The sequence below is a fragment of the Quercus robur genome, chromosome 3, assembly GCF_932294415.1.
Source record: "Quercus robur chromosome 3, dhQueRobu3.1, whole genome shotgun sequence".
Taxonomy (NCBI): Eukaryota; Viridiplantae; Streptophyta; class Magnoliopsida; order Fagales; family Fagaceae; genus Quercus; species Quercus robur.
The window spans coordinates 21,358,290-21,430,378 of record NC_065536.1 but is presented as its reverse complement, the minus strand read 5'-3'; the positions used below and the strand labels follow the sequence as shown (position 1 = coordinate 21,430,378).

General features: G+C 32.3%; 4 protein-coding genes across 6 annotated transcripts in view; 2 read left to right on the top strand and 2 right to left on the bottom strand.

Moving 5' to 3' along the window:
* The window catches only part of LOC126717481 (flowering locus K homology domain-like), an 11,605-nt gene extending 816 nt beyond the window's left edge, over positions 1-10,789 (bottom strand). Inside the window, exons 1-6 of one of the 3 annotated variants that reach the window (XM_050419223.1) lie at positions 10,625-10,789; positions 5,323-5,680; positions 2,427-2,673; positions 1,115-1,263; positions 700-984; positions 1-17 (exon numbers count right to left, since the gene is read on the bottom strand). The exon at positions 1-17 is cut by the window's left edge and continues 178 nt beyond it. In XM_050419223.1, the coding sequence (XP_050275180.1) occupies positions 1-17; positions 700-984; positions 1,115-1,263; positions 2,427-2,673; positions 5,323-5,680; positions 10,625-10,650 (1,082 nt within the window). In that variant the 5' untranslated portion in view covers positions 10,651-10,789. Of the gene's footprint in view, positions 18-699; positions 985-1,114; positions 1,264-2,420; positions 2,674-5,322; positions 5,681-6,725; positions 6,916-10,624 lie in introns of those variants that run through there. The other 2 variants (XM_050419222.1, XM_050419224.1) reach the window with 2 other exon arrangements.
* Positions 10,790-12,358: 1,569 nt separating this feature from the next.
* On the bottom strand, positions 12,359-15,169 carry LOC126717480 (uncharacterized protein At2g34160-like). The gene is made up of 5 exons (XM_050419221.1): positions 14,674-15,169; positions 14,057-14,105; positions 13,333-13,395; positions 13,174-13,238; positions 12,359-13,031 (listed from the first exon to the last, which is right to left on the bottom strand). Exons 1-5 carry the CDS (start codon positions 14,812-14,814, stop codon positions 12,747-12,749), a joined length of 603 nt encoding a protein of 200 aa, XP_050275178.1. The 5' UTR covers positions 14,815-15,169; the 3' UTR covers positions 12,359-12,746.
* Positions 15,170-44,603: 29,434 nt separating this feature from the next.
* On the top strand, positions 44,604-49,420 carry LOC126717479 (protein WVD2-like 2). Its single transcript, XM_050419220.1, has 7 exons — positions 44,604-44,774; positions 46,655-47,141; positions 47,689-47,777; positions 47,889-47,982; positions 48,100-48,171; positions 48,318-48,428; positions 48,889-49,420. The coding sequence occupies exons 2-7, from the start codon at positions 46,659-46,661 to the stop codon at positions 49,195-49,197; spliced, it is 1,158 nt and encodes a 385-aa protein (XP_050275177.1). The 5' UTR covers positions 44,604-44,774; positions 46,655-46,658; the 3' UTR covers positions 49,198-49,420.
* Positions 49,421-52,693: 3,273 nt separating this feature from the next.
* LOC126717478 (uncharacterized) lies at positions 52,694-62,868 on the top strand. Its single transcript, XM_050419218.1, has 9 exons — positions 52,694-53,101; positions 54,951-55,220; positions 56,227-56,353; positions 59,785-59,846; positions 59,955-60,185; positions 61,172-61,293; positions 61,534-61,672; positions 61,977-62,173; positions 62,417-62,868. Exons 1-8 carry the CDS (start codon positions 52,757-52,759, stop codon positions 62,136-62,138), a joined length of 1,458 nt encoding a protein of 485 aa, XP_050275175.1. The 5' UTR covers positions 52,694-52,756; the 3' UTR covers positions 62,139-62,173; positions 62,417-62,868.
* The last annotated feature ends 9,221 nt before the right edge of the window (positions 62,869-72,089 follow it).

Below are 72,089 nucleotides of genomic sequence, written 5' to 3'. Positions count from 1 at the left end.
TGCATTTGCTGTGTGACCTGCAAAGACCATCAACAACAAATTTAGAAATGTGTAGAACAATTATGTATCTATGCATCTGAAGAATATCCCAATACTTGTCCACAAAGAAAAAGCATACTAAGCTAAGGTTTATTGCCACAGAACCCAGTTTACACAGATTTTTAAACTGGGTTCAGAATAGAAACATCTCATCTAAAGCACATCTCTATGACACCTTTGCATGCAAGGTTTTGCAAATCTCCCATTCCAACCCTCTCAGAACTGGGCTGAACTACAATTCTAAATGCTTAGGAAGAATATTAAAGTATTAGCCAGCTCAAATGAGCAACAAATTACCCAGGAAGAGACCAAGATATTGTATTGTAAATGACTGAGAAGTCATTAACTACACATTCTTCAACCCAAAGATCCCCTCAAAAAAATCCAATCAACTCAAACAGAATGAAACATGATTACAAGACATTTGACAAGCATTGATTAGAAATTACCAAAAAATTTACAAGACATCCCTTGGCCTTTTTTTCTAATTTGCATCTAATTTGCAATTCTTGCAACCACCAGAACAGAATACCACAATCATAATTTTGAATTATCCAGTCATTCCTCTGACTATAAGAGATCAAAAAACTCTCAAGTCACTTCTTTTCAGTAGTCTATTATCAATAACGAAAGGAAAAATATGGGAAACAAGATAGTAACCTGGGTAACCATTGACGGTGCTGTTTGGGCATTTGATGACGCATGTACACCCATTGGAGCTTCTCTTCCATAGGCAGATATCCCGTGATGAGGCTGTTTATCCATGGGAGGCGGCAAGTCAGCAGGTTGGTAGTAATTGTCAAGTTGCCGTGGAGGTGGCATGTATTGAGGGGTAGGTCCATAACCAGGACCTCCACCACCACTTGGAGGAACACCTTGAGGTGGACCCCACGATTGATGTTGTGGTGGTGGCATGTGCTCCATCTGAGGATTCCCCATTTGCATCTGCCGGAAAAGCAAAATGTGTCATTTTTAGAGGGGTTAAGTAACACAGCACGTCAACAATTCCATTTCCCAGAAAACTAAAAGAAAGATTATCACTTTATTGCTCTGGTGGTGAAAACCATTTTCTTACATGCATTTCAAATATAGGAATTATACTTCGATCAACTAAAAACTTCCTGAGATGGGAAGCAATTAGTTCCACAGCCTTGTGCACACCTGCTGGATCCCCTACAACTTCAACAACTCTATCATCTTGAAGAGCAAAAACAGGTAGGTCTTCTGCAGAAATCATCAACCAAATTGTAAGGCACACAAAAAAACTCTCTAAAGAAGAAACTGAGACACAAACTAATAAATGAACTTATCCATCTGAAGTGATAAATTGAGGCAAAACAAAACAAAAATGCAAGATCTAAAGGAGCTAAGAATTATCTAAAGTGATTACACGTTTATCAGAATATCAATAGTGACATTTTTCACATCAAGGGAAATTTTTAAAAAGTAGCAAAAAAAGAAAATTAGTGTCATTCAGATTCAGACATAGGTTTCAACTGGTAGTACTTAGCTCTCAGAAGGGGATGTTTAAAGTGAAGAATATTAGCAGTGGTGGCAGTTAAGGCCAATGGAAGTGCTAGAATATTAATTACAGCAGTCGACCAGTGATAACAACGGTGATAATAATAGCAGAGGCAGGAGAAGCAGCAGTGTCATTTACAGTGAGGTTAAGTGGTGGCAGCATAACCATGGTTTAGCAACAACAATGGTGGTGGAAATCTGTTCTGACGTTCATCCCCCCCTTTTTGCTTAGATTCTTGTTTGGCAACACTAAAACATGTGTTGCTTGAAGAACCACAACTCTTTGTTACCAAATATTCAATACCTAGCATTTGGAAATATTTCAACTCCATCTTGAGGGCAGAACTCAAATACAAAAATGAATGTCATGGACAACAACTCTTACATCTAATGTCTAGAACTAAACACTGTCCTAGTAAGTTCACCCACAATAAAATAGGTACCCTTTACATGCAAACCAAATTCCTTCACTGACCCTTTTCTTTGGTAAGCAAGTGAGTGAAAGTTATTTTTTCCTCAGACCCACTCCCATCATTAACTTTGCTTTCAGAAATATCAGGGAAAAAAAAAGGTAAATTGGAGCTCCAAAACTTAGATGCATCCACTGAAAATTGACTATAATCTAATAGTCCAAAATAGGCCTCAGTTATTTAGACAAGTTGAACAGAAAAGTAAATTTTATATTGTAAGATTATGACATGATACTACAGTGCACCACAAAGAATAGCAAAAAAATCTAGCAAACCATGTATGCACATATATAGAGAAGCAAGGCAGCTCAAGCAGAAAGCTAATCTAATATATTCATAAATAAATTTAACTCGAAAGGAAGAAAGGAAAAATTTTATAATAAATAAAACCTGCACCAAGAACTCTAACGATACAGTTTGATGCCTCTTGAATGGATTTAACAGTTCCTCCCTGTTTTCCAATCAAACTTCCAGCTTGAGAGGCAGCCACAAGCAACCTTGTAGAGACCTTGCCTCCCATTCCTGGTGGAGCATGAGATGAATCACCCTCCAAACCATCCACAATGCGTTTGTGAACTCTCAGAAGGCCATCCATAGCAGGAGGGAGAGAAGAATCAGGCTCCTCCTTGGCAGATACCATTACCTATTTAAAAGCAACAAACAGCAACATCAGCAATAAGCAAACGCACTAAGATCCACAAATACCTATACAATATAGAGAGAATAGGAAGATAAAACAAAATTACCAAAACAACTATCCTTTCACAATTTTCAGAGAAAAAAAAAAGGCTTACATCAACCTCATTATTACATTATGAAATTATTGAAAGAATGAACATCAAGTATTAGAAATTAACACTTCAGATAAATAGATATTTAGCTTTATGAGACATTCAGAATTGCTAATAAAACTTTCATACATTTGGATATCTACCTGTCAAGGATAAATCTGCCAAAATTGATATGTTGTCAATAAAGAAAGGTTTTAGATGACACGCACACAATTCAAAAGGTTGAATGGAAAGGCATTTGCAAGCAAGCTCCAATACCTACCCCTTACGAGAAATAATTTAACAACAAAACAAGAACTCCCCCCCCCCCAAAAAAAAAAAAAAATCCCCCAGGAGAACACAGTTAATGATCTTTCATTGTTTCCTCGAAAATTATGAGTTTTAACAAATGTTTCAGGACAATGTCATACTAAAGATTGCAACTATACCTAGAAGTCATATTTGTATTCGATTTTTCCAGTTTGGCTTTTTTCCTGCATCCAGGGAGAAGGGGGTTGGGGGTAGAGAGAGAGCTTAGAAGAAAAAAGCTTCTTAGGTGACATTTCAATATAGATGAAATATGAGACACTTGTTTGTCTAAATCTCTGGACAATTTATAAAGGCATTGATTCGACATCATATAACATCATTGGAGAATGATTAGTAACCTCCAACATTCTCAAAAATAGATTAAATATACAAGGGAAAAAGACTTTATACATAAACCTACAAAAGCCTAGATTATCTTCTATACGGAAAATTGTAATTACTTTAAGATGCATGTTCAGCATTATGCAGTTTTTTTTTTTTTTTTATCTTTTTAAGAAAATGGTAGTGGATTGTTAAGCTATGGACTTTAGATTTTGGTTTGTAAGATATTTCTTTTACCTAACTAAAGCAGTATAAACAAATAAAATTTAGGATTTTATTTTTGAAAATTATACAGAATTTATTTTTGATATAGTTTCTTTTAGGGCTAATTCGTCGTAGGCATATTTAAGGTGAGCTCAGAGAAGTTTAGTATTTATGGCAATCTCTGGATCATATGACTGCAGATTATAAGTTTCTTTTATGGTGTTATAATCTGCGGCAAGACATCAATCATCCAGGTTCTGAAGTTACCAGATAGAATGCAGAGCTTCTTGGTACAATTGTGCGTACAAGATGCATATGGTTTTTCCAGATCAACTGTTCAGCACTTTCTAATACTCAATGCTGATCCCTGCAATCTGGACCTTTGGTTCTTCAACTATGAGATCTTATTGATGATTGAGTCGTTGCCTTAAAATTTGCAAACAGAACCTGCACAGATTCATTTTTGTTATTACAATAGATGTAACTATATTTATATTTTATGGATTGGTTACGTTGATGCTTCCTCATGTCTTCTATTAGTTACATCATTTTAAGAGTTATATTACAGTGCATAGCCAATTACCATATTTTGTTAGTTCTCTTAGGTTGCTTCCCAAGTTTAGATAATTTTCTCACGTTTGGTAATAGAAGTGGTTAAGGAGTGACTAAATTTTATATAATGAAAAATTACAGTATTCATAAAGAATTTTACCCTAGTAGGCAACTAGTATATGTGGAGAAGGAATGAATTCCAAGAATCTTGGACCACTAGGAGGATCCTAATTCTCATTAGAACAGTTAGGAATTCCAATATTGGATGGAAAATGCCATCATGTTTGTTTGTAATATCATCCCACTTATAGACCTAAATTCATACACGAATACACAGTACCACCATCTTTTTCCAAATTTTCAATGAATAATTAATAACTTAGTATGGATTAGAAATGGGCTAAAAATTAATTGTAACCTCTTTATTATAGATTTTAACTGAAAAAGTGATTGGTATTTTTTTCTTTTTCTTTTTATAAGAAATGATTAGTAATTTTTACAATTAAGAAACTCTAAACAATAATTCAGAAAGTTTTGTTTCTCATCTAAGTTGACTCTACAAAATCCTAAAATATCATGTTTTCATATGGCTGACATCATTGGTGTCATACACACAGAGGCCAAACCATAACATTGACCATTAAAAGTTTCAGCAATTATCGAACACTTAAATACAGGGTTATGCTTCCGGCAGCAACATACGTTCTAAGAAGAAATATTTGAAAGACTGATTCTCTAAATGCCTCTCTAGATATTCCTTGATGTCCCGGCAACTCTCAGAACATAGCCATCCAAACTCAACATTTGAAGAAAAATAGAGGAACTCTGCTTGCAGCACTAACTTTCAAAGCTAATGTAGCCAATAACTATTTTTTAATACCCAGAAATTTCTTAATCAGCTCCCAAGTAGAAATTAAAATTAGTGAAAACAATAAGAACACATTAATATCAGTTATAGTAGCAACATGTTGAACTACCAAAAATAATAAATACATTGATGGTGAATCCACCAAACAATAAGCATTAACGGCTTCTGCCCTACCAGCCCATTCACAAAGCTTAATGAGGAAATAAATTGAACCAAGATAAAAAAAAAAAATTAGAAACAAACTCACAGCTCTTTCTGCTGTCCCTGGAGGACCATCAAGAATTTTTATGCGAGCTCTTGTCTCCTCAACTATTTTTTTGATGAACTCCCCTCTGCGTCCAATTATACTACCAACCTTCTGTGCAGGAACCAGCATCCGGAAAACACTCTCTCCAGGCCATCCAGGCCACTTCTTTTCACCGCCTCCAATGACAGAATCCTCATCACGCCCTTGTTTTTGTTCCGGCTCTGTGTTTTCAGGTACGTGATCAGGTATTTGATCAGGTAATTGATCAGATACTTCTTCAGCTACTTGTTCAGGTACTTGATCTACGTCAGGCTCAACAAAGACATGATCAACTTCAACTTCAGCCATAAGTGTAGTGCTGGGGAAAAGAAGAAACAAAAAAGATCAATCAATTATATCATCAAGAGTAAGACGCACCGAAATCATGATCACGGAGCCTATTAAATATAAGTAAATAAATATATATATAATATTAAGAACTAAAAACTCAAAAAGTTCAAAACTAAAATCCAGAATTTAACTTTTTGATGTTATCTTATTACAATGGTTAGATGCATTAAACCAGCAAAGCTAAAAGGAAATCATCAGTCCCACAATTGTACCTCAATTCAAGTAAAGACTCTTTGCTAAACCGCTACTTGGGCCAAATTCTATATTTTCAACGAAAACCTATAACGATAGGCTATAAATTTTAGTTCTACTACAAGCAAAATTGACTATTTTCCTGAGCCTCAAATAAAGCCTCATTCAAGGCTGATCTTTCTGATTCTATGTTCTCTATTTTGGCTCACTTCAACATTAAGTCAAGCACAACATAATCAAAACAACTTAAAAACACAAAACCCTGATTTTGTTTCCAACATCTACACCCGACTCCCCTTCGGCATAAACTATCTCCATGAATATTGCTATTTTCACTACTATTTTCATTTCTCTCTTCTATTTTCAATGCAATCAAAACCCTAAGCTATACACATGATGTTCATACATACATGTAAGAATAACAGAAAAACAACAACAAAACATGGACATTACACGAAAAATTAAAGCATACTCCTAGTGGATAGGGAAATTGAAAACACAATAAAGCGTAAAATAAACAAAATAATTACGGGAAAACAAACAAACAACATTATTGTCACACAAAACAATAACCCAAAGAAATAACCCCAAATTCACAATCTCTTAATCCCAGGAAATTACACTACAAAACCCACTTTTTTTTTTTGGATTAGAAACAACCATAAAACGAATGTACAAAGAGAATGCATTAACGGGTCAAAATTTAAGAACCCAATTACGCAAAAAAAATTCGAGAAAGAACAAGTGCACGAGAAATCAGAGGACCAACAAAACCCTAGAAATATAGAGATTATACACGATGCTTTCTTTTATGTACTTACATGAGTAACTAAGAGTGCTAGAGCAAACTGAGCCGAGAGAGAAGGGAATTCGAGAATGAAGGAATTAGGGTTTGGAAAGTTAGAGAAGAAGAATTGGGGTTTTAGGGTTTCGAAGAGAGAGAGAGAGAGCGCGAGAGAGAGAGATAAGGAAAATGAGGAGATCTTTTTTTTTATGTGATTGAGGGTGGGGGGCGTTGGTACTGTGTATTTATTTTGTACTGTTATGGTAGAGTATACCCACACTCTATGTGATTTTTTTTTTGGTGGGCCTTCAAAGTAATTTAATTTGCATGTTAGTCCTTAGGGAAATGTGAAATTACGAAGATATGGCTGGAAAAAAGTTCCCAACTTTCACCTAAAGGGTATGCTTGGGTAAGTTTATTTTATTTATTTTAATTATTGTACAAAAAATACTGTCATAATTTGTACCTACCAATCAGTCTAAGGACCATTCTTCACGACCGTTTTACGTGTACTTAGATAGTTAGTATGTTAACAACTTATCATGTTATTAGTTTTTCAAAAAATATTTTTTAAAAAACTATCTCATTTTCCTAAATTTGATAGTATCCTTAAAATGAATTGAAAAATTATCTTTCAACTTCTTTTATTTAGTTTTGCATAAAATAGAGTTATTTTTTTCATTTAGTTTCGCGTGAGACAAAATTGTTTTCCATAAAATTCTAGCAAAAAACAACTCTATCTCATAGACTCATACCAAGCTAAATAAAAATTAATATAAAAAAAAAGTTAATCAATAGTTTTTCTTTGACTTTTTTTTTTCAAATACTACCTAACATATAAAAATACAAATAACTATTTTGACCTAAGGTTTTCTATTGAAATAAATAAGACATAACATGAAAAAAAAATATATGAAGATTTACGTATCTCTAGCCCTATATATTCTCATTTGCTAGAGGAAAAGAAAAGGAGTTAAAACCTTATTTGCTAATGCATTCTTATTGCCACGGCGGATTCAAATCTTCTGAATTTTCTAGGATACTCTACCAAATAGATTTCCTTAAATCTTAACCATTATTTTATGATTTAATGGTCTAGATTCTGTCATGTCAACATTCCACTAACAATAATCTTAATTGTTTTGTTTGCAACATTATTTTGTTATTTTAAGAATATTATTAGTAGAATGTTGAGATGGCAGAATCTAGACCCTTAAATCATAAAAGAGTGGTTAGGATTTAAAGAAATCTATTGGTAGAGTATCCTAGGACATAGTTGTCAAAACGTGAATAGTATCGTAAATCGATTTTTGATTTTTTTTTTTATCGTGTATTGTATCGTATTGTATTGTGCATCGTGAGATACACAAACACTTAATAAAATCTATAAAAAAAAAAATTATAGATACACATGTATAAAGGTTATATTCATTATAAATTTTGAACATATTCAGCTAATGAGTAATTTATTCATCACTTATGTAATAATATTTAACAAACTAATTAAATAAATCAAACTAGCATGTGTTTATAACATACACATTCAAATTGCTTAAATTCAAAAGTTATAATATATTACAAATGACCCAAAAATTCATTTATTTTATCATATGCATCATATTGGCTAATCAACCTCGTCTAAGTCAATGCTATCATCACGTTTATTATTTTGCAGATTTATTTCTTCATCGTCATTAACATTTACTATCTTTTCTTGTTCTTTTTTTTTTAATAATTAAAAAAAAAAATTCTTCTTGGCATTCTAGTTTCTTGAACATATAACAATAATGAAAAAAATAAAAAATAATTATATTTTCAATTAATATCTTATTCATAGTATAGAAAATAAATTTGTAAATATTAAAGTGAAGTGTAAGTGTATACTGTGTAGTCCAAATTTTGTAAAAGAAAGAGGGGGAAAGAAACTTATGAATATGTTACTTTATTAGGTTAAATTAAGTACCCTAATGATTTTATGTTTAAAACAAGTCTAATAACTTGTTAGATTCAAATAAAAGAACAAATTTTAATAATAAAAAAATCTCATTTTAAAGCATTTGTCTATGTATCGTACGATACGTATAATTTTACGATACGATACGATTCATACAATACACACATTGTATCGTACGATTCATGAGTACTTACGATACGTCGGTACGATACAAAACTTTTTATACACGATACAATACGTATCGCGTATCGTACGATACTAACAACTATGCCCTAGGAAATTTAGAGAATCTGAATCCTTGCCACCACATACCATTCAATAATTATGAAAAAAGTTGTATGAAATTTGACTTTGTTGGTAGATTGGGTTGGGATGTATATGGTTGGTCCAGATCAGATGGTACCCAACATGGTTAAAGAAACTATAAAAGTCTACAATGAAAGGAAAAAAGCAAACACAAAAGTCTAATGTGGTATAGCCGTATAGGAAAGGTAATGGATCCAAAGGCTAAGGAGGTTGTACAGAGTATATCACAAGGTAAAAGTCTATAATGGTGTGGACAAATATTACAAATTGTAATAAAATGATAAGAATTAACCTCTTGGACATTATTATAGCCTTGCACTAGTATTATTTCATAGTAGCTTGCAAACTAAAATGAAATAATTATAGTCAGTAACTTAAGACAACTCCCTTTTTTTGTTAGTAATTAAAAGTTTGCCCTTCCTCTAGTTACCAATGAGGGAACAATTTTCAAATCCCTAAGATATCTATCTTACTGCATTTATTTATTTATTTATTTTAAATTCTATGGCCTGGATCCCATTCCTTTGCTAGGGTAAAAATAACATGATTTTACCATAGGACACTTCAGTCAAGTGCAAAGTCTTGGCCTGTGTGGAAAAATCATGATGGAAAACAAGGCACTTCAGATGAAATATATTAGTTTAGAAAATAAACGCCTTACTGATTTTCTATACAAAATTTGGTTTATGAGAATTTGGACCATCAGCTATGCACTAGGATAGTGACAAGATGATTCAAGACGACAGAAAACAAAATTGTTAGGCCTTGTGTTGGTCTATTCCTGGTGCAACTCATGAGCGCTATAGGCCCCATAAAATGGCTGGCACAAATAAGAAATCAAGGTCAAAGAAAAAACTTGCCTATTTTCCTAGTTATCGCTGAAACCAGGTTACTTTTTTTGTTTTTTTTTTTTTGGTTGATAAGGAAAAAACCGGCTTATATGATCCAACAAATAGTAAATACACAATTTCATTTACGAGTGGATATTGGCAAAAACTTTAGAATTAGAACCATCCAAAGTGGTTCATTCAATGTGATTTGGTATGTCTTCTCGCATCACACTTCAAATTTGGACGAATACAGTTAGAACTTAGAACCAAAGCCTGTGCTTATTTGTAAAATTGACAAAGAAATAAGGTTCAAAACACTAGCTTGGATCCATGACAGAAGTCATTCTAATTTGGTAAAAGGACAGCAGCAGAACCAGGCCGCACGTTCTTGAGTCTTAATAATAATATAAACACAGGGAATTTATAGGTTATATAATTTGATGAAATCAAGAATGAAAACATTAAAATTTGTCAACAATAGATGTAATTAATTTTCAGAGAAGTGCCTATTGTCATTATCGACCTAGATTGTTCATAAAAAATAAACCTGTCAAGGGCAGCCTTACTATGATCAATGAAATTAGGTTCAGAAACTAACTTTTGTAGTGATAGCAATACCATCCCTCCATTTCAATGGCTTTACAGATCCAGAAAAAAGGAGGCATAACATTCAGATATTAAATCATAGCAATAACAACAGGACTGGTATTATATTAAGCAGTGGAAACAGAAAACGGGCATACATACTTTCACAGTGCATAGAGATATCAAAATGAAAATATGCATAAATATTTGATAAATGATTGCTAACGGGTAGCGGCTGTTAAAGTAACGAGTTCGCCATACCTTGCAAAATCCTCAAAAAACATCATTGAAACTGAGGTGAGGATGAGTAGATAGATTTGATTAAAGGAGAAGCCTTTTTTTTGTTGAGAACTCAGCAAAATTTTCAATGGTGGTCAGGGGTTTTGCACAGAGAAAATCCAGGGAAATCCTATTCTTCAAGAGAATTGGAAGTTGAAGGACATGAAAGGCTATAAATTCAACGCTTGGTTGTCTAGACTGTAGAGTTTTGACAATTTTATGTCCTTACCCATAAAACGATAGACAGAATTTATGAGTGAGTGACTAGCAAATCTGTCACATATCTTTGTAGATATTCTTACCATATTTTCCTTTGAACACTTTAATTGTGGACAAGGACCACTCCAGGAATTTATAGAAGCCGTGTCAAGTTTGCTTTGCTATAATCCTTTTGGTTTGTAAATACTCTATTTTTTCCTTTAATCGTGAAAATAATATCATAGGATAGAGAAGTATTCCTATCAGACCTTATATTTAGAAAGAGAGAGAGTACAATCTTTTCACTACTTTTACTTTATTTGTATCCATTTACCACCCACTTCCCTCATGATTTTCAAATTAATGGGTAGGTAAAATACAGATGCATAGCACATGCTATATATACAATCCTCTCTCAGTTTAGTTTGACTTCAGCAAGCAACTTATGAATTAGACACTCTATTAAGTAAGAACTGTCTCCACAACTATAGGTCAGCCCCACTAGAGATTAATTACCATTTTTACATATAGTTCATATGACAAAAGTCAACACCACCAGACGTTTTTATTAAACGACTCCAAATGTCTCTTAGTGTATGTGTTTGTGCATGTGAAACATTCTCAGCCATGGCCAAAATTTAATCCTGAAACAAGGCATGAATCTTTATCACTGTAAAAAACCAAGTCCAGAATCTTCCAATTTGCTTCCCCCAAAAGTAGGCAAACATTGAATTTATGTAACAATACACACACACATAAATGTATATATAAAATAAAGTTAGGATTTTAAACACTTAAGAAACAAGCACGAGCAATATTAATTCATAGAAAATATCAAACAGATTCAGCAAGTACCTGCTTCTTTTTTTCTTTTTCTTTTTATAATAAGATAGGAATCAAACCCTGAAAACAAAACCCCATGGAGGGAGCAGAAACAGCACTGCATTGGCCCCTGTTTTACTTTCAATCAAACTTCTTTTAATACTTAGTGTGGCTCATATAGTTTTTAGACTTGCTCGGCATCAATTGATCCCAAGCGCATGGTATGCCATAGGCTTATTAATCATATACGATGATATGTGGTTCGCCCCTACCTCATGTCATTAGCCTCATAGGCTTAGCAATCACATATGACAATATATAGTTCACTGTAATCCCATGCACAGTACCTCCTAATTTGTTGGTCTGCTCTTTTGTAAACTTTTTACCTTTAAAGCACAATTTTACTACTGATAGTCAATTCCTTATGAATAAGTTCTATAAGTTGCAAGATACAAAAGACACACATGCACACACGCACGCATACACAAATAATATGATCCACCCATCCATCCTATAAGTTAATCTGTGATGACTCTTCTCAGCAAAAAAAAAAAAAAATCTGTGATGGTGATGACTCCCACTACAACAGATTAAACTGTGGTTATCCTTGTCGTAAAACCATAGTGAAAGCTAGAAAGATAATCAGTACTTTTTTGGATTTTGGAGCATACATTAAAGAAAAATATCATTTCTGGATTTCACCAAAACACAAAATGCTATCCCACAATTTTATAGTAAAAATAATTCCCAAGTCAATTATGTCTGGAAAGAATGGTTAGTGATCCATTCAAACATCAGAACTTATGTGCAGCAAGCAATATAAGTCTGAAAAGAAAAATATATGTTGACAGAGATCAAACTCTACAACTCTCTGAGGAAGAATGAGAGTAAACAGAAGCATACAACTGCAACTGCCCTGTAAAGTCACTCAATTGAAGTAGCAGTCTCTCAACTCTCGTGACTATTCAATACTAGAGGCACCATTTGTAGGAAGTACCTACCTACTCTACTATTTAACTCTACTGAAGCAGATGATATAAACGATAATGATACAAGAAAGGAAGATTGACATGGCCTCATGTAGTCATTTCTTGCCCTCAGTAGCTGCCTCAGGTTCAGTTGTGGTAGCGTTAGTAGCAGCAGTTGTAGCAGTAGTCAGAGCAGGAGTCACAGCAGGAGTCGAAGCAGGAGTCATAGCAGGAGTCGAATCAGGAGTAGTAGTAGCAGTACTAGCAGTAGTTGTAGCAGAAGTAGTATTAGCAGTTGTAGCAGGAGTAGTAGCAGCAGTCGTAGCAGGAGTCGTAGCAGCAGTCATAGCAGTAGTCATCAGAGAGTCAAATTTCTCAGATTTCCCCAGCACAATTTCAATCTAAATTCAGGGGAATAGAAAGTCAAAAACCAAAAAGAAAGAGATCAGAAATAATCATAATTTTTTAAAGCAAATTTAACAAACTGAACCAAGATACCCAAATGCACATCACCCCTTCCCCCAAAGAAAAAGAAAAAACCACCTTGGCCTTTTGAACAACACGACCCTTGTTCTCGTCTTTCATGCCAACAGTAGATGTCAAAACTTCTGTTCGATTCCATAAACAAAAATCATCAAAACAGCTATCACTATTATCATGTACATGGAATGGTTATTAGCATTGGGACAATGGGATTCTTACTCTTCTCAGTAGCCAGTCCATTGTTCTTCAAAATCTCAGAGATTGTGACAACTGTAGTGATTGCTGTAATGAAATAAAATATTTGAAGAATTTTAGCAAGTATGATAACTCCTAACCCAAAAAAGAACATACAAAATTGAAATAGATGGCGAGAAAAAGCACTGAATTAGAAAGTATACAAAGTTGCGCAATGTGAATTATAAAAGTTCCACGTATTATTACCCTATCCTCAGTTTTGCTGGGAAGCAAAGGCAAAGAAAAGAGAACCTATAGTGTTATTATTCTGGAAAACTAAACTCCCATGAGAATTCCAAATTCCCATCAATCATTGGAAGCCTATTCTTGTGAAGTCCATTCTTCCTCATAACTCAATAATTAACAAATCTGTCAAAACTATTCCTAGGAGCACATAGTCAAACATATATCACAATAATATAAGGCACATAGTCAAACATATCAGATTCACTGATCTTGGATAAAGAAGAAAACTCAAGAAGTAAAGAAAATGAGTACTTATAAAAAGTTGCAATTGCTAATCATTCATGAAATCTTCAACCCATAGTTGATTATATATAGCACAAGAAAATCAGATTCAATTAAATTTTGTGTTTTCTTTCTTTTCCCTCAATGGAAAAGAAAAAAAAAACAAACACATCTTTTTCTTGTTTGGGCATAAAACAGAGGAAAATGTAATTCAAAGAAAGAAAGTTCGAAGAAAATGTACCCATTCCCAAAGCAGAAAGCTCAACCTCATCGTGCTGCTGAATGTATCTCTGCAACAAAGAAAAAACAAAGCTTTCTTGCTGTAAAATAAATAAAACGCATTGGTCTTTTTCTTTCACCACATTTTCTTTCCATGTGACCAAACAGAGTGTTAAAGATTGACCAAATCCGGTCTTTTTCATTTCCTCCATTGTCTCATCTCATTAATTCTTAAACCAATTGCATTCTAATCTGTAATCCTGGGATCCAATTCAACAATCTTACAATAATTTTGTCACCAAGATTGGTTAAAAAAAAAAAAACTCATCTTCGATAAATGAAAACTCATCGTTTGCTTAATTACTTGGAAAACATAGAAAGAAAACTAAACTAATGCTCCTTCTTTAATTTTCGTTTCCTTCGTTTTCTAAGCAACCAAACAAATCAAGAAAGAATCACATAACAGATCGACATTCTACAAAAACATATCCATTCCAATCATTTTATGAATTCAATTCCTCTAAAAGAATCAAACAAATAAAAATAACACATTCTTTATCCTCAAAGAGAAAATCAAACAAAAGCATAAGAACATCGAATCACAAATCGAAACAAAGAAAAGAGAGATTCAGATTATACCTTAGCGAGATTGACGTAGAAGAAGAGTGGTTTCTTGGTGTTGGAAACCTGAATTCGGTTCTTCTTCTGAGTCTCAGTGGGTGCAGCAGCAGGAGCAGGAGCAGGAGCAGGTACAGGAGAAGGTACAGCAACAGCGGCCATTGCTATTTTCTTTCTCAGTTTTTTGTTGTTTTTTTCTCTCTCTGTTATCTGAAAATTTTCTCTCTCACTTTCTCGCACTTTCTCTCTCACTTTTCTTTTCTTCTATATTCAGAGCGGGAAAGTTTTGGTTTTTGGATCGCAAAAGTAGGTGAGGCCGTTAATACCTTGGAGGGGATGTTTATATAGGGCGCGAGTGTGGGTGGTGGGGCCTATGGGGTCGAGACACGTGGCGAATTATTAGTGGCTGAACCCGTTTGGGCAGTTAGAATTCCAAAAACGGAAGAGAGAGAGAGAGGGAGAGAGAGGCCGTTATGCTCTGTGAGGTTGTTATTTTGTTTTGCCGGAAATGACGGGTTTGACCCTTGTTTGATTTTTTGTATTCTAATTTTCAGTCCTAGCTTGGAAATTCTTAGTTTTACTTTACTATTGAAGTTGAAGAAAAGAAAAGAAGATTGAGCCAATATGAGGTGGCATATTTTGTTCATTGTGAAATGACAGTTTTGACCCTAGTTTTTTTTCGTATTTTCATTCTAGTCCTAGCATGAATATGGGCCTTGGGCCTATGCTTCTTCATTATGTATAATGATCCAGAGTGTGCCTTGATGGATTATGAATGGTAAGCTATAGCAGTTGATTTTCTCTTTTTGTTTCATAACAAAACTAAATTAGAGGCTATGGTTTTGTTACTTGTGCATTACCATACCAATTTACCAACACAGTGTGCAAAAACTGTGATTATACTTTTGCTACTAATGTTGATGAAAATTGAGTCATGCTATTTATATATGCTTTGCAATAGGATAAAAGTATGTTATCAGGGAAAAGATTTTTGCCCTATTCCTATAGCCCACTTGTTTTTTTTTCAAAAGTTGCTACTTGCTACTATTAATTTTTAACTTTGGTACAAAATTAACAAAGGATTATACAGTGTGGGAAGTCTTCTCCTTAATCGTGAATTGTCCTTTAAAAAATTTTGAAAACAGTAATTTAGCATATAAATTAACTTGTACTTTTCCCTATTGTTTTGAGTCCATTATAAGTCTATTGGACTTATAAGGATACAGTTTCTATCTAGTGTATTTGTGCATTAGACACAATATGATGCAGAGTTTTAAACACATGTTCGCATCATATCGTGTCTAGTGCACAGATGAAACGTAGCCATCCCCGTTCCTCTAAGTCTTTGCTTTCGTGAATGTTTACAAGTTAAGTTATTTAATATTTTGTGATGAACAGTTAAATTATTTAACATTGAAAACCTACATTCGTTGTAACTACATATTAAGACTTGACCTATCATAGCGAGTCATTCAAGCTATTTAGGTCTTGTTTTTTTAGTAAAGTAGTTAATAGAGTGGTGACTAAGTCATCACAAATATAGTGAGAAGTGAACCTATCAACCTAAAAGAAAGATATTTTCCAGTAAAATACTTGTAGAGTGACAAGCGATGGCAACAAATTAGGTTTGGATAAAGACACCTCAATCCAACCTTAACTTGATAATCATAGCACAATTTGAAATTGGTTCGCTTCTGTTTTTTTACCCCTTCTTGAAACTGCTCTTGATTTGATTTGGGCTTAAAACTTCCCAAACCTATAATGTACCTTTAAACTATTTTGTGGAGTGCAAAACGTATAATTAATTAAGATTAAATGTATATTATTATAATCAAGTAACAAGTATGATAAGGACATCAGGACATGTGACATTATGAATAAGCCAATACAAAGCTAATTAAATTCACCAAAAAAAATTCAAGTTTGAATCTTCAACATGAAGACCTGAGCCTATCCCCTTCGGTGACATCTCAAGCAACAAGAAATATTGAGGCCTGTCCCTTATTTTGGTAGCCCAAATGTTAAACAGACCAGTTTGGGCTGAAAATAATGATTGCTCTATAGTCTATATTGCCTATCTCATTGTTATCTGAGATGATAAACCCCACAAGCAACTATTTAATTCTTTATAATATTAAACAATAAGAGATTATGAGAAAAATTTAAGCAAGGTTGGGTGAAGGTGGCATATGCAGCATATAATGCATTATCTAGCAATGGGCCTAGGAATTAGGATCCACCAAATGCAATAAATGACACTGAATGAGCCTAAATAAAAATTTTGAGCATTTATAAGTGGTTCCTCAAGTTATTTGGTGTGATTTTCTACCATCTGATGAAAGCTTTTATTTCTAAAAATTTAGGACCATAATAAAGGAATCAAAGTATGGAGACAGAAACCTACTACTTACTTCATTGAATATATTTGGTTTCATTATAGTTTTAGTAGAAGTAGTGATAATCAAATGATAGGAACCCAGAATTTTAATTTTGCAAACAAGTGGGGGGAAAAGCACAAAGAAATTTCCTAAAAAAGCACAAAGAAATTAGTCAACAACATTGAATGTAAAGTCTCAATCATATATAACTTCTTAAATACATTGAGGCTTTGCAGATCTAATGCTGTGGTCCAAATGCAAATCACTTTGTAGGATCCAACAAAAAGAAATCGTTCTGAACTTTGCTTCCATTATGTGTAACAATAAATATATATTTGTGATTATTTTCTTCGCAGAATCACACGTGCGAAAGATGAAAGATATCGAATTTTTGAGTGAGGTTGACATTGCTTAAGAAAATGATTTAACATTTAATTAATGGGACAGGAACCTTTTTCTTCTGAATCGTCATTTTCTATGTGGAGCCATAACAACAAGGGGATATGGCTTTATATAACACACAAGAAGGAAGGAGAAAAAATATAGAGAACAAAATCAATTTGAGAATCTATAAAAAAAATGATACGATATGATTCTATAAATATGCTATCTATACTAGTGAATTATATATCTCTCATTCAATTATTAGAAATTTTATCAATTGGTTTAATTGGAATCTACTAGCCAAATTACTTGATTACTGTATAATATAATTTTTTCTTTGTATAAACGACATACAATTTGGAAGTCTAAATCTCAGATTCCCAGCACAAAAGGAAGAAAAAAAATGGGGTACAGTTTTTTTTAGCTTTACCAATAGAAGGTCTAGCAAATGAAGTGATTAATCTTTTGGACCATGAGAAACTTTAGTTTTCTTAACATATTCTAAAAATGACTAATTATATTGTGAGATCTTTTTTTTCTTTTTTTTTAATAAGGTGAGGTCTTTATCAATTCATTGAATCTTACAAGATTTATTCGAAAACCTTTTGAATTTTCTTTTTGGAACCTATGGCGTATACGTTTCAAATTAATGATAAAATCATTTTTTTTAATTTTTTTTTTAAAAAAAAGTGCTTACCCCAAATCTGTCCATTCAAGATATACTGGATCTCGACAGTAAATGGATCTAGGATTCATTAGGTACATTCCAAATTGTAAATAGTATCCATCAATAAAGCTTTGATAGAATAATTCTTGTTGTTAATAAATTATTAACATCATAATTTTGAATGATTTTATTCATCCAAAACAGTGTTGTAATGATTTCAATGTCCTTTGTTATGGGTTTTTACCTTAGTAAATGTCACGTGCTTCCCTACCAAACTTGATAAGTGGTAAACATATACATGATATATGCTTAGGGTTTAAGATTAATCACCTAATGCAAAAGTCAAACATTCTTATGATTCTTACATGCAACCATCACATGGAAAAAAAGTGCTGTAAATAACTAAAAATGATTAGTATAAATAAAGCAGAAGCTTCAAAACTCAAAAGTTCTTCAGGCACTAGCATCTATGGTGCCTATTACGAGGCACACACTTTTTTAGGGCAATACTTAAAAGAAAAATATGTTTCAAGTCAAAGAAACATCTTTATTTGCTCTTAGGAAAGTACAAATGACACATTTTTTGGATTGTGATTGATTTATTTTAACCAAACCGTAGAAGAAATTAAATTCCAATAATCCTTTTCATAAACTTCATCTTCTTGCAATCAAGAGCAATGCAACACTTTCCGATATGTTTCTAGTTCATCATTTACTTAATGTCGATGAAAGAAAGAAATTCATGTGAAGAAAAAGTTGCATGTTGTTTATGCAAGGCATTCATGTCTATAAAGTATCAAGTAGGGTTACAACAATTATGCATGCAACTAATTACAATACGGCTCACACATAATCAAAAGAAGGAATTTGCAATTTTGTAGACTCTATTTACGAGTGTTTTTAGAACAATTGTTAATAAAATTATTTTAGAAAATTTTTTACACTACTTTAATTGTTTTTTTTCTTTTTCTATAAAAAAACTTCTATTTTTTTTTTTAAATCAGTACACTTAAAATATCCTTAACTTTTCCTTTTAACAAATTTTTGAGATTTACCCCTTTCTTATTGTTTTTTCTTTGCACAAAGTATATTATGTGGTAATTTATAGTTGGGACAAGATTTGAGGAAACTTCTAAAAGGGAGTGAAATTGTTGTCCCCTTCTGAATTGGATTAACCCAATTTTTCTCATTACTTTTCATAAACTTATCGTCTAGCAACCACCAATCTTGACTAATCTTTAGTTAACCTTTCACCGCTCTTCTTGACCTTTCACCAAAGTTAAAAATTGAAGATAATTGCTATTGGAGTTTAAACTTTAAAGGTCAAATTTCGGTGATTAAGATTAGACAAATTAAGCAAACATGGCCCATGTTTAACTTTATGTCACCAGGTAACTTGACAAAGCTAATTTCACTGATGGCCAATGGTGCACGAGTGAGACTGTCACTTCGTATAATTTTTTAAAGTATAAACCTGTCCACATATTTTAAGTTGGAAAATTAAGGAGATAACCTTTGATTAAATTTCATCTTCACGAGGTTAAGTGCGTTTGTTCAAAGTGCTATCATTTTGTTCCCACGAGGTTGGAGTGCTTCAAAGTTCAAACAAATACTTGGAAGTAGCTAGGAACTCTAATCAAATTAAGCAAGACAGCCTGGATCAATCAGCATATAAAATTTAGGCAAAGATATAGTATATATGCTTGGTCTGAGCTCTATTTTTAGTTCTCGAAATTTGTAATATATTTTTTTTTTAGCCCCTTTTAATTCTCAAAAATCTATAAACATACCAAATGAGTCCTTTTGTAATATTTTCATTATAATTCTTGCTTATACTAAATAACCATTTTTTTTTTATAGATACAATCGAATTTCATTTTACGATATTTGTTCTATAATAATTACTTTTTATTATTAAATAAAGACACCAATTAGGTTTTTTTTTTGTAAGTCCGTTCTAACTTCATATTTCTTATTTGACAATAAGAATTTTACCTGTTAAATTAATTAAAACTCGAAAATTTATAGAAAGAACTTTATAGAAAAACAAGCCTTATTAAAGGGGTCAATGAAATCTTTTATTAGAGCATTTGTTTGCACTGCCCTAAAAAGTGGTTTGACTAAGATAGCCACTAAACATTTTTGCCGAAAGTCAATAATATATTTTTGTAAGATTGTGCTAATTGAAGTCAGCTTGCGCCGTATTTAGATTTTAGATCACAATCTTGCTTTATACAGCAAAAAGGTCAATTCGTGACTCAAGATATTGTTTGATATTACTCAAAAGAAAATGTAATAAGGTTGCTCATAGTTTTGCCAGGTAAGATGTGCATATTTCAAATTTTCATGTGCAGATGAAGGATGTTTCACCACAGTTTCTTTCTGTAGTCTAAGTTGACTTAGCTGGTTTTTCTTAATAAAAGTTCTTTGTTTTCTTTCTTAAAAAAAACAAAAAAAAAAATATTGTTTGACAATGTTGTCCCTTAGGAAAAATAAAAAATATTTCAGTAACAAAAACTGATTATATTAATCTCTGAATTTTATCCATCCACGTCAGGTTGTTTCAAAGTTCATCTTGACAACCTAATTTACTCTGATTAGAGCATTAGTATTGGTGTAGTCATTTTGCTAAAATGCTAAATTTATCATCAAAATATAGCAACAGTGGGCTGCATCAGTTGAGCAAAACCCATTTCTCTTTACTGCTTAGCTATAGTGTACAGTCAAAGATGTTGGGAAATGTTGTGCAAACCTGGTTTTAGAAAACTCTGAAATTAGTGTTTGTAGTTTTAGATGTCTGCCTCTAAATAGGTAGTGGCAAATTTGTGACAAATGTCTAATAGTCTTCAAATCTTGAGGGCTTTTTTTTTTTTTTTTCATTTTTTTTAATCCCTTCATTTTCGGTCTCACTCTCACTATTACTGTCAAATGTCAATGTTAGATTTGAAAAGAATCATGGCAATTTGATGGGTCAACGGTTAGGAACGACGCCTAACTAACATAATATGTGAGTTCGGGATGTGTTTTACGGTGGGTGGATCTTAGGCTTTGGAAGTCAATAGGTAATTAGGACTAGGGTAGGTTTAGTTTCATGATTTCGATGTCCAATTAGTGGTCACTCTGGTAAGGATAAATTCATTAACAATAGATGCAAAAATTGAACTAGGTGTCTTCAAATCTAACATGAAAATACTTTTTGATGTTTTTATCATTGCGACCATTTGGATTAGGGTTATAAAAAATGAATCTAGTGTGAAAAGAAATTTTGTTTTGTTCGAAGGTGGTAATTATTAATTAAGATTTGTTCTGCTGAAAATAGAAAAATTAGTTTTTTTTTTTTTTTTTACAAGATAGAAATTCTACTCTATCTTAATCTAAGTGTATGTGTGTGTGAAAACTCTTTCCTAAAGACTTGAACCCCAGTCCTTACTCCCCACACTCCTTAAGCACTTATACTTGTGAAGTGATCATCGCACCAAGGAAAAATTAGTCTTGAGAGGTCGGACTTCTTGACACACCTTTACAGTTGACAATTTTTTGGTGACTAATCACCACCATAGCTTGGTTTGGATGTTATCGATTATGATAGATAAAAGATAAACCCAAGAATAGAACATAAATTGCCAAACAAATTTTAAAAACACATTTTAGGGGTGAAAAGCCAAAAAAAAAATGAAAAATAGTTTTTCCCTTTTAATCTCAAGATATATTTGGTTTTTATTTATTAAAAAAAAATCAATTTTCAAAAACAAAAATCAAACAAACCCTAGCTTTTCCTTGCTTTTTTTTTTTTTTTTTTGGCATGTGTGTTCAACTGTTCATATTGAAAAACTCAATTTCCTCCATAAGTTAGGATGGCAATTAGGCGGATTGGGTAGATTTTGGATTGGGTCATAAATGAGTTGGCTACTAAGTTATTCATTTAACCATTTGTTACCTATCTAAATATAAATTAAATACACATTATCCACCCAACCCATTAAATTCACAGCCTACCCATTTAACCCATAATAAAATTAAAAATAAATTAAACAAAAAATAAATTAAATCTCATGAATTAAATCATAGCCGACTAAAATTCAACTCACCAAATCAAATTAAGATATTGATAAAATTTTAATTGGTTGAACATAAAATCAATTTAGGAGCAACGATCTGGTTCAATATTCATTAATAATAGAAACCTGATAACCAGGAAAAGAAAATCAAATGAGTTTTCACCAAAATTTCATATTCAATACCAACTAAAAAATTATCTATCTTTCCTCTATTTTCTTTCAAATTTTCCCAGCAACCAAACAAAACACACACACACACATTCAAATTATATAAAATTGGATTAGGAAAAAATAAACAATTTGCCATCATGGCATCATAAGATCTTGTTAGTCAAAACTAAAAAAGCAAACCACTGTTAAGATTTATAAGCTTTCTCACATGAAAAACCTAATAACATAAAAAAGTATCTCTCTTTCTTCTCTTCCCTTCAATTTTTCTCAGCAATCAAACAACACGCCCAAATCAGAAATTCAAACTATACAAAAAGCCATGTTGTAGATCTATGAATTTGACCCTCTCTTCTCTCTCTTAGGATGAGTTTGATCTGTTACTTGCAAAACAACATTGCAATAATGATCCGTTTGCATAGTCTCCAGCGAAGAAACTAGTACTAACACCAGAGACGAAAGTAGTTGGAAAAACTGGTCAATGGAGAGCAGTGACATTCTTTGGCCATATATGAATAAAAATGGGTTTACTCATTGGTTATCCAGTGCATTTAACCATTTAGACTTATTTAATTAGATTACCTAATAGGTTTTTACACATTTAACCCAAATTTTTAATTAGGTTGAGTTAAGCTTTACTCAAATTAAGTGGGTAATGGGTGAGTTAATGGGTTTAGTTAAAAGTTATCACTCCTATTCATAACGAATGATGAAATTTTTTGACTTGAGTCAATCTCAATATATGCTGAAGTGGATCCAAATGGGCATTGTTAAGGGAGTGACGTGCTGCCACATATGGCCAATAAAAAAAATAGTCCTCGACAAGATTCAAACAAAAACTCTAATATAGTAATATCATTTTTTATGATAAACCAAAAAAAGAAAAAAATTATGATAATGATGACAATAAGGGTTATTATAATTGAATAATTATAATATTATATAAATATTTATATAAAATAATGATAACTATAATATATAATAACTGAGGGGCTAAAAGCTCATGGCAAACACATGATATGTATTTATTCTCAAAAAAAAAAAAAAAAACACATGATATGTATTTAATTTCTAAAAAAAGGGGTTATGAGCTCGTCAAATTGTCGGTTGAATTTTAAAAATTCCCTTTTTAAAAATATAGTCCAATAAGAGTCATATTCATTATTCAGATATTCCTCAGTTTGGTTTGGTTTGAATGTGGTCCAAATAAGTGTGTTTACATGAGATCCACTTTTCTTTCACGTAAGGCATGAGAGAGAGAAAGAAACGTGGCCCCCTACGCTGTGTCTGTGAATGCAAAATAAATATAAACCAAACCAAATGCTTTCTCCATTCACGTCCAATCCATGCGACTTTGTTTCGCCATTGGTTTTTTGCATAGAAAACATTGCCATGGCCCTTAAATACAGTGGCATGGGGGCTCATTTAGAGGTCCCCTGTCTGTCAATAAAGACACTAAATATGGGACATTGGGACCATCTGCCCCTACAAAAGATGCCTACATTTTTCTTTTATTTTCACCTTCTCAATATCTTGACGGTTTGAAATCTTAATTGGGATTTTTTGTCATTGAAGAGGGAAAAAAAAAAAAAAAAAAAAAAGCATATTATAGGTACTTTTTTTTAAAGTAAAAGTAAATTTTATTAACTTAATCGGAGTATAGGCCGACTAGATTCAAAGCATTTTAAAACTAGTCAATTTGATCCTTAAGATAGAAAAGAGAAAAATGACTAACTGACCTAATAGTGTCTTGCGTCTAAGTTGGTTTTATGGACCAAATTAATCAATTTTGAAATTCAAGTATTTAATTTATTGATCAATATATCCATATAGTTGATTTTTTAAAAAAAAAAAAAAAAAAAAAAATTGTTTGGAAACCCAAAATAGATAGAAAACAAAAACTATTCTCAAAACTCAATTTGTGAAGGAAACTGAAAACATGCAAAATGTTGTTTTCAGTTTCTAATTTTTAAGAGTCAATGAAAATACGAATTTAATTTAATGGATCTATCTCATTTAATAAGTTAGTATTAAAATTTAAATCCTAGTAACAACATATTTTAGTATTTTCTTTTTTTTTCTTCAAAAAACTATTTTTTTTATTTTAAATAACCAAACATGTTTTTGATTTCAAAAATAGAAGAAAATGATTTTTTTCTTTATATTCCCAAAACAAGTTTTTGAAAATAGAAAATAAAAACTGTTACCAAACATAACCTAAGATTTATATGTGTTTGAATTTTTTTTTTTTTTTTTTAAACTTTGATATTTTGCAAGAGGGAAAAAAAAAACATATAACATGATTTGATTAGTAAAATATAAAATGAAATGCTCAGAATATAGTTTCAAAGGGGAATAGAAATCCTTTGTTTGATCGTGGACTTTTTTGTCACGTTTATAGAAAATTCAATAAGGTGACAAACTTCAAGAGACTGATGTAAATTTATCATATAAACACGCTAATAGAGTCAAACTTTGACAAAACCGTACCTCCTTAAAATTGAAAGGGTAACTTTTTTTGCTATGTATAATAATCATGTTATTTATTATTAGAAACTTAAAACCTTCCAATATAAGGAAATGTTATGTTTATATTATTTTCACAACAAATTTTAAGTGGTAAGTTATTATTGATTGTCATGAGTGGGTACAAAAGTAATTTAAGTTATAAATTCAAATTAGAACCAATAACAACTCACTACATATAATTTGTTGTAATAGTATTGTGAAAATGTTAAGGACGCAACATTTCTCTAAAATATATCTATGAAGTATAAAAGAGACATTAAGCACCCAAAAAAAAAAGTATAAAAAAGATGATTTTTAATTTTTGATTGAATCAGTAATGTAAAATTATCTCTTTTTTTTATTATTTATATTTGTACAGTGAATTATGTTGCATATATAATTGGAAAAAATAAATTTATTTACCAATATGCAGGACTAAGCATTGAATTTATCAATTCACTTAGCTATTTATTACATAAGAGATGCTGTTGTTGTATTTTAATAAATAAATAAATATGTACATAATTTTGTTGTTACAAAGTTTATTATGAAATATTATACCTCATGAACTCAAATTGTTATTACAAAATATTTATATACATCCACCAACCCCATTATATTTGTAATTTATGTCATTATGTTGTGAATAAATTATGATTATAATTCATGTGTATTATAGCTCAATTAAAAAATAAAAAGAAAATATAATCTTGTCACTGTTGAGAGGGGTACCTAGAAAGCCTTTACAGTATTCCCATTAAGGATTGTATATGCTAAAAGATGTTTTTTTTTTTTAGCATTTATAACCCAAAAACCTGCTCCATCAAACCGTGTATATGCTATTAAATTTGCAATCTTGTTACAGTGCACTCTTAGAGCATTCCCTTCAACAATTCTAAAAAATTTAGTATTTACCATCTCAAAACCCAATTTTATAACATATAACACACCACTTTACAATCTTCCTTACATCAAAACTTCTAATTTTTTTAACACTTCATTTAAATATTCTTTCTTTTTCATTTTTTATTCTTCTTTTCTCTTTCTTTGTCTCTCTCTCCTCTATGTCTCTCTTTCACAACCCAGCGTCGCCAGCCACCATATCCATCCACCCATATCACAACCACCACATCCACCCACCATCGCCGCAACCACAAACAATAGCCAAAAAAAAAAAAACCCTCCACATCCAAAGCCATAAAATTAAAGAATCATCCAAATCAAAGAATCACAACATCACAACAAAGACGCAAAACCACCCCAATCAACCCCACAAACCCAACCACCGAAATCAATAACCCACCAAAATCAATCAAACCCACTAAAATTAAAACTCACCGATATCAAATTGCAAAACCCACTCACTGAACCACCGTAGAGACCCACCACGAACCACCGTAGAGACCCATGATCCACGAAAAACCACCACAGCCCAACCACACCCAGCATCGCATCCCGGCCACACCCAAGACCCACGAACTCGAGATGCAGAGAGAAAGGGAAACATAGAGGCGGAGAGAAAATGAAAGAAAAAGTAAGAAGGAGTGGACGGAGAGCACGAGAGAGACAGTGAAAAGGAAAGGAGTGGATGGAGAGCACGAGATCGGCGGTGGCATGTGGATGGTAGAGGAACCGTATTCAGATCGGATAGTGGGGGGATGGAGATAACAACGATAACGATGACGAGGATAGAGCATGTGGGTTTGGAGAATAACGGCAGTGGCATGTTTTGGCGAACTATGAAGGGCTTGCCTAAGAGAGAGACACCAGAAGGAGAGAGGGACGGAGAGCATGAGAGAGAGTGACAGTGGAGAAGTGAGAGAGGAGAAAGAAGAGACTTGGAAGGAGACAAACACGGAAGAGAGAGAGAAAGAAATTAATAAAAAATTATAGCATAGTGCTACAATGCGCTCTTATTTTTTAGAGCGCACTGTAACAATATTGCAAATTTTTTAGCATATACAATCTTTGATGGAACACGTTTTTGGGTTATATATGCTAAAAAAAAAAGCATCTTTTAGCATATAGAATGCTTAATGGGAATGCTCTTATTTTTGAAAGCGCACTATAATAAGATTGTATAATATTTTATTAATTTCTTTATTCTCTCTCCAACTCTCTATCTCTCTGTCTCCCACATCTCTCTCCTTTCTGATTTCTCTGGTTCTCTCTCCATCTCCCACATCTCTCTCATTTCCTCACTCCCTCTCTGTCTTTCTCATTTCCTCATTCCCTTTCTCTCTCATTTCCTCATTGCCTCACAACAAGATTGTACATTTGAGATCAGCTTGGTGGCGAGGAGAACAACGTGATGGCATGAGATCAGCGTGGAGGAGATCAACGTGGAGACCAATGTGGAGATCGGCGTGTTGTGTGTTTTCTTGTGGCGGTTTTTTATGGTTCTTGTGGTAGTGGTTTTTTGGTGGTTCGTGTAATGTTTGGTGGGTGTTTGGTCCATTTGGGTTGAAGTTGGTTGTGGTGGTTAGGTTGCTGGGTGGTGGTCATCAGAGAAGTTGGGTTGGGTTTGGCTGCGACGTGTTGTGGTGGGTTCAAATCGGGGTTGAGGTTGCTAGGGTGGTGGGTTTTATGGCGGTTTTGTGATGGTTTTGTGGTGGGTTTTGGCTGCAGTTTGTGCCGTGGGTTTTTCTTTTTTTAATATTTATTTTAGTGGTTAGGGGTTGAGGTTGTGGTTGGTGGTGGTGGCTGTAGCTATGGCCGTGGTTAGAGGTGATGAGTTTGAAAAGCTCAGGCCATGGAGGTTTTGAGAGCAAATATCAGAGAGAGGGAGAAGCTTCTAGACCGAGTTGAGAAAGATGGAGAGACAGTGGGAGAGAGAGATAGAGGGAGAGTGAGAAATAATAAAAAAATGAATAAAAAATAATAAAGAAAGAATATTTAAATGAAATGTTAAAAAAATAGAAGTTTTGATGTTAGGTGTATTGTAAAGTGATGTGTTAAATGCTATAAATTTAGGTTTTTAGATGTTAAATGCTAAAATTTTTAGAAGTCTTGATGAGAATGCTTACGAGCATACGCACATATTTTTTATTTTATAAAAGAGGATAGGTAATAAATACATGAATAGAGTGGGTATTTCTGTAATATTATTTTTGTGTGTAAAGAAGTTTGTTTCTTTTGAGTGTAGTGCTGGCTCATAAAGCTTACAACATTTATGGTTTGGCTATGGTATCCTAGCCTCCTAGGGGCGATGTGTTAATAAGGCTATGGATGAATTCAGCTAGAACATTCTCATCAAAGGTGTCAAATGCTATAAATGCTATTTTTTAACATTTAATTTTAAAAAAGCACACTACATCAAAGGTGCTGGATGCTATAAATTTTGACATCTTGCAACAGTGGGCTGAATTATTTGTTTAATGAAACAGTGGGCTGTTATCTCTTCACTATTTACTTGTTTAAAAAAATTATTTGTTTTATATGATGGTGAAGGAAGGAATTGAGTCTAGTCAATATTCTTTAGAAATGCAAGTTTTTTGGGCAGCCATTTCACTGCAACTCAGTCCCCTGTGTAATAATCCGGCGGGGATATGAATCAAATGAATTGGTGCTAAATTCTCTAATGCTTATGGAAAATGCAATCTTGAAGGTCTACTTAATTAATAGCAGCTCCACAATGTTCCCAGGATTAACTAACAGGTACATTCATGGTAGTTGAAGGAAAAAAACTTTATAACTAACAGATACATGGTAGTTAATTGAAAACATAAAGAAAGAATAAAGAAAATATAAAGAAAGAATAAAAAAAGAATATTTAAATGAAGTGGTAAGATAATAAAACCTTTGATGTTGGGTGTATTGTAAAGTGAATTGTTAAAATGAATAAAATAACTTTTTGAGATGCTAAATGCTATATTTATAGCATTCTTGATGAGAATACTCATGAACCACTCAAGAAGTTTCTTCTTATTCATTTATTTAGTAAATGAGCCAACTTTAAACCTAAGTTTAGGCTTGAGCTAAAAAATAAAAATGTGTTTATGAACCATCTCGTCAATATAAGGTTCACTTTAACTACATATAACAATATATGTTTACATACATTTATGTATAAAAATATACTGATATATATATATATATGTCGGGGGGGGGGGGGTTGGGGAGGATTTTGTTCCTGGCAACCCACAAGCTTGTTTGTCCACTTTGGGGAGTCAAGTCCGCACGGTTTTGCTCTCAAGTGACATGGGAAGACTTTGAGTGCAGTCCCACATCGGCAAGAGAAGCGCCCCACTTATGCTTTATAAGTGTTTGGCACAAGTATGAGTGTACCACTACAATTCTTTATAACTCATGCTTTATAAGTGTTAGGCACAAGCATGTGTAGTAGTGGTACGCTCATGCTATAAATTAAATAAAATTAAATAACCAATCTTGAACTTTTAATACTCAACTCATTTACAATTCTATAAATAACTCTTTTTCACTAATTCAAGCGAAATTTGATTTTTAATGCTTAAACTCTATATATTTTTCTCTATAAATAATATGATTGTTATAGAGATGACATGAAGTCTATCCAATTAGAGATACAAAAATCACCATGAATTTAAAAATAAAAAAAAAATAAAAAAATAAATCAAACGATGGTAGGTGAGGTTGGAGTCTTTTGGTTGAATATTGTAGAAAATAGAATTTATATGTGACATAGGTACTGTTCAAAGTTATTTGTCAAATTGAAGAAAGAGAGTGAATTTCAGCAACGGTGTTGCCGAAATTCTAACAAAAAGTATGAGAGAGGAAACACAAGTGATGTGATGGGAGGATTTGAATTTAAGTAGTCTTATTACCGAAATTCTTGCTGTCTGAATTTGCTACCCAGCTGCCAGGTGGAAGTGCCTGCAAAGGACTGGTTGAAAGGAAACCAATTGTGGCAAACAAGTTGCCGAAATTGAGGAGAGAGAAAATAAGAATTATGGCAACCAAGTTGCCGAAATTGTAGGGGTGAGGAGAGAGAAAATAAGAATTGTGGCAACCAAGTTGCCAAAAATGGGAGGGAAAAAAGAAGAAGAGAATTATGGCAACCAAGTTGCTGAAAATATGGGAAAAAAAGATGAATTGTGACGAGATCTCAGCATATATATATATATATATGTATATATAATAATTTTACTTACTCATGCAATGGCACTAGATCTCAGCATATACGTAATCATGAACATGCAAGAATGAATCTTCAAAACCAATAGAGAAAAAGCCATAGCCAAAGGAAAATGTCAAATAAGTTTCACTTTGTAATCATAGCCTTTCTTATAAATTAAGATAATAATTACTACCACTCTCTATAAACACACTTTGTATGACATAACTATATACATATAAAAGTCACAATTCATATTTTCTCCCCAAGATTTCGGCAACTTGGTTGCCACAAAATTTTTTTTCTCCCATTTTTGGCAACTTGGTTGCCATAATTCATATTTTCTCTTTCCTCCTTCCCTACAATTTCAGCAACTTGGTTGCCACAATTCATATTCCCTTTCAAGCACTCCACCTAGCATAGCACTTGGGGCACTTCACGAGCAAAACTTGGGGCAGCAAGAATTTCGGTAATCTCATTACCAAAATTCAATTTTTTCTCCCTCCTTTGACACATCACTTATCTTCCCTCTCTCTCTCATACTTTTTTTTGCAATTTCAGCAACGGTGTTGTCTAAATTCACTCTCTTTTCTCATTTTTCCAAATAATTTTAAACAATACCTATATTACCAATAAACTCAGTTTTTTACAATATTCAACCAAAAAAGTCGGGATTTGAACTTAAATTCTTTCCATAGAAGAGATCCAACAATACCCTTTATTTATATTAAAAAACTCTTGACGCGTCTTGAGAAAAATTACAACATACATCATTATGCCTAGTTGAAATGGTTTCAACTTTCAACTCCCAATTTTTTAAAATATATGTGACAAGCTATAACTGTCTGATTGAGACAATTAGATGCAAGTGCATGCCACCACAAATGAGAATTGAGTAAGCTATGAAACTAGTACCATATAGGAAGGATAAAAATAAAAAGCTTCAGATTTAGTTCTTTACTCTTAGAAGGGGGGCCAAATTAGAAAGAGAGTAGGAGGGAATTTTTTTCTAAAAAGACGGTTGAATCTTTTTGACTTATAAAATTTTTTTGGGTTTTGAAAGGTGGACAACAGGGTATCTTCCAAAGTCTGAACAAAAAAGCTTTTAGCATATTTGAATTTAAGGGTTCATCTAGTTTGAAAAATTTTCCAACCAACCACAACTAGAGCTCAGAAACTTCTTTAAAATGCCTCAAAAGGCTGGCTGTTTTGGTTCTTTTTACACGTGTAAAAAGCATATGCAAGATGGGTTTTGAGACTCATTTTATTAACAGTTTGGTCCTTCTCAAGGTGCCACCTAAATCAACTGGAGAAATCTAATAATATTGTATCAAAAGCATGGAATGAACTCCAGTCCACCTACTTATACGGCCATTCTCACGCCCAATTTCACAATTTATTAATTTGTACAATTGCGAGGGATTGACAAAAAATGATAAGTCTATATAGATAAAAAGTATCCATCACTCACAGTCACACAAATCAACAAATTGTAAAGCGATTACTTTCATCATGGTTGTTGATGGTTCACAATTGAAAGGCCTACCAGTATTTTGTATCTCAGCTATTAGACAAAAACAACAAAATTAAGAACACTATTTTTTTGGGACTCGCGAATATGAGATTACAAAATGCAAAAAAAGAAAGAAAATTATCAATGAATATTATGATTTAAAAATGTTGGCAGCTACCGGTATCATATCTACGAATATTCAATATTATGATTTAAAAATAAAATAAAAAGGATTTTTTTTTTTTTTTCAATTCCAAAGAAAAGGAAATATTTTGATTGTTGGCTGAAGAGACAATTCTCATCTCACTTTCTTTGTCATAGCAGGTAGTAGCAAAATGAAAGATCAGAAAAGAATGTCTCCTGCAAAATTTGGAGACAATTCACTGCAATTATGTTGAAAGCTGATTAGGCTTGACCAATTACTTTGATGGTTTGACCGCTGATATATCAGCCAGGAAATTTGGTGCTCCGAATATGTTGCCACAAGCTCTTCATCTATGTCATCGTGTAAGATTTCCAACCATTCAATTTTCCTATAATGAGTAGTTTAATTTTATCTAATTGTGGGGTCGAGATAATTCAATTGATAAAGTTTTTTTTTTTTTTAATCCTGCTTACACAAAATAATTGGTTACTCTCTTGACTTTATAATAAAAAGTTATTATCACAAGGTGGACGTCGTATAATAAAATTTTATCTTTTATATATATATATATATATATATAAACCCTTTTTATTTTAGTAGCAAACCTTTTTCTATTATGAAAACAACAAAGTACAACTTGTTTAACATAAACCTTGTTATAAAAAATAAAAACCTTTATACTTTATCCCTTATATGCTCATTCCGGTAGTTCTCGTGCGCTCATCATTAATCCATGGTTGTGTTTTCAGAAAACAAAACCAAAAAATTTAGAAACCTATTTCTCCTAAATTGAAAAATAAAATTAAAAAACAAAAAAATACAACGCAATTATCAGAAATTGACACCATATATTGAAACACCATCCCAAAAGAAAAATTAAATTTAATATCTACGTCCTCCTCCTCCTCTTCTTCTTATTATTATTTGTTAAGTTAAGGAGAGTGAGGTTACCCTTCTTTATGTTTTTCCACGTCTAAAATTTATTACAAGGGGTTTGATAAGAAATGCTACTGAAAGCAAAGGCATGTGTTAATGTCTATATATGCCCTCTTCAACTGCTATGCCTATGAGGCAGCTGAGCCCAAGTTGAGAGTTGAGAGTATACCTTACGTTCGACAGAAACTTGAAATATAATCCTTAGAAAAAAAAGGAGTCCACTTCCACTCATAATGTGGGGAATATGGGGACAATAAAGGAGTGGAGTACTAAGTTTGAATCCAAACATAAACACAAAAAGTAAATCATATTCCTTATAATTTAAACCAAAAAAAACAAAGGAATATTAGTAGTATACACAGAAGAACAAATATGATTTCCTGAAATCCATTTGGAAAGATCACCTTCATTATATGTGGCTCTTTGACAGTACTCAAATATCTTGAATTCGGTGTTCTCAAAAAAAAAGAAAAAGAATTCAGGATGAATTGGTTTACAGAGCACAGAGGACTTTCTTGCTTCAGAAGTATCATGTGAGTTGCGCAGGGTTGCAATTATAAATTACACATATATATATATATATATATATATATACTGTGACTTACGCGCTATTTCGTTATAGATATATATATATATATATATATAGTCTAATAAAAATTTCATAGATATAGGAACAATTCACATCTATTATAAATCTCTCTTAATATATTACATTGCTAAATAACTTATAATTAGATTGGTATTTTAAATTTTTCACAATTGGATTAAACATTTTTCTTCTTCCTAATACGCACATAAAATTTTGTATTAATTAATTAATAATTACAATTTGATGCATAAACTCACGTTTTAAAATACAAAAAAAAAAAAAAATTAATATTTTATATATGAAATAGTTACTAATCTCTAATTATCTAGAAAATTTTCAAGAATGAAAGGTATAATAGAAAATAAAATCTAATGATAAATTTGTCAAAATATATGTTTAATAGAAAATGATTGAGTGTAGTAATGTTGTTAAAAGTTACACTTACTTAAACCCAACCCTCTCCCTCTCTCTTTCACTATAACAATCATACATTTTTTTGAAACTTTCTCTCTTTATCTACCAAGTCCATAGCTTCCTTTAAAAAAATTTCCTTCTATTTCTTTATTTGATTTGATAGTTGAGATGAGGAGATTTGAACCCTAAATGCCTTTATTAAAATATACAAAAGTGTCAGTTGAGTTATAAAACTTTAACATTTATTGCTTGGTAATTGAATATTATAGTTCTTTTTATATAGGGTTTCCCTAAAGTTTATTGCTTAATTTTGGATGACAACAGAGCTTATTGAAATGTATTTGGACTCTACCGTTGGATTGAATTATACACACCATCCTATCTTGGAATGGATATTCTTTTTCTAAGAATATAATGGGTTTTATGTATTTATTTATATTGCCCTATTATCTCTAATTATGAAGTTAGGAAAGAGAACCTGGTTTTAATTTCTACGTTCTTCTTTTTAGATTTTCTGTTTGCTAAGAGCCTTATAAGTTTTAACTTAATTAATTGACACTTTTTTGTAGTATAACTATCGAATTAAAAAAAAAAAGGTAAAAGAATTGGGATGTCACATGGGTAGGGAAAAATAGTCTTGCCAAAAGGTTAGGATACCACTTTCTTATATACACATATAAGTAATAATCTAGTTATAATAATATATTTTGTCTTAGTGGCAACTCCAAATTTTTTTTCAAGATGGTCATTAAAAAACTTAGATTATACAAAATTTAATAAAAATAAATCTTGAATATATTGACATCACAAAAAAAAAAAAAAAAAACAACAACAACAACATACACACACACACATAAATATATAAAGTTTTAAAATTTCCTTCTCCAAGTTTTCATAGTTTGAAAACGTTGTATGATAATTTCATTATCAATGCTATCAGTTATATTTTTTTCAATATGCACAACAAAGCAATCGTTAAACTATTGATCTCTCATTCAATTACTAACAACTTACCTAAATAAGTAACAATATAAACAAATTGCAACATCCTTTTTTATGATTTGTTCCAACTAATTTTTATATTCTTTAAACTAATTAGGATTAAATTGACACAATGCTTCACTAATTTATTTTTTTAAGGAAATTATGGCCAAGAGGTTGACAAGGACCTCTTTGTGAATATGCTCTTCTTATTTCATCTTGATAATTAAGATGAAAAGATAAAACATTTTTCCATAACCTAGGATCTGAAAGAAGATTATTCAAATCAATATGAATTTTCTTAAAACATAAATCTTGCAATACAAGTGATTTCCTTATAAGAAATTTGTTCATAGTGCTAGCAAAAGAATAAAGGGTAAACTATAAATTGTATCAATATATTCAACTTAGGCATTCAACCATTACATTAATTATGTTCAATAAAGTATTCAAGTATTACTTTAGTGCATATACATGTGTACAAAATGTACTAAATAAATTCAACAAAATTAGCTAAAGACTAAAGCAAGTACTAATAGACCAACTATTTGAAAATGTGCATTTTTTAGAAGAATAAAAAAACGACTTTAAAATATGTTTTTTGAAACTACAATTAAAAAAATCACAACTAAACATTTGATTTGGGCTAATTTGTACTTATTTGGGCAAGTTTTGAGAAGTTAAAAGTGTTATGTTCACAACTTTTCACAATACTTTCATAACAAATCATAAATGATAAGTTGTTAATGGTTATAGTTTAAACCTACCACTAAAATTATCCTTTTGTCCACTAGTAATAGTGTAACAATCCACCACTAAGGATTTATTTGTGAAAGTGTTATGAAAATATTATGAACATAGCATTTTTCACAATTTTTTGGTTTAACCTTTAGTGGACCAAAATTTTGGAGAGATCAAATTGGGCTCAAATTTTATTGAGAGGATTCAAGTTTTTTTTTTTTAGGTTGATCAAGAATTTTTTCTAGGGCAGTCAACAACTCATATAAATTAAAATTAAAATTTTTTTAAGGTATAAATAAATAAATATAATTCCAAGTCAAGGTAGTAACTGATAACCACCCTGATTAACAAGTAGAGCCACTCCCTATTTTTTGTAATACTTCGTGTCTATGATTTGAACCTCATCTGTCTATCTCTCCAATTGTCTATTATACATAAAATAATAATAATAATAATAATAACAACGTGATTATTCATCTACCCACATTGAATTTAGTGCAGCAACACACAACCAATGAGTACCACATGTTTTTAATACTTGGTTCCATAGAATAGAAGCAATAATGTTAATTTTTAATGGTGGCATAATTAATAAGGGTCTGTTTGGATATTACTTATTACTAAAAATTGAAAATCGAAAACACTATAACAAAATAATTTTTAAACGTATGAATAGTGCCGTGAAACCCAGTTTTAACTTAACATTTACTGAAATTCATACTTACGGGCCACGTGAATAATGCACAGGACCCACATAAAAACCGTTAAACGCGAGGAGTTTCAGTGCAATTCAAACTCAACCTAAATCATTTTTTCTAAAAAAATAAGAAAAAGAAAAAAGAAAGAAAGAAAGCAATCTTCTTTAATACCATATAACTCAAAAACTTTTGTGACACATTTCACCTTTCTGACTTTATCTATATTTTTTCAAATTTTTAATAAACTACCACAAAATCTTTAGTTATTTAATTTGTTCAGGTACGTTTGGCTTATTTTATAAACTGATTCATTTTTTAAAGTTTAGACCACCTTCTACTAATATATTTTTTATAATCCAAAATAAAATAAATCAATGAATTTTTTTGAATTTTTTTTGAGAGAATAAATGAATGAATTTAGACCTTTACTTTAGGAAAAGAAAAAAAAAATACACGTGGGAAGGGTAATATTGTAAATAAGTTCAATTATGCTTTTGAGGAATCTCCGACAAATAGGGCTTGAAAGGAGATGAGGTCACTGTGCCAATGCCAAGTCTGAACAGAAAGAAAATGGAAGGAAAAGTCTTCCAAATTGCGCCGTCAATTGACGGCGTTTACATACCTGACGTATGACTGATGACATTGGGAAATAGACATTGCCGTTATTGATCAACTTCCAAGCGCCTAAAGTAATTAAGAGGCAACAACCCCTGCCCTGCCCTGCCAATACGGCAATCATGTTATCATTATGTCATTAGTTTTTAAGTCTTCTTTTATTTTCTTCTATAAAAAATAAAATAAAAAATCTTTTTATTATTATTATTTTTTGAAATCATTAGTTGTGCCCAATGCAAAAAAAGTGCTATATTTATTATATTTTCACGATAAATCATAACATTATTTCTAATTTGAACTTTAATTCCTAAAATAAAAAGTACTACATTAAATTTTTTTTTGTTATTTGTTTTAATTTGAAATTTACAACTTAAATTATTTGAGCAATGATACAGACACAATTTATTTTACAATATTTTTACAAATTGTTGATATAATAAATTTTTACTAGTTTTTATCTGGGCCACCATTGACGTTATTTTTTTACTTACCAATAAGGCAATAACTATCTATTATATTTGCAGTTTGTAAAAAAAAAAAAAAATGTAAAATAGTTTGTATCTCTAGTATTTTTCTAAATTTTTTGTTGTGAAAATCTTAAGTAACATGTTGTTACTAACTATTATTAGTGGACAAAAAAAGTAATTTCAATGGTGAATTTAAATTATAAATAATAATAACTTACCATCTATGATTTGTTGTGAAAATGATGTGAATATGTTGTAAATATAACACTTTTTAAAAAAAAATGAGGAATGAGGCCAATAAATTATACCAAAATATAAAATAAAATAAAACCTGAAAAAGATAAATTCTTTATGACCTAGAATTAGAAGTTGAAAATCTCTCTTTCTCTATTTTTCTATCTCAATAAAACAAAAACAAATCAACAAAACCTCATTTTTGACCTTAGGTCCCAAAATACACATAGCCAGCCGCCCTGAGTTGTGAAAGGAGGATTAAATCTGGATTTGTCTTCAACTCAAATGGTGTCATTAAATTAAGCTACAAAGCTCTTGACAGTGATTTTTATCTTTAATTTTGCTAGAAGATTAAATAAAAGTAGAAATTTAAACACACAAAGAAAATAGTGGAGAGTATAATAAATTCAAATATAGTTTTTATTTTTAGTAGTTTCTGATGTCATATAATTTGTCTAATCTATATATATATATATATGGGAAATGCTAACGAGTGCCCTTAGGGCACTAGTTAATAATCCATTTAAAGAAAGTTTTATGGGAAATGAAAAAAACATAATTAATATTTTGACAATTTTTTTCATTTCCCATAAAAGTGGTATCAAAATTTTTCTAAAATGGATTATTAACGAGTGCCCTAAGAGTACTTGTTAGCATGACCCTATACATATATAGACAAAATTTAGAGAAAATTCAATTAAATTTTACAATTGAAGTCCAATTTTGCGCCATGTGTCATAAATTATTTATTTTTAGAGAGTATTATTTCTTAATTTTGGAGTCAAATGTGAGACCGCATCATAAATATTCATTCAAGTGAGTTATTGAGTACAAAACCAATGAATCTAGAATTGATGGACTGTAAAAAAAGAAGAAGAAAAAAGTACTTCACAATATCAACAATTAAGAATAAATAAAAATATAGACAATTTACATTTTGTACCTAATAATATTCTTATAAGAATTTTTAAAGAGTTAACAAAATATAAGAATGACTATCAATAGTATTTAAATTATATAGGTAGGAATTATACTATACCTTTTAATGTATATCTTTTAAATATATCATGCATATGCATGGGTTACAACTTACAAGCTAGTCTATATAAATATATACATACATACATACATACATATATATATATATATATATTAATAAGCAAAGCTCAGAAAAAGTCCAATTAGAATTTCAAATTAAAGTATAATTTGCGTCATGTGTCTAAATTTATGTGGATACCACACCATAATTATTCTTTGAGAAAATATAATTAGATTCTACAATTGAAGTCCAATTTTTTGCCATGTGTCTAAAAACTTTTCTTAATTTTGATGTTAATTGTTAATTAGAATATAATTTTGTGTCATGTATCTTATCTAAAGTTTTTAATTTTTGTTCTGATTGACTTATTCAATCCCAAAAACAAAGAGGTTATTCATCCCATAAAACGAAGAGTTTAATACTATTAACCATAAAAATTAAATATAAAAAAACTATCGTATATCTAGTGCTATTACCTAAACCGATAAAGTAGAAGCTCTAATGGTGGTGATAAATAGAGAGAAAAATAGATAATTTTGAGAGTGGCCAATACTATCCATTAGGCCTCCGCCAACTTTCTCATATGGTAGAATTCAAATCATGGGATTGCGTGAGTAAGTTTTTCCAAGGAAGTAACCGAGAAGTAGAACACTAATGAGGTCTTTTAAATCAATCTTATTGATTCTTTCTTTATTGGAGAATTTCTTCTATCTTATCTCCCCTTAAAATATATATATATATATATATATATATTTTTTTTTTTTTTGAGAATCCTCCCCTTAAAATATTGATTATTCACAAAGTCAGGTAGTGATTTCTTTGATAATGTATTGTCATTTTTCATACTCAATTTCACTTTTCTTTATGAATAAATAATTTTCACCTTTAATCTTGATGCAGGGACATTTAATATCTACCAATTCAATAACTCTTGGGGTGGGGAGGAAACAAATGAGTGTGTTGATATGTTGCATACGGATCTGTACACAGAGAATGAATCTAAGATTCATGTGAATCAACAATATTTGATGTTGTAAAAGATTGTAATTAGTCTATTGGTATACATTTAATTGTTCCTATTGTAGATACAAATATACTCATTTTCTTACCTTCAAAATAAGGTTTTTTTTAGAATACTAAGGGTATGTTTGATAACTGTTTTTTCCCCTTATTTTCTATTTTTGAGACTAAAAAACTTGTTTGGCAACTCAAAATAAACAGAAAACAAAAACTGTTCTCAAAATTCAATTTGTGAAGGAAACTGAAAACATGCAAAATGCTCTTTTTAGTTTATAGTTTTCAAAAGTCAATGAAAACACGCATTTGATTTAATGAATATGTCTCATTTAATGAATTAGCATTACAGTTCAAATCCTAGTAACAACATATTTTAGAATTTTCTATTTTTTTCTTCAAAAAACTTTTTTATTTTTTTAAATTTTTTATTTCAACTAACCAAACATGTTTTTGATTTAAAAATACAAGAAAATTGTTTTTTTCTTTATATTCCCAAAAATAAGTTTTTGAAAATAGAAAACAAAAACTGTTACTAAACATAACCTAAGTATTTTAACACACAAATACACATGAGAGAGGAGAGAAGGTTTTAAAGAAATTGACAGTGGTGTATATTCAAAATGACCTAATTTTTGAATATATAACACAAGCTTTAAATCTTTTTAATTCACACTTAGTATTTTTTAATGTGGGATTTTTCCACTGTTTTTCAAAATAAGTTAACAATGATTGTTATTAGAAAACAATTGGAATACATAATGGCATTGAACCATCAAATAATTTTGCATAAAAATATGTACCGAGTCTATAATATAGTGTGACATTATTCAGTTCAGTTGGGTGTAATTCTCTACATGTATTTTGATGGTCTAAACAATTTTAGCTTATTGGTATGTTTTAAGAAAATGATCTAATTAAACAAATGCATGCACCTTAAATTGGGATGGATGAAAATTTTTTTTAACAAAAATGAAGAGTTTCTAAGCATGGGTGTGAATATGCATAAAATCCAAATTGGGATGAAAGAGTTTTTTTAACAAAAATAAAGAGCCACTAAGTATGCACAAAATTTTTCAATGAGACTTATCATATCATACATATCTATTTATATATTAAAAGCTAAAACTCAGATAAAATTCGATTAGATTTTAATTGGATTCTCAATTTTGTGACATATGTCCCATCTAATTTTTAATTTTTGTTCCAAGTGAATTGTTAAGTGTAAAAATCGAAGAGTTTAAATCTAATTAGATTCTAAATTTGATTTCAAATGGAGTCCATTTTTACGCCATATGTCTATCTAATTTTTTAATTTTTGTGGTAAGTATTATTGAGTGTAAAAACCAAATAGTCTAAATCCAATTAGATTCTAAATTATATATATAATGAGAAACTATTACATATTTTAGAAATGTATGGTTTAAAAAATGTGTAATCTAATACCATGTATAATTTGAACACCTTCTTAAAAAATGTATAATTTAAACTACGTAATTATGATTGTTTTTAATTGTATCCGTGCATATACATAGGATTACACACTAGTCTATATATATATATATATATATATATATTAATAGGTAAAGTTTAGAAAAAATCCAATTAAATTCTATAATTGAAGTCTAATTTTGTACCTTGTGTCCTAAATTATTTATTTTTAAAGAGAGTTTTATTTCTTAATTTTGAAGTCAAATGTGGGATCACATCATAAATATCTATTTAAGTGAGTTATTGCGTATAAAAACCAAAGAGTTTAGAATTAATGAACATAAAAAGAATTTAAAAATTGACAATTTACATTTTCTACCTAATAATATTCTTACAGGACTTTTTTAAAGAGTTAAAAAAAAAAAAAAGACTATTAATAATATTTAAACTATATATGTAAGAATTATACTATGTACATATTTTAAGTATATCAATGCATATGCATGAGGTTATAAGCTAGTATATATTAATAGGTAAAACTTAGAGAAAATTTAATTAGATTCTACAATTAAAGTCTAATTTTGCCCCATGTGTCATAAATTATTTATTTTTAGAGAGATTTTTATTTCTTAATTTTTGAGTCAAATATGAGACCACATTATAAATATCCATCCAAATGAGTTATTACATACAAAAATCAAAGAGTTTAAAATTAATGAACATAAAAATTTAAAAAAATGGGCAATTTACATTTTCTACCTAATAATATTCTTATAAGACTTTTTAAAGAGTAAAAATAAAATATATAAGAATGACTATCAATAATATTTAAATTATATATATAAGAATTATACTATGCAGCTTAATGTATATTTTTAAATATATCTATGTATATGTATGGGGTTATAAGCTAGTTAAGTACAATACAACTGATTTCAATTGTTTTCAATTTGTTAATTAATTTTTTTAGAAGACTCTTTCAAAATCGGGCCACATATTTTCATAAAAAAGACATATATTTTTTAATTAAATTTTTTAAATGCACATTCCTTCCATTTTTTTTTTAAAAAATCAAAGGTTATATATACACACACACATATATATATTGGCATTTTTGAATATATGATGTCACCAAAAAAATTTAATATAAGTCTAGACAAACTATGTATAAAATAAACTTTTTTTCTAAAAAAAAAAAAAAAAAACTTTTTTCATACCTCAATTAGTTTTCTATTTTGTTAAGAGAAATGATATGTCTACAATATTTTTACAACAAATTCTAAGTGGCAGGTTATTACTGGTTGTTATTATTGGGGTAAAAAAGTAATCTTAGTGTTAGGTTTAAATTTGAACTACTAACAACTAACTACCTATGATTCGTTGTGAAAATGTTGTAAAAATATTGTGGACGTAGCACCTCTCTTTTGTCAATTATCTTTTTAAACTTTTGTATCTCTTCTGTGTAATTTATTGTCGGATCATCGGATGACTGTTAAAATCTAACATGTGCTATTTATTGAAATGTAATATGTTTTATTTAAGTGACAAAAGATTTTAAAATTGGTTAGATTGTATGCATCATATATTCAATATATTTAAATTGAAGTTCAATTAAGAATTCAAATTAGATCTTAATTATATTTCAATTTTTTGCTAAAAATCTTATAGCCCAAGCACCTCTTGGTATTTTTGATGAAGATATCTAAGATTCAAATATCTTCTTTCTCTTTGTAACTATCAAATTATACACACACAAAAAGTATGAATGTGTATAATATATATACACACACTAGCCTCATTACATGCGCTCCGCACATGTGATGAGGCTCTTTTATTTTTAGTTTAATGTAATTCTTCAATTTGAATTTATCTACTGTTAGTGAGATTACACATGAATTAATTTTTAAGAAACTAAAATTTAGGGTTTGAAAATGAGTAAACGGCTGGGTTTAGTGTGTGCTAGTTTCTAGGAAAAAAATGTATCAAACATGCTTGAAATATATTCAAATAGAGAGTGTGCTAATTTTTAGAAAAAAAAAATTATTTGGTATTTTTTTTAAAAATTTTGTTGAATTACAATTTTTTATTTTTTAGAATAAGAATTATCTAATTAGATTAGGGGTATTTTCCACATTTTTTTTAAGTCATAACTAATTTTTGAATCCTCTTAATATACAGAAAATATATATATATATATATATATATATATATATATTTTGTACGTATTAGTGTATGCATGTATATATTTAATCATGTTCTTTTTAAAAATCTTATCAATGGGTATGCAGTGGCTATAAGCTAGTTATTTTATAAAAAGCTGCATATCAAAGTAAAAATCATCAAAAAAATATAATTAGATGCAATAATTATCGTGTTGTATAAGTTGATTAAAAAAAAAAAAAAAAAACTCTCATAACGGAATCTAAATAATTGAAGATGGATGTTAATTATGTATAAAAACTAATTCAAAATGATGGGTATTACCATATTACCATATTAGTGTATTAGTGATTAAGCATAATGGGGAGCCAAACATAAGAACTCGGTTCAATAAATTTTCTTTTATATAAATAACTAAGAGGTTTTTTTTTTTTTTTTTGGTTGGAAACAAAATAACTAAAGAGTCTTTTTTTTTTTTTTTTTTTTTGTTGGGAGAGTTAAGGTTGAGTACTTGAGTTCTTTTCATTCCTTTTGCTTTATTATTCATGGTTTTGGCTTGTACTTGAAGAGGTTCGGTCACAAGTCACAACGGTACCTGAATTTGAATTGATCATAAGAAAGTTAAAATAAAGTTCAATATAATGCTATTTGACCCCTTAATTATAATCAATTTACTTGAATTCTTTCATTAAATTTTAAAATATTAGTTTTTTTTTTTATTTGTTGACTTTCCTTTCTATTTTCTAATGTCTAACAATTATTAGATGAATTAAATCATACGCAAGCAAATCCAATTGACTTTGACTATGTTACTCCTATTTTTCACAATTTATAATTAGAATCAAGCGAATTATCCTGCCAAGTTTTTATTTTTATTTTTTATTTTTTATTTTTTATTTTTTTTTATTGAGAAAGAATTATCCTGCAAGTTGATCTCATGTTTAAAAATGACATAAATATAACTATAATAATTTATCAATTTTTCTACTCCAAAATGTACCTTACAAATAAAATGATGGATAAACTTAGATAAAGCTGCTTAAGTACCATATATTATATTCCTCATTTAAATTTAGACATATAGTTGCATAGTCTGCATTGAATTTAATTATCTCTATAAACTATAATTAAACAAAACCTAAAGTACAATACCAAAAAAGTTATTTAGGTTTTATCCTAAAATAATTTTAATTTTCTTTATGAGTTTGACTTTTATCCAACGCAATAAAGCACTAGACGTGATATGATCACGACACATATATAAAATTGATCACATATCAATCTTAATATGTCTAATGCTTAAGTGCACTCGAAAAAATATTTGTTTTTTTTTATTATTTAAAGTCCAAAAATGATTTAGTTAATTAACTACAACTAAACCCAAAGTTTCCACATAGTCCAAGATAGTTACAACCTACAGCAACCTACGTGTGTGGTGGACCCCTCATGTGCCACGACCAATAGCCTTATCTATAAAAGTATCTTCTTCTTTTTAATTTTTTTTTTATTATTTAATGCCTAACGTCGTCAAGCCTCTCTCTCCGTCCAAAAACAAAAACACCTACATTTTATTTATTTTTTTAAAAAACCAATAGAAATTAACACAACCGTTAAAAGTAAAATCTAAAATAACCGCTAAATATATAGTAACCAACAACAACCTCAAAAACATAAGTTAAAACCCAAAAATAAAAAAAATAGTAAGATAAAAAAAAGGTTTTTGAGCTATACAAAAGGAAAATCATACAAAAACATTTTCTCTGTCTTTGTTCTTTTTTCTCTCACACAGAGGAAGAGACAGAGAGAGAGAGAGAGAGAGAGAGAGAGAGAGAGGGTGTTGAAGAAGAACAAGGAGGAAGAAGATCTTGTCAGATCGGACCACAAAGTGTAAGCAAATCTCTCTCACGTATATTTCAAATTCTGGGTATTGTTTGTGTTTCTTTGATCTCCATATGTCTCTTTGTATTCTTTCACTCTCTTTTGCAATGTGGCTGTTTTTCTCGATCTCTTTTGTTTGGGTGCTCTCAGTTCAGCTATGAAGCTCTCTTTCTCTCTCACTCTCTCTCTTAAGCATATAATCTCTAATGGGTTTTTTTTTTTCGTTTTTATTTTTTGCTCTTTGGCAACTTTTTTTTTCCCCTTATATAAGAAAATTATGATGGTTTGCTCAAGTTCCAATCTTTAGGTGAGAAATGAAGCCTTTTGCTTTATTTTATTTCATTTTTTGAGTCTTAGCGGCTATTTAAAGTTATGGTTTTGTTTTTTGTTTTTGTTTTTTCTCTTGTTGGCTCAGAAATGGCAGATTTTTGTAATGCTTTGCATAGAAGGTAGGTGGTGTTTTGCTTGAATTTGTCGGTTCATTAGGCTTCTTTAACATTTGGGTGCTCTATAAAATTTTTCATTCTTATTTTGAATTTTCTCTACAAATTGAACACCCTCTATCTTTTATGTTAATATGACATAAGTTTGTTCTCTATGTTATTTTGCTTTTTTTTTTTCTTCGTGTTTTTTTTTTTTTTTGGGGGGGGGGGGGGTGGGTGGGGGTTGAGGATTTGGGCTGAGTAAATTAGGATATATGCTTCTTTGTGAAATTACTTTTTTTTTTCTTTCACTCCCTATCAATAAACATGATTATGATTGTAGAAAATATTTTTTATGTTCTTTTCTGATTTGTTTCTGTCTTCCTCTTTTGTTTTTAATATGGAAATTTCCTTGGGAGCTTCCACATGATTCTGTGTTTATTCTACTTACCAAAAAACAGAAGAGATTCTATGGTTCTTCTTGTGAATTATACTTCCTGGTACCCATGTTACCTTTTCCTTTTTCCATGTTGAAACAAAGTGAAAAGAATAGGATAAAGTTTTAAATTAAAAAAAAAAAAAAAAAAATGAAGAAGAGAAACTAAGAATTCCATTAAAATTTAAGATTTACTCAACCTCATGTACGTTATGCATACACAAAAGTTTCTATATTGAAGCTGTAATAAGGTTTTTACCCTACCAGATCTGTGTGAGAATTTTGCTTTGCCTTAAGATGTAGATTCACATATTCTTTCTATCTCAAACTTGTCTCTTGAGGTGATCTTTCACTTGCTTCTAAATTTTGGGGTTGCTTGGTGTGATATGGAATGAACTGACAATATAGGAAGCATGTCACGTCCTTGTTAGAGTACTAAATTCCTTTGTTTTTTGACTCAGGAGTTTTCTATGTCAATAAAACTACGTTTGAAATATGAGCTTCATCTTCTTGTAATCATTTATGGTTGTTGATTTTACAATTTTAGTGCATATATATATATATATATATATATTTTTTTTTTTTTGATTAAAAAAAATGGGGGCCTTTATGGTTGTAAATTGAGTTGCTTATTTTGAGGTGGTCTTTTTTTAATGTCATAGGTTTCTTGATAATTTTCAATTTTTTTTTTCTACTTTTATTTTTAGTGTCATATGTTTGTATGAGTTCTTAGATGCTAATCATATGCTATTGTGCATGAGTTAGAGAGTCCTTCAATAACCTATCTAAAAAGCATGGGAGTTTTACGTGCTCTACTGTGGAAAAGTAAAGATTCTTTGATGTTGTTATGGTGTTTTGTCAAATTTGGCATGTTGGGAAGTTGTTAATTTGTTAATTTGGAGATAAGGTTCTGTACAGCGTACAAGTATTGAAATTTGAAACTATAGATGGGCAGAACTGCTCTATTATTTTGTGTGGTTTTCTTTTCTCCCCTTCACATTGTGATGCCCCGCTATAACTTTTTTATGCAGTCTTATGGGGAGAGAGCTTACAGATCAGCACATGGAAAAGAAGCCAAATGGTGTTGTAGTGACTACAAATGGATTTTCTCATGATAAAGCTCATGTGTCTCCGAAAATATCTGAAGACAGCATTGAAGCAAGGGACTATGAGGTGAAGGAATGCACTGAAGAAAACTCAGTTTTTGACCAACATCATGAGAATCAAGAAGTGCTAGGTATTAAAACCACAAATCTTGATGCTAGTGTGCCTGAGGGAAAAAAAGAGAAAACTGGGGCTCAGAAGTCAAGTATAGAAAAGAAGTCAAGGTCACCTGCATCAAGATCTACTGCTAATGGGAATGTACGCACCCACACTGTTCCACAACCATTTTCTCTGGCAACTGAAAAGCGTGGTTCATGCACGCGTTCTGTTGTGGCTGAAAGTGCTGGTAATGGTGTGACCTCTTCACTGAAAGCCAACAATACAAACTCCCCCCAAGCTACAAAGAATTCACAGGTAATTGAAATCCTCAATAAGGTCATGTGATCTTATTACCCTGCTATTCCTTCTTTAACTTGTGATGGCAAATTCTGAGTCAACAAATGCAATGAGAATCAAATCCATTGATGTGGCCTAAACTCAAACCAATTTTTATTCTTATTCTAAACCAAACATAGACCCCAGCATGGAATATGCTATAACTAAAGTAGCCAGTGTCTATTTCCTATTTGAGTTAGATTTTTGTAGGAAAAAGGTTAAAGTGGTTTAGAAGGAACACTGGTACAATTTGTTACTTTTGGTTATAACTTTTGATCCCGTTTGTAGTATAGATACTCATTAAGCATTTTATGTTTACAATGAAGACTGAAATTTGCATACCTTTTCATTTCAATTTGAATGGGTCAAGTTTTGAGGTTAGAAAAAAAGGCAGCAATCTTAGCTGCTTCTGTCATATGAAGTGCAGTTAGAGACTGGACAAGATCATGTATTTTGTTTGCTAACATGTGTATATTTTTGGAGTTATATATGGTTCTAATTTTTGAAAATTGCTATTTGTTTTCAGCCAAACTCACCTCTGTCACTAAGGAAGCCCTTTCTATCTGATATAAAGAAGTATCACGATGAAGAAGATAGTTGTTCTGTTGCTTCCTCGTATCCTTTGTTTGACTTTAAAAAGCTCATATTTGAGTGAATTATTTTCAATATTACATGGTGGATTGGTATATGCCCTTTTGGAATTGGATTATCCTTAGCTGTGCTTAGTACTGCTGCATCTGTGCGAACAGTTAAATCTAGGGTGACTGTTGGATCAGCTCCATCATTTAAAAGTGCTCAGCGTGCAGAGAAACGGAAGGAGGTACTTTCTTGATTGAACCAGTAATTGCGATGTATACTCAGCTGATCCGTTTTGTAGTCAATGCATTTGTATCAAATCCAGTATGTCATTTATCTTGTTTATCATTCCTTTATCTAGTTTTACATGAAGTTAGAGGAGAAACACCAAGCTCTGGAGGCAGAGAAAAGTGCATGCGAGGCAAGGACCAAGGTATGTCTCATTTTTTAGTAGCTTTGATGTACCATTTTGCGTGTGTACAGCTGCATGGTGGTCTCTTCTTGTGTTTATGTGCTTCTTGTTGCACATATGAAGATGTTTTCACACTTTCTTTAAACAATCTACTGTAATGTTTCTAGGAAGAGCAAGAAGCAGCTATCAAGCAACTCAGAAAGAACCTGGTAATCAAGGCAAAACCAGTACCTAGTTTTTACTATGAGGGCCCACCACCTAAGGCTGAACTCAAGAAGGTACTGTTTTTTAATTCTTCTTTCCCCAATTCTTTACTTGTCCCTTAAGTTCCAGATGTATATGGACTTGGGAAAAGGTTTCTGAATTTGTACAGAAATCATGGGGCCTGATAAATTGAATCACAGTGAATTTAATTTGTGTTCAAGGACTAGGATTTACCTATGCCATTAGAGGTGGCCCTAGTCCAAAATTTGAAGATCAACAATTCCTTAATCCTTTGAACTGATTTGCAACAATTTTGGTGTTTTAGGCACTTTCAGACCAACCCTGTCTATAAATTGTTAACCTTCTGCTGAACTTGCTTACCCACAACAACAAAAATCTGCTGAAACTCCTTTAAATCTTGTGCCTTTTCACATTTGTGATACTTGTTATTTTACTGCTTCTGTGCTGTATTATTGTACATATTTTCTTGAAGCAAGCGAGAAATCTTATACTCTTTTGTTTATATGATACCAGTTGCCATTGACTCGGCCCAAATCACCAAAACTAATCAGTGTATTACGGAGAAAGAGCTGCAGTGAAGTAATCAACTCGTCTCATGAGGAAAAGGAGGGTATATGCAGACGGGCTCAGCGTCATAGCCTTGGTGGTCAAAGAGAGGAGCCTGCTACTTTGAGCACTCCCAAAACTAAGGGTCAGATCAGTGGCCGGAACACTGATGGCAATCACAAAGTCAAGGAGAGTCCAAAGCAGGAAGAGGAGACAACAGAAACAAATTTGCCTAAGATCAATGGGCAGATGAATGCAGACATTACTGTTCATTAATGAATTTGTGTCTTAACTTTTTTTTGTCTAACTTTCAAGTGGGATAAATTCTTCATTTTCCTTGTTTACCTTATGGTTGTTCTAAAAAGAAATTTCCTGTTTTCTTTCATCAGGAATGACTTGTTTTAAGTGACTTGTGTTAATGTGAATTGTATATGTTTTGTAAGCTATATTGGTACATATGTTATATATAAAAAGAGTCATCCATTATTATGTGGACCAAGTGGGGATTTAGTTTCAATTGCTTGCTTCTATACATTCTTCTACTTGTATTATATTACTCTTTTATCATCATTAAATGAGTTGTTGCCTAGTTGGTTTTTGTGATGACTACGGTATGGTCTATCTCAATTATTAAGCCGGAATATTTTCTTGTTCTAGCTGAATCTGCGTGGACCGTGCTTTTAAGGAGTAATCATCCAAAGGTCCTAAATATAAAACTAACAAAGAAACAGCCTTTTATTTCATGTTTAATTATGCATATAACTTCTGGGGTCCCCGCAATGAATATGCGATCTCATTTTGTTTCCTACTTCCATTATATTCATTTTTGTCTTAACCGAGTTCCTTATGGATCCTACTCCTACCTGATCTTCAGGAGGTAGGACTAACCCAGACATAGTCCCACAAGTCCACAAATATGAATCTGCCATGTTTAATGAGTCCCCTCCTCTTAACTCTCAAAAATGACTTCTCATTTAGCCTTTCAATTCAGAAAAAAGACTTTACATTTATATCAAAATATTAATTCATAACATGTATATTTTTTAAAATAGGTTAATAGTAAAGGGGGAATATTAGAACCACTGGATTCAGGCATCACAAAAGGATGTCATTACCATTAGGTTATCACTTAAATGGTTTATTCCATTTGATTTCATTTATTAATGTTCATGTACATTTGTGAAAAAATTTCTACATTTTGTAAAAAAGTATGTATATTCTATGGGAAAGCCTGTACATTTAGTAGGTATGTTTGTATATTCTGTGGGAAAGTATTTTTTCAGAAAGTTTATAGATTTTGTGGGAAAGTCTATACATTCTCAGCAACAAAAACCATTACCCTGGTGCACCCCAGTCTCAAAAATAGTGGTGGATCATCATGAGGACCGAGGGGGGCATAAACATAACTTTTATTTAAATAGAACACAATCCATAAACATATATATATATATATATATATATATATATATAAAATTACTATAATTAAACATTTAGCATCTTTAAAATGAACACATAGGTATTTTAATAATTACCTTAGAAAATAAAAGGGAAAAAATTCTAATTTTCATCCCAACACATAACAGTAGAAAAATCGAAAGGTCAGAAGCTTTGTTGCTTCACTGTATCACCAAGTCCCCCATACAGTTGTAGAACATTTTGCTCATAATGCTCTCACAGGTTACTCTCTCTCTCTCTACGTTGGCGTATGCCTTCTTCTTTTTTCTTTTTTGTTCTTTCCTTTTCACACTGCTGCAGTTTTGTATTTACAATATAACAAGTAAAAGTTTTACGTGACTAGACTAGACAAGAAAGAGTGAAAGACAAGCTTGAAACTTCCGTAGGCTCCTCACTCCTGTAAAGTACTCCTGTTTTACTTTATTTTTCATTTTCTTCGTGTTTGACTTCTTTGCTTTACTTTTCATTTACTTTTTTTTTAAAAATAATTATAATATATTATTTGTTATTATAATAATCAATATATTATATACCGTAGGACATTATAATTTATAAATAAATGTACTTGATTAGTTGGATTAAAATATACAGTATATACTACTATATTAACATGTATTTAGTTGTTGTTTATAACATATATTGAGTAATGAAGTATTATACATTACTATTTTAGATTTCATACGCATAATTTTTTTTATTTATTTTTTATTTTTTATATAGCCCTCCAAAAATAAATTCCCACTGCTCGAATTGCGAATCCCCTAAGCTGGGTATATCCTCGTGTCATTAGGCTCAGCAAATAAGTCCAACAATTTGCTAGGCTCATTATTTCCAAAATACATACTGTTGGAATATAACTATCCCAAGTATCTACCAGCCCATCAAGCCCAGCCCCAGTACGTTCAAAACCCACATGATCATTAAGCCAGGCTTGAGGCCCATGTGTTGTCGTACGTAGCTGTCTTCTTTTTAGGGGAATTAGCCAGGACAGGAGCCCAGGGTATTGACTATTGAGTCACTCACTGCTTTCTTGGTTTATGCTATACAAGAGAAGATTGGAAGGAATGGTTGCTCATTGTTAGCATGCACTATGATTTCCCTATATTTTTTAATCATTGAAACAATATATTAATTCTCAGCAAAAAAAGAAACAATAAATTAATTGTAATTTTTTTTTATTGAGTCAGCCATTGCGTTTGTAGTTGTTTCAACTAAAATTAGGGGTACTTGTGTGCCGATTGAGCTTGGATTTGAGTTCAACTCATTGCTTGACTAACCATGTTAAGTAACATATTTTTTTGACATAGTTGATTGTCAGAATGGTCAAAGTCAACAACATCATATTTTCTAAGTGTGTGTTAGGCATGAATATTTTTGCCAACTTATTTTACTATTTAGCTTATTTTTGCAATTATTCATGGGTTTCACTGTACTTTTTAGTATTATTTATGGGTCTCACTGTACTATTTCAGTTAACTTATAGATTTACCGTATTTTTAGCAAAAAGTTTTCAATTTTAGTAAAATAAGCGGTTCCTAAACGAACACTAAAATATATGACATTTTCAAAACAAATTTCTCAAATAATGGGAATATACACACATATATATATTCTGAAAAAAACCAATACAATATTACCACACTAATCTTGATTTGATTCATGAATGAGTTGAAATAAGATTCTTTAAAATAATTGAGGTAACATTTTTCAAAAAATTTCTAAAATTTTATCTATTCACTTAGAAATAATTGGATTAAATTTTATTAAATTACTAATAATTTAAATAAGAATTTAAAAAGTGACAATTAACATTTTAAAATAATAATAATAATTTCCTTAGTTGAAAGATGATAGTTTTTGAACCTGAACTTAAAACTGAAAAATACTCATTGTGTTGCAACTAAATAATAAAATTAGGGTAAAATATTATTTTGGTTTCTAAACTTTACTAAAAAATTATTTTTCTATCCTAAACTTTAAAAAATTATTTTTTCGTCTTTGTAGAAATTTTTTTCAATAATTTAGAGACAAAAAATTGAGGATAAAAAAGAACTTCTTTCAATAGTTTAGAAATGAAATTTTTATTTTTATTTTTAAACTTTTAGGACAAAAGGTGAAGCATTTTCAATTGTTTGGGGATAAAAGACAAATTTTTAAAAAAACTTGGAGATCAAAATAGTATTTTACTCATAAAATAAAGTCTTAAATTCTTTAAATCTAGTGAAATATCTCAAGGAAAGGAAAAAAAAATAAAAAACAAAAAAAAACAGTGAAATAGTCAAATAGTTCATCATGTGTGTATGGTTAGAGAGTAGAGAGTAGATAAACCCAAAGCTTTTTATCCTCACACTCCATTTCCTTCTCCCTCCAAAAAAAAACCATGCCCACCTCATCCTCCATTCACTCCTTTCCTTCTTCTCTCATTTCCAAACCCCTAAAACCCTTAAAACCCTCATTCCTCACCACCTTCTTCCCCAAAACCCTGACCCTAACCTGCACCACATCCCAGCCCAGTAAAAGACCCACCTCCAAAAACAGCAGGAAATCATCATATGGTACCTCCAGAAGGTCTAGTCTCAAGAAAACCTTCAACCAGGAGCAAGTTGTGTTCACTGCTCCCGTCTCCGACGACCCCGTCGTCGCGATTATCGGCGGAGGGATGGCCGGTCTGGTTTGTGCCTTGAATTTGGAGAAGAGAGGGGTCCGGTCCACGGTTTTCGACACGGTTGGTCAGTTGCTTCCTTTTTTAGCTGTTTTCGCCATCTGGGTCTTTTTTGTTTTTATGAATTTTGATGTGGGTTTTGAATGTTAGAGAGGATGGTTGGTTGGATTGGTGAGTGTAGTTCAAAAAGTTTCAGCATTACTTACTGTTTCATTGTTGAGAATGTGTGCGAAAATAGAAGAAAATGGAAAATGGAAATTTTCAGTTTATTGAAATGTTCAATTTGGTAAAACAAGAACAAATAGTCAATATAGTTGACCCTGCTAAGACTAGGTAGTTATGTTGAGGAAAGTTTGTATCTTATGGTAAGCAATCTATGTTTAGTCTACATTCATTAATTTATATGGGAATGAGGATGAGTGGTTCTGAATTTATTGATATGTGTAATGTGTTGTTGTTCTCATTTTCTTTCCTTTTAGTACATTGGAAGGCCATTGGGCCTAAGGGCTACACATTGAGAGGTAGCCCTCTCTCTGCCCGCTAAACACCATTCCTAATCCTTGGTATAGGCGTGACTCCATCCCTGGTCTCTTGTATAATGACAAGGCACTCCATTGGCTGAACTACCAGTTCACTAAAGGTCAATACTTAATGTTGTGTTCTTGTCAACTTTTTCATAATTGGTAATTTTTTTTTGGGTAAATAATAAATTTTATTGATGAGAAAAAAAGAAAAAAAGTTGATTCATCAAGCATACAGGGGTTATACTAAATAAATGCACAATTAAGTTCTGAGCTTACAATGACCCATAAATTCTAATACAATATAAGAAGGATATGCTCCTGTTGCCACCATCCATTCCATCAATGTTCAGAAAACCACTTTTATCAAAAAAAAGAAAACTGTAACTTCACTTCTAGTATTGTTTAATCACAACCCTCAAAAACTCGAGCATTTCTCTCACGCCAAATACACCACATCAAAAAATGAGGGATAACTTACCACATTGTGCTGTTTCTATGTCTTCCAAAATGGCCTTGCCAGCAAAGCTAGTAAACCTACACATCCTTGGGCATCACCCACTGAACTCCAATTAGCCCAAAAACCATTGTCATATTTCTCTAGCAAAAGAGCAATGTGAGAGCAAATGAGGCACCATCTCCCCGTCCGACTTACACATACAACACCAACTAACCAAAATAGTGTTTCTCTTACTCAAATTTTGTGCTTTTAAAATTTTTTAATTGGTAATTTACTCGAGCAACTCATGGTCTTTAATCCACTTCTTTACCTTCCACCCCATTCTTATTGGGGAGGAGGAGGTGCCATTTGCCATGTTCTTACTAACTTTGCCAGCAAATCAAATCAAGAGTATATTCTTGGATATGTTTTGATACTCAATTTTCTTTCTTTAAAATTTTATTATTGCAATAATTTTTTTCATAATATTATCATCATCTTTTGCACTTCATAGATTCCTAGGAAGAGATAAAACAAGATGGAAACTGGAGTTATATTGTATGGTGGGTATTAGGATGTCATTTGTGAAAAATGGAAGAATTATATTTTTATTCTATAAATTCTTCCTCCACTGTGTTTTCACTGAAAGGTTAAAAGAAACAAGGGGAAAGAAGGCTTTAAAATGTTTTAGTTTCTTATGCACCTCAACTATTTTCATTTGTTTACTCCTGTTCATGTTAGGAATTCCACTTATCGATTCAACCTTTCAAAATATGTTGATTGAATGGATTTCAACCTTTCAAAGAAGGGACAATAAGTCAGGAAAACATCATATCAGTATTTTTTTTTCCTGGATACATATAAGTTTCTCTCAGTAGACTAACTTTCAGGTGCTTCATTTCAGTGATGATGATCATGTTTTCAGAGTTTCTTACAATATTTTATTATTTAGGGGATTCATGGTTTGGGAGGACGAATGGGAACCAGAATAATTGACCCTCAGCCATTGATATTTGACCATGCGGCTCAGTTCTTTACAGTGAGTGATTCTCAGTTTGCTGAGTTGGTGGATAGCTGGTTGGAGAAAGGTCTGGTTCAAGAGTGGCAGGGTATAATTGGGAAGCTTGACGTAGGTGGTCAGTTTGTTTCACTTCCTTCTTCACCTCCAAGATATGTAGGTGTTAATGGCATGCGCCCCCTTGCTGACTCATTACTGTCTGAGGTGATTTTCCTCTATTCTTCCTTCTTGGTTATTTTATTTTATAATTTTGGTGTCATATTAGGTTTCTTTTATAAGAAAAGATTAGGTCGACATCGTTATGTTGATATTTGGAAAGTGGTTCCCCATTGCCTGATTTGGTGTATATGGGGAGAGCATAATTCTAGAAGTTTTGAGGATGTTGAAAGGAACCTGCCGTATCTTAAGCTTTTCTTTTTTCGAACTTTTTTAGATTGATTGTCAGCTATGGGATTTTTTTTTTCTTTTTGTTCAATTTGTGATTTGATGGATCATTGTAATTTGCGTGCTTGAATGTTTTGTCTCTGTTTATATACTTTTTGTATACTTTGGGTGACTCCTTTTTTATATCAATAAAGTTTTTATCAAGAATGTTTCTTTATAAAAAAGGGGAAAAAAGAAGAAGATTTCTAGTGAACAATTGAATAATCCTAAAGGGTTGCAATCCAATTTCAGAGAACATTCTATCCTGCCGGGGTGGGGGAAGGGGGCTAGGAGCTATTTTTATTTGGTTTGGCAAAACTCATCTATCAATTTACATTGTAATTAAAAAAATGTTTAGAGGTCCTTAGTTGTTCTAATATTGATTAGTATATGGGCATCAATATTATAATGGATGAAATTGGAAAAGCTACTTGCTCATAGATATAAATAATGCTTTGGATGCGTGTTAGGACTTGAACATTCAATTATGATTATGATAAGTATGTACCATTTTATAAGAAAACTTGTTTATATATATATTTTAATTTAAAAGAAAACTTAGCATGACTTCATATGAAATTGAATATGTCAAAATTTGTTGTGATTTTATATCTGTGTTTTCATTTTTAAAATACACTATGGTTCTTTTTCCAGCACCAAAAAAAAAAAAAAAAAAAAAAAAAAAAAAAAAAAAACCGAAGAACTTCTCTCATACGCTTCTAGTTTTAGCCCTTTGCTTCTTCTGTTGTGCCCATGAGCTAATAAATTATTTTACACTTTGTGGCAGACTTCTTTGGTTAATGTGGTGAGACCTTGCTGGATAAGTAAACTTGATCCATTTAATGGGATGTGGTACTTGAGTGAAAACGGAAAACCTCAGGGACAGTTTGATGCGATTGTCATTGCACATAATGGTAACTTAGTGCCTCCCTTGTTAAGTTTATTTTTACCTTTGCTGCAGTATCTTCACATTATATGAAGATTCTAATATTTTGCTATACTTGTTATTGCATCATAAGGCTTACCTAAAAAACACTGTATCTATGTGCACTGTTTCTGTTCCTAGAATTGAAACGTATTAGAATTCTCAATTGTCTAATATATATGCAATAGAGTTGGCTTCTGCGATGGCAAAAAGAATATCTGATTATGCTTGTCTTTACCAGAAATGCTCCATGGTTTGCTATTTAGCGATAATGTCTGAACGCATTAAATGTTGGATACCATTTTCCATACTCTTTGTTACTATTGTCTAGCTCAAATGTTTCTTTCCAGAGAGCGGTCCAGGTAGAGGATGCTACACTAATGTAGGAGAATTTAAGTCCAAAGGAAAGAAGGCCCATTAGTCTATTTTTGTTTAGTTAGTTGCTACTACAAGACTAGTACTTTCTATCTCTATGTTATGTTTTAGTTATTATTATGCTTTTAAGCATATTAAGAGGTCATGTGATGAACACATGACTTTTAATGAAATTGGATGATTATGATTTAATTGTTAGATAAAATATAAAGACTTGGGAATTAGGATTCTAGGGTTACTAACAGTTTTTTTAAATAGTCTCTCTTTGAGTCATTGTAGGCAGCCTTTGCTCATCTACTTTATGAAATTTGATATCTGAATTTTTTTGAGCTCTTTGAGCTTAGAAATTGATATCTGCTTATTACAAATTTAATCCTATTATCTTTTCTTTGTTATAATCTTGTTTTGTTGCTGAAATTTCTTCTTAAACCCTTAATCTACACTAGTTTGAGTTCTTCCTACGGAATCACATACCATGGAACTTAGATGTTCTCTGAAAAATTATTATGATTTTTATATTATCCTAGCTAGGGCCTTATGGTTAGAGTAGAGAGACAAACGCCAAGGTATGTTTGAGAGAAGCCTAATTGCTACTTTATTGCACTAATTCCCCAAAAGGCTGTGCTCTAGATGTGAAGGAATACAGGCATATTAGTCTCATTGGTAGTGTATATAAAATAATCCCTAGGGTGCTTGTTAACTGGTTGCTGTTTGCCCAATTTTGAAATGCTTTTATCAAAGGGAGGTAGATTTTGAATTTGTCCTCATTGCCAATGAATGTATTGACAGTAGAATGATATTGGGCATCCTTGAGCTGTTATGTTAGTTTGATCTGAAGAAAGTCTACAACCTTATTAATTGTAACTTTCTGATTCACATGCTAAAACGGTGCGGCTTTGGAGAGAAATGGACTGCATTTCCACAATTAGGTTTTTTATTCTAGTTAATGGCAGCTTGAGTGGAATTTTTTATAGTCCTCGAGGTTTGTGTTAAGGTGATCCATTGTCACAATTGTTATTGATGATAGCGATGGAGGCACTGAGTAAGTTATTGGTAAGAGCAGTGGCAAGGCAGTATCTTGTGAAATTCAGGACAGCATCTTGCTGGTTTCACAGTGGGAAGTAGAACATGTGATCTGTTGATGGTTTCTCACCTCTTATTTTGGTACAATACTTTGATTTTTTTTGGGTGGGAATGCCTGGAACAGCTTAGGTACTTGAAATGTGTGCTGTGCTTTGAAGTAGTTTCTGGATGAATGATTAGCCTGGTGAAATCTGAATTGATACCTGTTGGTATTGTACCCGATGTTGAAAAAATGAAAAATTTACTTAGATTCGACTATAAGGTTTCAAATTTCCCATGAGATACTTGGGTTTGTCTGGGGTTCTAAATTTAGATCAAGAGCAATATCAGATTGCGTTCTTGAGAAGGTGGAGGGGAGATTAGTGGGAAGGAAGAAGGTTCACCTTTCAGAGGAAGGTAAACTGCATACCTGAAAAAAAAAGGGAAGTAAACTTATATTGATAAAGAGAATGTTGTTGACTTTGCAAACATATTTTTTTTTTCTCTTTATTTGTTATTCCCATTAGCATTGCTAATAGTATTGAGGATTACAATGGGATTTTCTTAGGTGTGGTATAGGTGACAAGTTTATGTTCCATATTGTTAATTGGAAAAAATTGTGAACCAATTAAATATGGAATATTAGGCATAAGTAGTATGTTATTTTTTCTTTTTCTTTTACGATTGGTAAATAACTTCAATAAAATGCAAAAGAAAAAAAAAAATACAAAGGTGCCCTCGTATACGGGCAGAAGACCAGGCAGTTCAAGAAAATAAAAAGGACAAAAAGGAATAAGAAGGAAAAGACAAAAGAAAAAATCAGCAAACTAATGAGAAGGCTTTGGCATAACAGTGTTTTATGGAGGAAAATAATGGATCAAAAATATGGAAGTGAGTGGAGTGGTTGCTGCTTGTGGGTAGAAGTGGAACATATGGTATAAACCTTTCAAAGCATATTAGAAGTGGTTGGGAAAATTTCTCTGGATCGGTCAGATTTGAGGTTGGTAATGGCATTAATATTTTCTTTTGGCATGAATTGTGGTGCAGAGATGTGGTTCTAAAGGGGCCATTTCCAGATTTGTATAGAATTCCACAATTTAAAGTGGCTTATGTGGTGGACTGATGGCATTATTCATTGGTATATTCCGTTATTAGAGCTTAAAATGATTTGGAGTTAGAAGTTCTAACAAGTTTCCTTAATTTCATCAACTCTATAATGATAAGAAGAGAAGAAGAAGATCTGCTGGATTCCAACAAGAAGCCGTATGTTTGAGGTAAAGTCCTTTTACAGAGCGTTGCATGCTGGAAATGCTCAAACTTTTCCTTGGAAAAGTATTTGGAGGGTTAAGGTCCCCACCAAAGTGGCATTCTTCACATGGTCAGCTGCACTGCAAAAGATTCTCACAATAGATAAGTTACAAAGGAGAAATTTAATTGTGGAGGAGTGGTGCTGCATGTGCAAAATAATGGGGAGTCCATAGATCACTTGCTTCTCCATTGTGATATCGCTCAAGAATTTTGGTCATTGGTCTTGTGTTTATTTGGGATAGGGTTATGCCTAAGAGGGTAGTTGATTTGTTGGATAACTTGAAGGGGTGATTTGGAAGACATCGAAGTCCAGATATTTGGAATACAATTCATTTTTGTATAATGTGGACTATTTGAAGGAATTGAACAATCTGCATTGGAGCTGCAAATGATATTTTTACTTGCTATGTAGATTTGGATGGCTGCTTTGAGTAGTCATTTTTCTAATTTGCCTGGGTTTCGTGATTTTTGTATTTTTTTGATGATTTTTTGGGTGTATCTCATGTATACTTACTGCGTACTTGGGTTCTGTCCCTTTTTTTTGCGCGTAGTTATAAAATTTCTTACTTACCTATAAAAGAAAACGGAACATTCTAAAATAATGTCAGTGTAGTTTGATATTTTGTTTGATCAGTGACTTGGGTTTGTTTTAATATTACTTTGTGTCAACAACAGGAAAGTGTGCAAATCGCTTGCTTGCATCGTCAGGCTTGCCACTAATTGCAAGACAGATGAAGGTATACCCAGAACTTCTCAGTTCAGTTTATTTGATGCAATCTGCTATATTCTCCACTTTATTTGCTTATCTCAGATTGTTGCTCATTTAATGCTGTCTGTGTTGCTAGAGGCTGGAATTAAGTTCTATATGGGCCCTCCTTGCAGCATTTAAGGACCCTCTTCCTATCCCAGGTGGTGCAGCTTCATCTCCTTTTGAAGGAGCTTTTGTCAAAGGGGTTGATTCTGTCTCATGGATGGCAAACAATACCAAGAAACTTCTGCATTCCCAAAGCAGTGGCCCTCACTGTTGGACCTTTCTTAGTACTGCAGCTTATGGAAAGCGGAACAAGGTTCCACAGGTCAGTACTAAGTTGAACATGTGTGGGCAAACGTTTTGGATCATTAACAGAACTTATAGGGATAAAAGTCTTGAAGATTCTGGTTTTTGACTAGGGCTTTAGCAAACGTGACAATAGATAGGGAGTACTGGTAGAAAAGAGTTCATTTGGCCAACACCAACTTGTTTAAACACGGCAATCATGAGTTATGTGCATTTGTACATGTAGACTTTGTTAATTGGACAAGCTTTTATCCTGATGCAGGACAAAGGGTGGAAAATAGAAATAAGAGAAAAGGAATGAAGAACAGGACAAATCCTATGCTTCGGCACCTAAAAATTGCTTTTAGAATTTTCTTGAAATCTTAAGCTTCACCACCTAAGGGTGCTTGGAATCACCACCAAGCTTAGAAACATATCTATACATAGATTTTTTATTCAAATTGCATTGCTTCAAACCATTCTTGGAGCCTTTTTTAATAGGTTAGAAGCAGGACATCAAGCCACAATTACCATAATATTATCAACAATATTAAATTCTAGATTTTCAAAGTGAAATCTAGAAAATCAGAAATTCAAACTTCGAAAATAAAATCGGAGACTCCACAGGGTACCTATGTGAGTGGTGATTGTAATTATCCCCTTTTAAAGTAAATTTTAGAGATTGATGCTTATGGAGACCTAATTTTTACGTATAACCCCATAGTTCTGTTGTCAGTTAAATTCCCATAATATGTATAAAATGGCTTCATACTATTAATTTTATAATATATTGCTTCACATCACTTGCAAGTCTTATAAATTCTGCCATGCATAATAAAATAGTAAAAGCCTAAATGGTGTTTACCATATTTCTAAAATTTTAGAAGCAAGAAATTGTGTAAAATGATGGTAGTAAAAAATTTTCTATGCTTGTGTATCTTGTTGAATCATGTATGCAACTGTCCATATTTTTAGGTATATGTGGATTTTTTTTGGGTCAATTTATTGAACAATTTTTATTACCAGGAAAACATCCCAAATGCAACAGCAGAGAAGGTGAAGGCAGGCATGCTTGGGGGTGTTGAAGCTGCGCTTGGGTTACCAAAAGAATCACTTCAGAAACCATTCTATACCCGTGTTCAGTTATGGTAAGGAACCTCTCTGCATTATCACTTGTGAATACATTATATTTTTTCATTGGAATCATCACAACCAACTTGTTTTTCAGGAAGGGTTTGCCTTTGGGATTTATCCATTGGAAATTTTCATTTTGGTTCTTTATAATGAATGCTTGAAGAAAATTTTGTTTTCTTTTATTTAAAAACTAAAAGTGGGATAAAGTTTTCTGTAATGACTGGGAGTTTGTCCTATCTTCTGGAGTATCACAGGGGTGCAGCTCTTCCAACTAATACACCTGGCATCCCCTGCATCTTTGATCCTCAGGGAAGAGCTGGTATATGTGGTGATTGGTTACTTGGTTCAAGTTTAGAATCAGCAGCCTTGAGTGGAATGGCTCTTGCCAATCATGTAAGCGCCACTTTAGTTCTCTATTTGTTTTTATTTTATTTTACTAATTTTTTATGGGATTTGTTTTATATTGGTTATTGGTTTGTAGTTGCTTATATAACTACAAACTCGAAAAAGTTGACCATGGTGTCAACCCATATTCTCCTAATCCAGTAAACACTATCTTTCTGTAGCTGAACTAAAAAGTCTATAAAACTGTAAAAGTTGTGGTTTTGTTTTCATTGAAGGTCTAAATAGTTTAAAGTAAAACACAATATCAACAAAATATTTAATATTCACACGAGGGTTGGTCTTTTCCATGCAGATGGCAGATTATTTCCAAGGTGGTGGAGCTCGTCCTGAAGAGTTTGCTGTTGGTTTAATGAATGAGTTTCGACCACTTGGAGGACATGATATTGGACAATTTCCAGGATTGGAGTCTGAAAAACAAACAAATGAGGCTCAGGCATATGAACTTGCCTCTTGAAGTTGTACTAGACCATGAAAATTATTATAGTTTTGGTAAGTTTGATTTCTCAAATGCAATTTCAGATTTAAGCTATTTTTTTCTTGTGCATAAAATCAGAGAAAACTAATAAAAAATCATGTATTCTTAGGTTCTCAGATACATGGTAACACATTTCATGGACAGTTAAATTACTTTGTTAGAATTATATACTTGATTAACTAGCAGTTTTGAGGCTCTTTGCTGTCACAACAGTTGTGAAGGATGATGCTGATGTTTTTGCTCTATAATTTTTATAGTGCTAGAGGAATATCTGTTACTCAGCAGCTCATCACCCCAGGTGTATTGGTTTCTCAGCTCCTTGAAGGAAATTTTAGACATCTGGAGTTCAGGGGAAGAGATATCACGATATTAGTATCTCAGTTCTCCCAAATTCCAGCCCAAGTATGTGAAGCTTAGACTGGCACAAGGGCACCGACTACTCTACCAATAATAGATTTTCAAGACTTAAGCATGGAATTGGAAGCTATTCAAGATCTTCAATAATGCATGAAATGGAATTATTGTGTGCACTTTGTTGGATAGTTTTGGTAGATGTGATGATAATGTATTTATTTTATTTTTGAGATTTTGATAGTTGCAATAGGGGAGAGGGAATTTGAACCTTGCACCTCTCTGTTACACCGTTTCAGATTTTGTATGATCAAATTTTAGATTTTTTATTCTCATCAATTTCAGCCTTTCAGTTCAATGAATGAGTTGTTTTAGTTGAATGCTGCCAATGTGATTCTGACATACTGTTGTGGAAAAGTTTTAAAGGAAAAGTTTTAAATGGAGGTATGCAAATTCAAATTTTCTTTTCAAAGGATGACTTATGATCTGTTTGGATACTACTTATTTCTGAAAATTGAAAATTAAAAATGTTGTAGTAAAATAATTTTTAAATGTATGAATAGTGTTATGAGACCTAATTTTAAAGTTTTTTTTGAAAAAGGTAGTTTGCGAGTCCCGTGAACAGTACACGAAATCCACTAAAAAAAAAACACTGCTGGATAACACAAAACTCGCTTCCCAAATGGAGGCTTGTTTTTACAAAGTTTTTTTAATTGGAAATTGCACACATGTCGGGCTGGTTTTGAATCTATGATCTCTCCCTTCACATTGCCCTTAACGAGGTGTGCCATTTGAGCAGTAACTTATTGGCTTATTTAACAAGTTAGATGTCTTGCAAATGTAGACTGAAACCCATCATATGATTTAGTTCATATCTTACAGTTGTAGGTGACTGGAGACATAAATATATCTTTTGTCACCTTTTTTTTGCACTCAGAACACGTTACGAAGGAACAGAAAACAAATTACATAGTACCATAAAATTAAACATTTTGCACATAGTAATGGCGAAATGTTTAATTAAACGATTGGTAAAACAGTAAAAGGGGTGGAGAGTGGCTCAAACGTCAGTGACTGGTTCACTCCATTTTTTCCCGCACACTCAGCCAAGTGAGAGAACAGATCGTTTGAAACACACAGACCAAAGCACCCGCAGCAGCCGTAATGAGCAGAGCACAGTGTGCCAAATACAACCGCTCGTGCAGTTGGGACGGGGTCACCAAGTACATAGAGTAAGAGTATCCAGGAATCATGGATAAAAGAGTAACAAGGAAAACTATACTCAACAGACCCGTACAAAACCTACTCATAGGTAAGTCAATTCTTACAAATCATATATAGCCTTAGGTGAAGGATCCTTACACCACAAATTAATATGACTGCAGTGAAGTAGTAATAACATAAAAAATTTTAAAATGTTTTCTCAAGACACAAACTTTGTGCCAAGTATCAATTCAACGCAATTTGGGTATATGCCTTCGACCATTGAAGTCCCAAAATGATTGGAAATATAAATAATATAAATGAAAATTACATCAAATCACAATCAAAATTTAATATATACGAAAATGTTTAATGTCTTAGACTTTAGTTTCAAAATAGATTATTGTCAGGTATATAGATTAAGATGGTTTCAACACCATTTATTTCATTTTGTTTTTGAAAAAGAAAAAGAAAAAACATTTTATAATACATACTTCCAAATCTAAAATTACATTCAATTGGCAATGGTACACTAATACTAACTACTAATAACAAAGTACAAGTTTCTATGTCTGATTTAATGCTCACCAATTAAAATAAAATATATGTAAATAAACAAAGAAGAAGAAAGAAAGATGGATGCTCACCTATTGAAGAAGAACTAATAGAAGTCTACTGGTGATTAATCTAGTCAAATGTTTTAAGCATGAACAGTTTGATTTTTATAGCAATATCTATCCACTCAATCAAAAAAAGAAAAAAAAAGAGTAAATGTGGATTGAAAGACAAAAAAAAAAAAAAAAAAGTCATCAATCCTCAAGAGACGTTTGGTAACTATAAGCCTATTAGTTTATGCCATATAGTCTGTAAAGTGATTACAAAGATTATTGTTGCTAGACTTAGGCCTTTTTTGAAGACGCTTATATCTCCTCTTCAAGTTGCCTTTGTTCCGGGGAGGAAAGGCATTGACAATGCATTCATTGTGCAGGAAATTGTTCATACCCTTAGCAAAAAGAAGGGGAAAGTGGGGTATATGGCCATTAAAGTGGATTTAGAGAAAGCGTACGATAAGGTTGAGTGGAGCTTTATAAGAGGCATGCTTATTAGAGCCAATTTGCCTGCTGATCTGATTGATCTCATTATGAGCTGCGTTTCTATAGTTTCGACCTCAATATTGGTGAATGGAGAAACTTTGGACCCCATTTATTCATTGAAAGGGATTAGGCAAGGAGACCCACTCTCCCCATACTTGTTTATTTTGTGTATGGACTTCCTTGGCCAACTTATCCAAGAAAAATGTGAGGCAAAAATGTGGCAGCCTGTTAAGGCTTCTCAAAGTGGGCCATCTTTTTCGCATTTATTTTTTGCGTATGATTTGGTTTTATTTGGGAAGGCAGATGGGAGGAGGTGTGCTATTATTAGAGATGTTCTAGATGAATTCTGTAGCATGTCGGGGCAATCAGTGAGCATTACCAAATCTAGAGTGTATTTCTCTTTTAATGTGGATAGGGATACAAGAGAATCGCTATGTGATATTCTTGATTTTGCTTCCACGGCCTCTCTTGGCAAATACCTTGGGTTTCCCATCAAGCATTTGGGTGCCACCACTTAAGAGTTAATTTTATCCTGGATAGAGTCAAGCAAAAATTGTCAGGGTGGAAAGCTAATATGCTTTCTTTGGCTGGCCAGCTTGTTTTGATTCAAGCATCCTCGTCAATAATTCCTTCTTACGTCATGCAAGGCACTTACTTACCAGGAAGAATCTTGGATGGTATAGACCGGGTTAATAGAAATTTCTTGTGAGGTTCATCGGAGACTACAAGGAAAATTCATTAGGTTGGCTGGCAGAAAGTAACAAAACCTAAAGAAGAAGGTGGGCTGGGTTTGCAAGAGGCGAAGGGTAGAAACACTGCACTCCTTGCCAAGTTGAATTGGAGGTTTCATAAGGAAGAAGATGCTTTGTGGGTGAGAGTGCTAAAAAGAAAATATTGCAGCAACAAGAGATTAAATGTTGTTGATATGGATAGGCTGCCTTGCTCTCAAGTTTGGAGAGCGTAACAAAACATTTAACAAAGGCAGCATGTGGACAATTGGACATATAAAGGTCCTATCCGCAACCTCATTCATGGTCCTTTAACCAGTGAAGCAAGCCAATGGAAGATTAAAGATGTTTTGGTAAGTGGAGGTTGGGATTGGAATCAAATTCCCTTTGAGCTTACACCTGAAATTAAAGTGATCATCCAAGCCATTCCTATTTCCTTAGGGGATGGAGGAAGGGAAAGGTTAGGATGGAGAGGTAATGCTAGAGGTTGTTTTGATCTCAAAAGGGCCTATTCTTTTGCTAGAGAGGTGGATGATGTGGAGGATGTGGGAATTATTGATGTTGGTTGGATTTGGAAATTAGATACACTCCCTAAAATTAAGACTTTCCTATGGAGATGTTTTCATAATAGCATAGGAGTTAAAACTTGCCTTATTAGAAGAGGATTTGTGGATGATGAAGGGTGTCCTGTTTGCCAAAGAGAGCCTAAAACCATATTGCATGCCCTTAGAGATTGTCCAAGGGTAAAGCAAATATGGAGTTAGCTGGGTGTGAAGGGAATAATAGTGATTTTTGGAGGAGTAATCTGCATAAGTGGCTGGAAAATAATGGGAAAGTCAGATGTAGTCTTATTCAGGGGAAGCCACCTTGGAGAATCATGTTAAACTTTGCTGTGTGGTGCATTTGGAAGAGTAGGAATTCTTTTGTTTTCAATAGGAAAAGCCCAAATCTGAACCTGTATAGGGAGATTTCCAATCAAGTTGCATAGTTTATGTTTTGTGTCTCATCTCCATGCAACCTTGTCCGAAGAGTTAGCAAGAGAATCAGGTGGGAGAAACCGCCTATAGGGTGGAAAAAATTGAACACCGATGGCTCGATTATTGGGTGTATGGAGTGGGTGGGATGTGGAGGGGTAGTAAGGGATGAGCATGGGAATTGGGTTGTAGGATTCACTAGGCATGTAGGAGCAACTAACTGTTTTGCTGCTAAACTGTGGGGGCTGAGGGATGGTCTTTTGTTGTGTAGTTGTTTGAATATCTCTTGTCTTATTGTTGAGATAGATGCCAAAGTGATTGTGGATGTCATTAAGAATTTTGCATATGTAAATTAGATTATATCTCCTATTTTGGACGATTGTAGGTAGTTGATGACTGGATTTCAGCATGTTCAGTTGAAGCATTGCTACCGCCATGCTAACCGATGCGCTGATCTGATGGCTAGACTAGGGGTTGACCAAGAACTAGAATACATTTTGTTTTGGAGGATGATTGTAATGGTGTATTCTCTAACAGATTATGTACTGATCTAGATGTAATGTTTTGAGTTTTTATGGAATCGTCGTTTAATCGAAAAAAGAAAAAAGGAAATTGGCATTACATACAGGTATTTCAACCTTTGATGTATCCATTCTTGAATAGCTTTTTATTGCTACACTTAGTAATGGGCTTTCATTCCAATCAACAATAATTGCTCCATTTCTTGAGTTTTGTTTTGATTTGGTTCGATTAAAACAATCACAAAATATGTGGTAATAATAGAGGCCAGGTAATAACTTAAAATTTAAGCATATCTTCAAATTTCCTTAGTCAATAGCGCACGTAGTTAAGACTTTCAGTGGCCATCGAATGAGGAGAAGAAGGAATAAAGATTGCAGAATAGGGGAGTGATGAATAAAGAAGAAGGAAAAGTTTTTATGAAATAACCCAAGCTGAAAATGTTTTTGATAGGGGGAAAAAATTGAAAGGATAGTGGCAAGTAATTTGAGAGCGTGTATTAAGCAGTTATGAATATAGGAGTAGATAGGTTAAAAAAAAGGGGAAAAAAAAACTGCGCATAATTTTTTATTTTTTATTTTAAAGAAATATTTGTTGGGAAATTTAGACCCCGACTGATAGAATTAACAAGTTTTAGACCGAAGTTGTTAATTAGATTTATTATGAATAAACCTTGTTAAAACAAACTAACATCAATATCATGCACAACAGAAAAGTAAATAAAACAAGATATGATGATCTAAGAAAACCAATGAAACAAACTAGTTTCACAGTAAAAAACCTGGGAGGAAACTTTTTCGAAAAAGCAATTCACTACAGTAAAAAGAAGTTTCAGATCTAGTACAAAACATTTGTTCCTAGACTTTACAATCCTCGTAGGTGAAATTATAGTAAAAACCTTCTACTGTTTCAGAACCTCTAAGTTCTTCAATATATGAACGCCACCCTTTTGCACTAATCCCAGCATGTGACTAACCAATGATGCACGACTCCTAGTACGTGACTAACTCCAGCAACTTGAAGATGTTGTTGGTTGCAAGGTTCTTCACTTCATCAACAATTAAGATCAAGAAGTACTTGGTTACAAACCCTAAGGCGCAAAAGACGCAGTAGTTTCTTTCAGAGAGAATAAGGCACTTGATCACTTTTTGCATGTGGTATACTTGTATTCTCTTATGTGACGGCCTCTAAAATAAGCCTTATATATGTCTAGGGTTGTGAGAAAAGAAACCCTACACATACATGTTAACATAAGCTGAAAATCAGATCTGGAGATTCTAATTTTGTAGATCTTGATAGATTTTTTGTCGAGCTTCTGTCAAGATTCTGTTTAGCTTCTATCGAGCTTTAATAGATCTCAATAGATTTTCTGTCGAGCTTCTATCGAGAATTCCATCCAGCTTTTGTCCAACTTCTGTCCAGTTTTAATGAACAGCTTTTCTTTACTTGTTTCTTAGTCCAATCTTCATGGCTTTAATACTTGGCTTGAACAACATGTTTCTTGAAGTACTAAACTCATCCTAAATCTACCCAATTACAAGTAAAATGTGTTTTGTCAAAGGATTAGCCAATTTACATAACATATGTCTCTAACAATCTCACATATGTCCTAACAAACTCCCTCTTTGACAATCTGTGACAAAACCATAACAAACAAATGAATCATGAGAGAAGTTTTAAATCACTAAGCTCATAACACTTGTTGAATTACAAACAAATCTAACCCTAACACAAACTCTTGAAAAACTTTGTAAGAAGGGAGTTTATGGCATGATAGATTTTCACAACCTGTCTTTTTAAAACACTTTAAATAAACCTCATCACGGTATCTTAGTGTGAAACAGAAATAAAGATTGCATACATAAGGAAACATGTGTATAAAGATAGAAAAGAAACAACACATGGAGAGATACATGAAGAACAACATACATCATCATATATACATGTGTGTGTGTGTGAAAATAAATACAATATATGTAAAAATGGTCACAAGACTAGTGTACAGGAAGCTAAAAGGAGCTCCAAAAACAACGAGGTAAACACTCCCTCTAACAAGATGAAACACAAATCCCCCTTATGAAGACATGTATTTCTTCTCTTAACACGTAGAATCTTAAAAAGAAACCACATTTTCTCTCCATTTTTGTCATGATTGACAAAGGGTATAAGAAGCTATAAAACTTCACCTGAGAAACATAAAGATGATAAAAGATTATCAAGGGGCACAAGGAATCCATATAAATGCATGAATGTAATGAAACAAGATGATGTGGATGACTAGATAATAGAAAGATGCAAAACAGGTGGAAAAAAAAAAACAATGCATGTAAGAGGGTCTCGACAGATCGAGAAGTTGTCGAGCTGCTATCGAGCAGAAGCCAACCTTGATGGATCGAGAATCTGTCAAGGATCTATTGGCCAGACAAAAAGTTTCTCGATGGATCAAAGAAGTTGTCAAGATTCTGTTGAGAAGAACTCCAAAAATCTCGATGAATCGAAATTGTGATAACTTCTGTCGAGAAAAGAAGTTTAAGAGGCTCGATAGATAGAAAGCTGTCGAGGATCTGTCGAGAAGCTGTCTAGCTTGATAAAAAGCAGTTTTTCAAAGAGAGAAAAAACACATAGAGATGAATGCAACAAGCAAGCTACTCAACCATAGATCCAATCAACATTTTAAGTTTTCAAAAATATCTCTCAACAAGAAAAAGCAAAGCATTCATAGATCCAAAACATACACACGCATTAAACAATTCTAACCAATTTTATATTTCAAAAACAAGTTAAGACAGTTTAGTGAGCATACATTAACACATGTATCTCTTGTGATTGCCAAATCATATTGTACCTTTACATGTATCAAAAGTAGTAAAGAATTTGCGTGTTGTGTGTGAAAACATCACAAGAGTGAATAAGTGTCTCATATTTTGACGATTTGAGATATGAGAAATTAAATTTAACTCACATACAATCATAACTACTTGATGGAGACTATCACCTTCGAGGTACATCCTATAACCCTCATATATCTTAGAAACACTCTTGCAACCATATTTAAAAACATATTGATTTTTTTTTTCTTTTGATTTTCTTTGCATATTTTTTTCTTTTGAGCATATCATGCATAGGCATATAAGAGAAACCCCTTATCTAGTGCCATGAGTGTAAAGGTTTTTGTGTTGACTCTACATCAATTGAAAATAGGTTTAAATGAGATATAAAAGAGAGAGAGAGAGAGAGAGATCACCACCAACACCACTTATTATTCTAGGAAAAAAAAAATGAAAAAGGCCGTTTGGATTTGGGTACTCCATTGGTGAAGCAAAATATAAAAAGTTCGTTTAGGACTTTCACTACGCATTTGTTAGTGTATAAAATATTAACTGAAATGGAAAAAATTGTTTTTAGAATGAAAACTAGTTGTTCTTGTTTACTATTTGTATGTTGGCAGAGCTTATCCAAGTAGATTGTAGCTAATTGTTTCTAATCCTCTATTGTACTTCAATAATTTTTGATGATTCCTTGGAAATCAGTAGGTTGAAAGTCTCGGGCGTTGATGATCTTAGGGCTTGATCCTGAAAACAAATACTAAGTCAGAGGAGACCGGCCAAAAGTCATCCGATGATAAAGTTAGCGGATTTGTAATTCCAAGTAAAAGGAAGTAATTTCTAAGAAAAGTGTCTGAATGATCCTTACCTTCTCATCAATGAATGCTTATATAGCATACGTGAAACGGTTATCTGTTTAATAACCATTCCTATTGTCGAGGAGTCCGGAGGATTCGGAGGTAACTTCCATAACCGCCATGGAAGTTACCTTATTTGGACTTGTGTTCTGTAATGGTTAATGGAGAACTTGGCACATAGTAGTTCAACTCAACCCTTATGCTTGGTGGAGATCAAAGTTATTCATAGTCTAACATGTTCAACCCAATGAACTCGTCCATCCTTTATTAAGGACGGACAAGACTATTGGGGATGACTTTTCCTTGTGCATTCATTTTTTTTCTAATTTCATGTAGAGCTCGTCTGTCCAAACGATTCTAAGGATGGACAAGCTTTTCTTGATGACCTCGTCCGTCCAAAGACAAACGAGGTCATCAAGGACGCTTGGGACGATCACCTTATGTGCTTGGTTCGCCCTAGTCGATCTTCCATTGGACGAGCCATATGGACGAGTTCAGGAGTTGGTGTTTTTTTGTAACACCATCAGTTGCCCCCTTGTCCACATGGATCGTCTAAAGGATTTGTGCACTTAATGTCCAAAACTGTACGTGTCATGTGTCATAATTTCACTAATGTCCAATCTCATTGATTTATTTTTTCGAGGGGTAGGCCACGTGTTGCATCCTGGTTGGTCTTGCCATTTCGAATACCTAGGTCAGATGTCTATAAATAGTGGAATTCCTCCCCTACCCTTTACATTTCTGAAATCCTTCTTCGTTTAGAGCCCTCGTCTTGAAGTTTCTCCGCATCTATAGTCCTCTCTCGTCTAGAGCCAGATATTCTCTTCTTTCTCGTCTTTAGGTATTTGGTTTCCAAAAAATGTCTCAAACTATTATTTCCTCATCTAGCGATAGTACAAAGAAAGCCATAGTCGAGTATTATGATACAACCAGTAATGGTAGTTCAAGTAGTAGTAGTCATAGTAGTGGGGAGAGCTCCACGGACGAGGGGTATACCTCTGGTGTGCCTGGGCTTCCTTTAGAAGTTATCCAAGAACAACTTAGGAAAGCCTCTGGTTCCAAGGCTGGCACCTCGTCCAATGTGCCTCTATCTAGTCCTTTGGACGAAGAGGAGACAATTTACAGTTGTGCTGTAGGTGTTCATTCTAAACGAATGAGCAAAGGCTAAACAATCTTAGGGCATGGTACTAGATCCCGGATGAGCTTAACCCTAGGTTGCCCGTCCGTGGAGAGTGGTGTTGCAATCCCCGTTTTAGGGTGGGCGTCTATGAGGCTTATTTCTTGGGGGGTTTTAGATTACCCTTGAATGCATTTGCTAGAGAGTTATTGGTTAGGTTAGGTTTAGGTATATGTTAGTTTAACCTTAATGCATGGAGATT

Coding starts and splice junctions, on each gene's coding strand:
- LOC126717480 (XM_050419221.1), bottom strand. CDS start 14,814: ATGGCCGCTGTTGCTGTACCTTCTCCTGTACCTGCTCCTGCTCCTGCT. Junction 14,106..14,673: donor TCTACGTCAATCTCGCTAAG/GTATAATCTGAA, acceptor TCTTTGTTGCAG/AGATACATTCAGCAGCACGA. Junction 13,396..14,056: donor GCTTTCTGCTTTGGGAATGG/GTACATTTTCTT, acceptor ATTTCATTACAG/CAATCACTACAGTTGTCACA.
- LOC126717478 (XM_050419218.1), top strand. CDS start 52,757: ATGCCCACCTCATCCTCCATTCACTCCTTTCCTTCTTCTCTCATTTCC. Junction 55,221..56,226: donor CTGACTCATTACTGTCTGAG/GTGATTTTCCTC, acceptor ACTTTGTGGCAG/ACTTCTTTGGTTAATGTGGT. Junction 61,673..61,976: donor GAATGGCTCTTGCCAATCAT/GTAAGCGCCACT, acceptor TTTTCCATGCAG/ATGGCAGATTATTTCCAAGG.
- LOC126717479 (XM_050419220.1), top strand. CDS start 46,659: ATGGGGAGAGAGCTTACAGATCAGCACATGGAAAAGAAGCCAAATGGT. Junction 47,778..47,888: donor AGTTGTTCTGTTGCTTCCTC/GTATCCTTTGTT, acceptor AGCTGTGCTTAG/TACTGCTGCATCTGTGCGAA. Junction 48,172..48,317: donor CATGCGAGGCAAGGACCAAG/GTATGTCTCATT, acceptor TAATGTTTCTAG/GAAGAGCAAGAAGCAGCTAT.